Source organism: Brachionichthys hirsutus, unplaced genomic scaffold (genome assembly GCF_040956055.1).
Source record: "Brachionichthys hirsutus isolate HB-005 unplaced genomic scaffold, CSIRO-AGI_Bhir_v1 contig_296, whole genome shotgun sequence".
In the NCBI taxonomy this organism is placed as follows: domain Eukaryota; kingdom Metazoa; phylum Chordata; class Actinopteri; order Lophiiformes; family Brachionichthyidae; genus Brachionichthys; species Brachionichthys hirsutus.
The window spans coordinates 2719-65522 of record NW_027180457.1 but is presented as its reverse complement, the minus strand read 5'-3'; the positions used below and the strand labels follow the sequence as shown (position 1 = coordinate 65522).

At 42.2% G+C, this 62804-nt stretch overlaps 1 protein-coding gene across 1 annotated transcript; it reads right to left on the bottom strand.

The window, feature by feature from the left end:
* Positions 1–11296: 11296 nt before the first annotated feature.
* klhdc8b (kelch domain containing 8B) lies at positions 11297–61355 on the bottom strand. Its single transcript, XM_068758528.1, has 5 exons — positions 60965–61355; positions 36544–36708; positions 33565–33789; positions 18593–18694; positions 11297–11493 (listed from the first exon to the last, which is right to left on the bottom strand). The coding sequence occupies exons 1-5, from the start codon at positions 61353–61355 to the stop codon at positions 11297–11299; spliced, it is 1080 nt and encodes a 359-aa protein (XP_068614629.1).
* Between the last annotated feature and the right edge of the window lie 1449 nt (positions 61356–62804).

Sequence of the window (62804 nt, the reverse complement as noted above, 5' to 3'; positions counted from 1 at the left end):
TTTACTGTATTAAACTGTACTTTGCCCACTAGATGGCAGAAGTAGACAACTATTTGGAGCAATAGGTCATGACTCAGTATATTTTAATTAGAAAGATTTTTAATGAAGATCAGTTTTCTTTGGGTGTGACCTGTTTTCAGATTTATAAGAGAATAAAATATAATAGTGAGAATAATGGGAATGACACAAAGATGAAATTCCCTTTACGATAAAGACACTTCCCATGTGTTTTTGCGGGACTCTTATATTAGTCATAGCTATGTTATGCAGCATTTTAAAACATAATGCTCATATCCACTACCTACAGCATAATGGAAACCTTGTGTTTGTGTGGTTGGTTTCTCAACGCTAATAGGGCTCAATGGAATATTCCAAGTTTAAATATGGGCTGTTTTGAGTTTTGTCTGCAGCATTACTAACACCATTGCACCTCATTTACACTATACAATTTTAGCAACATGAAAGCATTATTATTTTTTTTGATTTTATATTGATGCATTAATGCAATTATTGATGAGTGAAAAAATTCAAAGTGAAAAGGTCCAAATTGGGCCAAAATAGCCATTTTACCTCCCTGGTGTCATGTGACTGACTCCTTAGTGTTACACAGTCTCAGGTGTGAATGGGCAGCAGGTGTGTTCAATTTGATGTTGCCGCCCTCACAAACTCTCATACACGAGTTCAACATGGCACCTCAAGGCAAAGAACTCGCTGAAACTCTGAAAGAAATAATTGTTGCTCTACATAAAGAAGGCCTTGTCCAGGGATCTCAAACTTGCAGCCCGCGGGATAATAATCTGCGGTCCGCCGGATGATATGAAAGATTAATGTTAACATGCGAGTTTTGTATGCATTTTTAGAATTGTTTTATTCAATGAATGTTATCTCAACGATGTCTTTTGAGTTTTCGATTGTTAAAAATGTTGTAAAGAGAGTAAAATGTGTCTAGATGCCACCTCTTAATGAAAGTGCTGCATCAGGGTATCACTGCATCAGCTGATCGGTAATGTTGTGGAAGAGTAGTCCGGCTTGCTCGGGCCCCAAGCCTTGGGGTTCTGTTGGGCTACTATTCCGGACCCCCCGGTGTGTTATGTTCGCCCTCCTTTTACCGGTGAGCTCGTGTCTGTTTGCTGGGAGGTTGCAGACGTGTGTGGCCCATTCACCGGCCTCCCCATCCTCCGTTGCTGCTCTGTGCGTCCTGCGGGTTTCTTAACGGATGTCGCTGCTGTCCGTGGTTCTGCCTGTTGCTTGTGCAACACGGTAAATTGCTGTGGTTGTCTTTCTGTGGCATCACTGTTTCTTTTTCTTTAATTAGAACCTTGTTTGTTCATAACCAATGTGGACTTGTTTTTGTGTGATTATTATACTAAGAAATAAGATAATTGCACTGTTATTTTGAGAAATGAACTGTTTGAGCCTGACAGGCTCTCTGCCCTATGTTTGAAAAAAGAATGTTTTACATTACAGTTGCATGAAATCAATGTTGGGTTCAGCATTGATTTTCTTTATTCTTCATATGGGCTTTTGAACTGCTGTTAGTCTGGCCCGTCACCCAGGACATGTTTGCCATGGGAGACCCTACCAGGAGCATAAAGCCCCTGACAACACATCTCCTGGGATCGTTCCACGAAGGCTCACATTTGAAATCTGCCCTTTAATTTCACACAGTTCACACATGCAGGCTGAAAGTAACAGCAAGCAATGTTCATATTTTTAATTGCTTTGCCCTTAAAGTCGACTTGATCTGACGCTGGTTCTGCCTAGACTGTGGGGGTGTTTTCTTCCTCCCTGTCATCTCATCTGCTTCACAGCTAAGGGTTTCACTCGATTCAGCAGATGTGTTTCAACATTGGTCCTCTCCTGCTTTGTCTTTCTGTAACCCCCATTTCCAACTAAATAGCTTACTACAACTAGCTAAGCACACACAACATAGTATTTTTGCAGTTATTACCATCACATAACTATATAATTAGCCTGCTGGTTTCACTCGATCTGAGAGTTAACTCCGCCCACAGATCTCTGAGTCAGTGGAGGTTGCTGGGTTAGTGTTTGTGGCTCTCACTATGCTCTCCCTTTTCTTCCTCAGATCTCCTGAGACCTTGATGTTCCAGAGTTTCCTCTAGAGACTGATGAGAACCTGGGGTTCTGGGATAATTCTTGGTTCTGGTTGGATGGAAGGGATAGAAACAATGAGCACAAATAAATCCATTGCACTTTCTCCTCAGAACACTGTCTATTTATCACTTTTTGTTTGTCCATGTTGTATGTTCACTGCGGTGTGCACAGCCCTCTACGGTGGAAAGCAGGAAATAAAACTAATAAAATATGAATAGGCTAGTCTGCCAAGAGGGCAGGTGACGGTCACAATCACAATAAAACTAAAATTGCATAGAACTCTAACAGTGACTGATGTTTTGTACGTTGTCACTGTTGAGCTTAAGTTTAAATTAAAACAATTAAAAAATTAATAATCTAAATACATTGTTCATGAGTTCATATTTTTGGAAAGATTTTGTACCTGACATAAACGTATTATCATGAAAGAGATGATGGAATTGAGCGATTCCCTTCTGTTCCCACGTCAGGGTTGTGCCAGATTGGAGAGAACATGCAGGGTTCCAATTGGGAGTTTGTAATCTCGTATTGACTGTCGCTTTCGGGAACGGGAAAAAAGATGGAAAGAGCTGGCCTCCCTGTGAGTTCTCCGTGACACGGCAAACCTCCAGCAGGAAGAGCGCATTTCCAGGGGCCACTGATAAGTAGAACCGTGCCTTATCTCGCCCTACACTCCAGGCACAGCTTCGATGTTCAGGGCTGATATTGTTGGTGGAATGCCGGCCTTTAATGAATCCTGTTTGTTCGCTGTGAATTACTGACAAAATTGTCTCTCGTCTGGATTCGAGCGCCGTAGCTATAATTCTGATGTCTGTGTTGATTAGTGATAGAGGGCGGTAGCTTGAAGGAGGAGAAGGCTCTTTGTCTGGCTTCAGTCAGAGTTTAATTGCTGCTGTATTCATGTGGGGTCGTATATTTGGTTTAAATGTATGTTACTGACCTGAAAAATAAGTATCTTTATATTCAGTAGATAATTGAGGAATATTTAAATTTGTGAGAAATGCCTCAATATCATCTGGGTTGGGTTTGTTAACTGCTGAATACAAGTTGTGGTAGAACATTTAAAAGATATGATTGATTTCTTCTGGAGTTTGTGGGGACACACCAGTTGCCCCCTTTGTGTCTTCCTTTTTAAAATGTTCAACATGGTTTCCCCTAAAAGTCCATATGATGCATCAGATTCGAGGCATAATGATGTCGAATTTCCCACTGGGATCAATAAAGTATTCTAATTCTGATAAGTTCTCATCCTATGTCAAACGTGTTCAGTTCTTGGTGGAGACTGAGAAGAATTTGTTGTTTATTTTTCACCAGTTGTTCTCAACATAACTGCATTTTTGCGACCATCTAGAAAAGCATCGTTCTCGTCACAGTGTTAACAGCTGTTCTCTCTGGGAGCGTTTGAATAAATTCACTTGTAGAAGCAGCTGACTGAGCAGCCGTATATCTATTTTATAAGCACACTCAAGAAATAGATATAATTGATTATTCTCTCCATTCATGCTCAGCGTTTGAAGAGAGGTTTGAAGTCAGCTTCATCCATAATGGATGAGGAGACATTTTTTTGACGACAGTCCCAGATACACCTCATAAGAGAAAGGCCTGGAAACATATGCCGTTATGATTTTTCCTCATCTTGCCTCTGTTGTTTCCCATGAAATAAGAGCTCGAGTGACAGGGGGGGGCAGCACACAGGACATGAGAAAACAGAAGGCAAGTCAAAATAGTTTATTTATAGAACAGGAGTCAGAGTTGAGGCACAACCTCACATATATTATAGGCACTGAATTACTGGACTGGAGTCACAGCCACGACTCGGTGTGAAAACCAAAGCCTGCCAGACACGTGGTTAGAGCTCCATTTATGACTATAGGCAAATCAAGCCATCCAAATATTACACAAATCAATACTGGAAAGGAGCTCTAATTATTCTTTCAAACTAGTAAACAAAATATTTACTGTTCATATTAAAATAATGGAATATTATGAATTTATTCAACCAAAGATATTTATATGTTAATGCGACTTCCTTCTCTCAAAGGAATTTGAACCCTTCTTATACCATTATGAAAAAACCCTGCTGTGTATAATAACAATGTGCCCAGCAGGCTTCGTGAGGGTTCATGCCTAAATTACACCGTCCACCAGTCTTGCCTTATTGGGGACTCTTTAAAATGTCTTCATAACACTTTGTTTTGCTCCCTTTTGAATCAGGCCAGAAAACAGCTTACTAACACACAGCAGTGTCACATGAATCTAGCAATCTAACAATCACAACGGCAACAAAAAAATGGTCTGATTGCTAATATTATTATAATTATAATCATAATAAATGTAGTTCTGGCACTCTCCCTCCTGCTTCCCTCTGTTGTCTGTGAGCCGGAGATGGAAAACCTGCTGCAGAGCTTTAGCGTTTTATTTATTGTTTTATTGTATTTTTCAGTATCAAATGGTTCAGCTGGTCAAAAAAATGTTTGTAGTTTAATTCATAATTTTATTTTAATTTCAGGCAAATTAAAAACAATGTTAATAAAGTTATTCTTTGTTGTAAGTTGATCTATATTTCGAAACTTTGTCTTTGTTTTCTGCAGGGGGCCGGCGTAACAGAAAATAATTGAGAACCACTGGGTTAGCCACATTAGATCCAACACAGTAAATTAGACCCACCACTAAAATTAACGAATGAAACTAGTCACGTCGTCTTCCTCAATGTTTGATCCAATGCAGATATCTCTCATAGCAGCTCTTTGGTTTAGGGAAGGGAATAAATGATACTACCTTACAGTCATTCAGGTCGTCGCTGTTACACCAGCCGTGACTACAACATTTCACCATTTTCGCATTTGTGTGACACGCTAATCAATGCGCCAGCAGGTTTGTACATCTGAGGCAGTGTTTTTCCACAAAAATGTACGGACGCACTTGTCGACCAGACATGATGTTTAGTGTCATGATTGGTCTACTAAGTCGTGTGGGCGTGATTTACGGAAAGGTCAACTGTGTTGTAACGCAACCCAGAATGTGACAAATCTAGAGTTAACTGAGGAGTTTGTCTCTGTGACCATGATTTAATTACAAATAACAAGAGATTATAAAACTGGGGAAAAAAAGGCTTCTTTTATTTATTACCTCATTTAGGGTTAAGCTTAAGATGTGTAGTCCCATGTGTGTGTTCTGAGATAAACGGCTGTGTATGGGCTTGGATTGTGCATAGTCTGTAGTGGCAGAAGGTTCTGTGTGTGGGTGAGTGTATTACACTGAACAGGTTTACGCGTGCGTTTCTACAACGAAATGTTTCCACAGTCGTCATAGGTATAAAATACAAATAGTAAAGCATTAGAACATGAATAAAGCATTTCTCACACACTGACTTACACCATCTGAGTGAGTTGAGTCTAAACTTCCACAATTTTAATTTTCCATTTTCATTACTTTCCATTAAGTTCACTAAACCTCTCAAATAACATTTCCATACAAAGAGCACAAGGTAATACTGATCCACAAAGAGGTTCACTGCAATTCTACAATGTCAATCACTGTAGGGAAGCAGCACGGTACAGCAGGGGTGGGGGGGGCTAAACTAGTACAAACTAGTACCACTTGAACACCTGAAGGTACGGTGCCGCAGGTAAAGAGTTAGACTGAAGTGAAGTTCCCAGTCTGTGTCGGTTCGAGAGAGTTGTTATCTGAAGAATCATCTTTTATCACAGTCAAAAGCAAATAATCTGTTTTGAATTGGATTTCTTTGTTTTGTTGATTCCCACTTTGGCTCTGAGGAGAGAGACACCAGACGGTCATAAAGCACGCAAAAATATGTAGAAGACAAATTATAAAATAAACCAGTTTGTTTGCTTCAACTTTGTTGCTGTTGTTGTTATTAAATATAACCTTTTTTAGCCATTTATATTGTGTAAAATAAATCTTATGCATCCTGTGTGCATCACATCTGACAACCATAGTAAAAAATAATGTGATTTATGAATCTATTTAAAAGATATCTGCTGCAACATTAGCTCTGCACCAAATACCACACCAGTGACAAACCTCAGCGAACAACACAAAAAATAAGAGGGAAACATAACAAAAACCAACCAAACACAATTCATCTGTTCTTTTTCTGAGTACAGGCGGGCGTCACTTAACGACAGACTTGTTTAACGATGATTCGGAGTTACGACGAACTTACAAAAATATAAAAGTATGTTTTTAGCGACAAGGAATCACTGTTATGGCAAGCGATTGTACGACATGCAAAAAAGCACAACAGATTATTATGACACTGGCTGCGGAGTTGTGAGTGAGTACGTACATTTCTGGTCCCTTTCTTGAATGCTATTGGACACGTGAGCTGTCAGTCAAAACCCTCAACCTGATGCATCATTTCCTTCCGTCATGAAGTTTGTGTGAGAGGACAGATGTTTGGTAAGTTAGCAAACAGCGTTAAAACATGAAATGAGCCCCAAATATCTAAAAACACGTAGCTGTTATATTCAGCCTGTTCTGTTTTGTGTGTATCAATAACAAGTTGTGTTAACTGTTAATCGTTACTGTTGAAAGGTCCATTCTCTTCTGATTTGACGTGGCTGTGCTACAGCAGAACACAATGCGCGTTCAAGCGCAGCAAAAAAAACATGCAAAATTGCATTAAAAAGAATCCACGAAACAGCGAAAGATGAAGCGCCTTATTACGAGGGATCACTGTAGTTCTTTTTATTCTTCTCCCATTTTAGAAGAGATTCCTCTCAGAAATATGAGGAAACGACGGTGCCAAAAGTTTGACTGTTCATCATTACGTCCAAACATCCATGCGCCGCTGTGAGACCACTCCTTGTCCAAATTGGCACTCCAAGTAATCAATTGTATTGAATTGTTACATGTCGATGATTTATGTACGAAGGACTTTCAACGGAAACAAGACCGCAAGGGATTTTTTGAAATGCTCCTCTTAGACAGGATGTTTGACTGTACTTGTACTGTAATACATGCTACTGTTTGACTGTACTTGTACTGCTCTAACATTCTATCTAATAAATATATTCGTCATCTTCAATTCACTTAAAATGCATGTTTTGGGAGGCGGGAGGAAACTGGAGCTCCCGGAGAAAATCCACGATGACACGGAGAGAACATAAAAACTCCACACAGATCAATAATAAGAAGTGGGTTGGGGGGTTCCTCCCTGCTGCGAGGCAACTGCGCTAACCACTAGCCACCGTGCCGCCCCAAATCAAGAATCATGGTTAAAAAAATAATAATCACAAAGCAGCTGAATCACGCAGGGATCGAAAGGAAAAGGATCGTTAAAAAAACAGATAAACAGAAATCACCTGGCATACCCAACACAATATGTACAGTCTATAAATAAATAAATAATATATACACACACACACCAGGATCAATATATATCACATCTACAGTACAAATGGCCTACACGTATGCAAATATAATCATTTTCATCAATTAACTGGGATTTGTTTAAGGACAAAAAAAATTCCAGGCGGGGTCTTCGGACTGTAACTCTGTCGTTAAGTGAGGACCACCTGTATCTACTCAATAAAAAAACAATATATATATATATATATAAAATATGTGTATTTCTGTAAGTGTGTTTTTAAATACAGGCTGAAAATCAAACAAACACGTTTGCATGGCAATATTAAGTTAAGGAACACATTTATGCTACCTTTGGTTGCTGACAGAGCTTTTCTTGTTACGCTAGTATCTGTCTCCAAGTTTCCAAGAAACAGTCCAGTAAATTCAATCTCTTCTTTGCAGTGTGTTGAACGAGCACCCACTGTTTTGGGTCTCTGCTCTTTATTTTATAAACCAAAGCCTTGATGCTTCCACTTAAACAGGGGGCTTAAATCTAAGAGGAGAAGAGAACACTCAATATCATGACTTCATTAGCGGTAATGATACATCGGCAACCTTCTGAGGCAATGCAATATCAATGGGCCCAAAACTAAGAGCTGGTCTTGTGTGTGCTGTTGTGCATATGCTGCTCGTTATACATTGTTGGGTATTTAATTGACCTGTGCCATAGTCAATGCAGATTTTGGAGGCTCATTTTGAGAGATCTCAGGGAAAGTAAATATTTTGGTGTGATGTAAGAACAGATTTCCAATCCACCCCAAAAGTTACAATTTGGATAAATGTCCTGATCTGGAGACAGTTACGTGAAAATATCCAGCTGTCATCCTCGCCCTACCTGGTGGTAAGAAGGACAACAGTGACAATATTGTCTTCCAACTGGGTCAGAAAAACTGTGACCTCTTGATGAGTATTTCACAGGTTTTGGAACTTAACCAAAATTGCTGGCCATGTTCCAATTTCACTTTTAGTGGGAGTTGAGATTCATGGAGTGTCTTTACTATTGAATATGAAAGCTAGTTTTATGAAGTGTCCGCCCTAAAACAATGTGACACTAAGTGGAGTCAGAGAGGTGTGTGTGTGAGTTCTTATGAGTTCATGTGTGTAAAGTCAAAGTCATGTCCTTGAGATTGTTATGGGTAGACAGATAGGGGCTGGCGGCGAGGAGAGCTCTCTCAGGGGGTGATGGAGGAGGGGGGAGAAAGACGGGATAATACTAATTCCATTATTCAGCCGAAACAACGAATTTAGATTAGTCCAAATAGGCAACTGATCCTCAGTTGTTCCTTGTTTTGTGTGCCAAGGCGAGACTTAAGTCCAACCAAGCCAACACCAAGTCTGGAGATCTGCGATACAGTTCGACCTGCTAGCGCAAGATGGTATCCAGTTTCTGTCGGCCCTCCCTGGATCGAGAAAACATACGATCCCCAAGACACCAAAGAGCACTTTTAGATCCATGGTCAATTTATCCAGAACATTGAAAGCCGCAGTCTTGGAGATTTTCCGGTAAACCCTCGAAACTCCCGTCCCAATTAGCAGATGCCCCACAGCCAAATATCTTCCACATCCTCTACAGATAGGACCGTGAGACAGACCACTCTCCATTTCTCCCAGGGATCCATGGTGTAGCCTGCTGCGTAGGTCCCGTCTGGACAGGTGGGCTCCCCCCAGAGACCCATGCCTGGGTGAAAAAATGTGATCAATCGCACTAAGAGACCAGTTAATCAATTCCATGATATAGTCAACAAGAGCTCAGCCCGCCGTGGGAAAGAAAGAAAGAAAGAAAAAAAGGCAGACAGACGAGACAAAGAATGCAAGCAGGAACAGAGAGAGAGAGGAAAAAATGTGTGCTCTCGTCAAAGACCGGAACAAGGTAGAATGGATTTTTTTTTTAAATCCCTGCGGCCACTTTAATCCATCCATAAAAGACAAGCAAATTATAACTCTTTGCCGTATAACGTTTGTAGTCGTCAACTTGCAACCTTTGCGACAATTTGACTTCACGACCGTACTTTCTATCACTATCATGGCGCAGCATAATTTACTCACGGTAATGCAACATGGGCCGACTTACAAACAAATCGGCTTGCGACTGATCGCTCTGAACCAATTATGGTCTTAAGTCAACGACTCCCTGTATTCGTACAGGAAGATTAAGTTTATAGATTGGGCATTTATGCAAAACTTTTGCCTAAATACATTTCACTTCTTGAGAGTTTGCATACATCATGAATACATTTCACTTCTTGAAATGTATTCATGATGGATGCAAACTCTCACAAACTGAAGTTGATTGTCGAGGTATTGCAGCATTGGCTGGAGTGAGTCATGATCCCCAATCAGAAGTGATGGAAGCTGATTGTTGCAAAAGAAAACAAGTCGGGGATGGATTCAGTCTTAGAGATGTGTTTGGACCTGTGTGTAGTGTGTGTAGTGTGTGTGTGTGTGTGTGTGTGTGTGTGTGTGTGTGTGTGCACTCTTAACCTCCTTTTAGGTTACATTGACATTGGTCGTCAACACAACACTCATTTTCAGACACTTTTCATTTCTATACAAAAAATATACATTTTGTAAGATTTTCAATAATCATGAAGATAATACTCAAATGTGTACATAATATGATTGTATCCTATTTTAAATCTTGTGCAGCACAGTTTCAAATGTTGCCGAGGTATCATCACCTTAAAAAGGTTCTGCCATTTATCTATCTTATGTTTAACCTCATCTACTTCATGGGCCTTAAGGGGTTGTGGCAACCAATAGCATCAAAGTATTATGTGTATTTGTTTTCGTTATCTTTTATCTTATTTTAACATTTTACTTGTAAAATTTGTGCCGGATGGAAAGCTTGTTGAGAGGAAAATAAAGACCTTTTCTATTCTATCTTGTGGATGGCATCAAGGTGAGACCAAGAATTCAACGCATGGCTGTCAATCAAGAAAAGCAAAGGGAATGTAAAATGTCAGAATCCTAATATTCAGATTACCCTTCGAAGCACCAGGTATGAGCAGCTATGCATGTGCTCCTTTGGGCTCCCCATCCCTGTGCTATACATATTGTAATGTAGTGATTGAATGCTAAGGTGCTCACATTGTAGCTACGACAGCTAGAAAGGTAGTAGCCTACAGCAAGTACTTAACACGTTTAACCACAATCACCTTTTCTGAAATTAGAAATCTAACTAACACAGTGATCAACGCCAGTGCTTCCATGGTTGTTGAAAATGCATGACATTACTCCTGACATTTGCTTAATGCAGTGTGAATGCAAGTTAAGGGCCACCATTGTTGGTGGTGGTAATGTTGCTAGCAGCACTAACCTTCACGCTATATGCACTGTAATAAAAAGAGAACACTCACTTTCCCACAAGTGGAATGCCTTAAACACAATTTATGGTTGTTTCTATGAACATTAAAAATGCTCCGAGCTTGCTGTTCTGGTAGAAGAGCAACGCTGCTGTAAGAGATACAGATATGGCCCTATGTTCCTTAATATCCAGAAAAGTACCCTGTTTTTATTCTGAAAAATGCTTCAAAGGCGTGTTGTTTCTTCAAACACATGTTTGTTTTGGGATTTCTTTTGAGTTGTTGTTTTTTTGCTCTTTTTATTGTCCATTTTTGATTTCTGGTCAAATTGAATGGTTTTAATTTTGTATTAATCCAGATATATTTATGCATTTTAAGAGGAATCCGTCAGATATGCAGGTCAAAAAGTATCCCTGGACTCAATCCATATGTTTTTTTTTGTGCAAACACGTTGATAAAATAATAATGCCAGTTTATGCCTGTGCTTGTCAGTGTGAGAGCATGTGTCACACTGTTTCTGGTAAGCACAGGGCTTCCACAGCATTACTGGGTCCCTGGGAGACGCCGCCAATGACAAAGAGAATGCTGGCTGTTTGCACAAGGGCAGAGGAGCAGCGTGCCGTGGGCATGGGAGCGACAGACTCCCAGCGGCGCTTCACCGGGTTGTAGCTCTCCACTGTGCCCAGTGGCGCTGGTTCATTACCTGGGAAAAAATAATGAAACATGTCAGAATGGCATGCGGGAATTCAAGCCAGTAAATAACCAATATATATTAATTTGTGTTGAAAACAAAGCAAAAACCTAAACTGGAATAATAATTTGAATGAGGTATTTGTTTTATTTCATTTTAGAGATAACTGAGACTGAGATTTAAAAAAAAAATGTTCCCCAAAATCTGCAGGCCTTCAAAATTTTCCAGAGCAGCCTTTAGATATTTCTAGCTATTAGTTGCTTCTACAAATAACTTTACATTTTACACTTCTGGACTGTTTGGACCTGGCACTTCTTATTAGCAACAGGTCTGAAAACATGTTGCCATGAACTGACACATCGCCCACAGTGAAGTGTGTGTGTGTGTCATAAAATGGTTGCTGTTAGAAACTAACATGCAGACCTCCTATCCAACATACTGAAGGATCCCCAAGACTCAGCAAAAAAACATCAAAATCATATCTGAGTATCAAGAAAATAGCCAGCCTTTTGATAAACCAGTTTTGTCAGATGCAGCGAGCTCATAAAAAGCATAGCTTGAGTATGAAGTAGAAAAAGACCTTGTTCGATGGTTGTGTCTCAATACAGAAAATTGAAACACAAAAGAACGGATTCACAAAACAATCAGTGAAGCTATATGAACTGTAAAATGTTAATGCTTTTATGTAAAGACACTTTTAGCAGCATATTTTGAAGTGAGACAACAATTTCGAAAGTATATTTTCTAAAATAATTGCCAAAAATATCACTGGGTATGTGTTTCCATGGCAATGGTTGGCTGGTATCTGGGAGCCCATGATTGTTCACTTTTTATATACCAATACTTATTAAATCTGTCTCTTTAAATGAAAGAAAGAAGGATATCAAAAAATACTGGAAAGGTTCACATTATTGGCAAAGAACAATCTGGCACAGAGTGCATGTTGGGGGATAATATAAATGAGGTCTTTATAGGAAAACTGAGGCAGCTACGGTGAGATATGAAGTTAGCCCTGGTGAATGAGTGGCTGACAGGCAGGTTCAGAATGCAGGCTCTGTCCATTTATTGGTTTACATTTTTATTTTATTCTTTTCATTTTTAAACTGAAGCCCCAAATGGCAGATGACGCAAGCAACATCACCATTTAATCTAACTGGGTTTATTTCCCATGCTCCCTCAAGATGTACAATAAGTGCAGGCAAGGTTTGTATTCTGCTTGAAGAATTTATAAGCCTAGCTAAAACATCAACACACTGACAGAAAACTGATGCCAATTTATATAACAAACAATAAAAAAAAATAAACTGCACTCACGAGAATACTAAAATTAGAGTTTATCCTGCCAGGCTTTTGCAGTACATATATTTCATGATATGTGAGGCTAACGTGAACCCGTGTTCATCTTCAGAGTCTAACTTTCTCTCTTTCATGGATTGAAATGTCTTAAAGGCAGGTGAGCAGATAGAAAGCTCACATGACATGGACAGCACCATGGAAACGACATGTCCCATGTCCCACATCACAGCACATCACAGCAACTCTCCAAGTATTATTGAATAGTGTGTGTGTAAGCAGGACTCTCATCATCACATTGCTGGAAGACATTTCCGAGTCGGCCTTTCAAAGATACTCTGGCCTCAGATCCTTTATCATTTTTAACGAAGGCCCATTTATTAATCCCCAACACACACATACACACATGCAAATGGTGTACAGATAAATACTGCAAACTACACCAGCTGCTTCAACCCTTCATTGCTTCTATTCATGTTTATCAGCCATATTGTTAATTTTACTCCCTCTCTCCTCCTATCCTTCATACTCCCTCCATTCTTTGCCTCTGTCTCCTCTTGCTGTTGTTCATTAGCTTGGTTCTTCATCCTTTCTGTTCTTTTTAAATAAATAAAAAACCAAATCCTAATCTTTCTCTCTCTTGATTCTAATCCTGTCTTCTACTTTGAGGCTCTATTCATCTGTCCTTCTCGTCCTCTATTCACCGTTGTGGTTTCATGTTTTCTTCTTTGATGCATCTTATCTTGAGCTGTCTTCTTGCTCTGTGTCTGTCACCCCTCCAACTCTAAACCTGTCTTGCATTTGTCTTTGCCTCTCCCTCTTCTGGAGAAACACTTTTTTCTTTTTCCTCATCTATCTGTCTTGCTGTTTAGCAATTAGTATATAATCTCGACCTCATAGCATTGTTGAAGTGAAGCATCTGTCATTCATTTTTCGATTACCTCATCCAGGGAGGGTAGAATTTTGATGCCGTTTTTCTGTTTGTTTATCTGTATGTTAGCAGGATTACAGAAAAAACAACACCTGCTGGATGGATCCTGATAGAAAAAAAATTGGAAGATGGTCCTCGGTCTATCTTAGATCAATTTTGAGAGTGATCTGGATACAAAGAAAATCTGGATATTCACATTTACATTCAGGGTGGCAGTGGCTTGGGTTGGGAAGCGGAGAGTCCACCGATGTCCCTTGAACTTCTAAAGACAGGTACAAATACTCCGCATGTCTCCAGGACCCGGAGACATGCAAGTCGGATCTCTTATCACCCTGAAATGTTTGACCCTCTCCCCTCAGGGAGGAGGCTACGGTCCATCCGGACCAGAACCTCCCGCCACAAGAACAGCTTCTATAAGACTCATGAACACTTAATAATTCTGTATCGGACCCTTGAACACTTTACAACTGGTAGCTTGCACTTTTCTTATTTGCACTGCGAGATTGTGTTAGTTTTTACTGCTGTTGATACACATCTGTGGATCCACTCTTGATGCTGCTGTTTTTGTGGTGTGTTCTCTATTCATTGTTATGTTTTTAACAGTGTATTTTACGGCATACCCTACAGCATAGCGCTATAGCTTGCATTTTGTTATTGCCATTACCTTCTGTTACATGTTGCACGATTGCACCTAGAAAAAATCCTAGTCTGTGAACCCTCATTGACAATGGCAATAAACTGATTCTGATTCTGAAACCGTGACTCCACTCAGTCTCTGTATCTCCGCTTGGTGTCTCTCACTGCGCAATGCAGTCTGTATGAAGCCGCTTTATGCTCTTCCATCCTGCCGGGGGGAAATCCCGAGTTGCTTTGTGAATAGGTTTGTCTACACACAGTTTCCGGTGCGGAAACAGCTGAACGGTTGCCATGGGAATGACGTCATCTACCAGTTTAGCAATGAAGGTTTAACAGTAGGTTTCATTGCTTTTGCCAAGCTAACCAAATGTTCCCTTTCTTGTTGCGACATGGTTACTGAAACATCCTGGCTCATCTTGCTACTGTTCCAACAATCACCAACTTAATTCACTTCACAATCACAAGCTGGTTAAAATGAGCCTTTAATTCATATGATCATGTTTTCTGTCAGAAGCAAGACTTTATTTCAAATGCACCATTGGCGATATAATAGAAAGAAGAAGAATAATAGAAAGGTTAGTGAAGACATTTTGGAGGATAAAAATGACATTAAAATTAGTCTTCTGTAAAGGGAGTTTGAAAAAAAAAAAACTATGAAAAGGCTTTTTCCTCAAGAACCAAAATGTCCTTCCTTGTAGAAAATGTTAATATATGAAGGCAGTACAATGTTACCTCAGAGAAGAGCAGTCAGAGAACTCTTAAGTTCTTCAAAATAGGGGTTTCAGCTACCTAACCTGTCCAGCCATCCATAGATCAGTTTGACACTGAAGAAAAGTTGAAAATCTGATGATTATTATAAAACAATGCTGCCTCGAAGGAACTGATTCCATGTATACTGGACGTGTAGAATCTATTAGACTGATACCTCTGTCACTATATCTAGACCCTCCTAACACTAAATTCTAATTGTATTTTTACCCATATGTGAAAACTGTATATCCTTGTACACGCATAACTACATTACAGGTTGTTAGGTATTTATGGATGTATTTTTTATATATATATTTCCTAAGTAAAAAGGCAGGGGATTGAAAAAGTGCCAGAAACCAGCGATGACTCACAAATCCACCATAATCCCAAGGATTAGATGGTGAGCTGGCCAAATAGCTGGCACTAACCGAAAGAAATATGACACATTTTCCCTCATCCTTCCACAGTCTGACATAGTTAACAAACACAAACAGCCATTTCCTTCTCTAGATATATTTCCATTCTGTCCCTGTTCCGCTGCTAAATTATTCCCTAAAGAGTGGTGGGTGGTGGGTGAAAGCGAGAGAACATGCAAACTCCACACAGGAAAATACCAGGTCCTCAAATGGATTTGAATTCAGAGGTGTAGGAAAACAGCACTAATCACTGCACCATCATGCTGCACCAACTTTCAAGCGATTGCTCAACAAGAAAATGCTGCATGAGTTTCACCAATAACTATCACAAGCAAAACAAAACTAAAGAGTGGAGAAGACCCTTCAATGCTGCTAATTGTGTCAACAATTGTGTTCCAGAAAACACTCCTGGTACACAAATGTTTAGATGATCAAAATAATTCTCATTCCTTAAGTTACGAAGAGCAAAAACGAGGAATCAACTGGACTTGCACGTTTGTTTGAAGACGTTTGACCTCTCATCCAAGAGTCTTCTTCAGTTCTAACTGACTGGTAGAGAGTCCAGATACTTAAACATCAACGGTGGATCATATCATCAAGTTCAACCGTGAAGATGTTAACGCAGTCTATACCGAAACGTGTACTTCCAAATAAATCTGTACCTTTGCTATTGTAACATATATATACATCAAGTACATGTTTTGGCAGGGTGTGGCGGGACAACAGGACGGTCTTGCCCAGGTCTTCAGTGAATATCAGACCTCTCCTGTACTGTAATGTTTTCTAGAAGTAAACAACTGTTGCGATTAAAGTCACTGCTCTGCTTGAAATGTGTCTTTGCACAAAAAGCTTGTTTTCTCCATTTTTCGTCGCAAACTGTTGATTTTGGTGAATTCTGCTTCTCTTCAATGGCCAATAACTCCTGATGAAAAGAGATTTTACGCTTTCATTTGATAGGTTCGGTGTTTCCACTAGTTATAGTACACACTATTCCGTGGGTCTTGATAAATAGGTCAAAATGAGCGAAAACGGCTGGCACTGAATGAGTTAAGGACAACGTCCTGCCTTTCTTGGACTTTGCAGTACACTTTGAAATGGATGGGAATCTAAGGCCAAAGAGCAGAAACATCCAGAATGCTCTGAAGACATGTGGCTGTCCGAACTAGGCATTTGTCAAGATCAACAAATATAACAACAAAACGAACCAGGAACAGGCGAAGGAAGACAAAAGGAAACCTGTTGCCCTTCATTGCTGATGTCTGAGAAAATTCAAGAGAATTTTCTGTAAACACAAGATTCCCATACACTTCAAACCTGGCGACACCCTGAGATAGATGCTGGTCCGCCGGAAAGACAAAACACCCAGACACAAACAGAGCGATGTAGTGTCTGCTGTCCAGCTCAGGGAGGAACGCAGCAACAGGTACATTGGAAAGACTAAACAACCGCTCCACAAGCGTATGGCTCAACACAGGAGAGGCAACTTATCAGAACAAGACTCAGCAGTTCACCTGCACCTGAAAGACACCGGACACTCCTTTGAGGACAGTAATGTCCAGGTGTTAGCCAGGAAAGACAGGTAGTTTGAGAAGAAAGAAGCCATTTTTGTCAAACTGGAGAAACCATCCTTAAATAGAGTTGGACGATTGAGGCCTACAATTCAGTGTTGACCGCGACCCCAGAAACCACAAGACTGGGTACCTGCTGAGTACCTGCACAGACCTTGCTTAAGTTGTTTCTCCAGCATGGATGCTGTTGCTTATGTGTGTACGTACAGAATTATGCAGGAATCCACATAATGATTTGCATGCATATCATTATCATACATTTACACATCATGCATGTGCATTCACTGTGTACATGCATGATTATAATTGTAATGATGCGAACAAACACAGACATTAGTCATCGCTGCTCAACAAGCATTCTGCAGAAGAAAACCGCTGACCTTGCATTAACTTTTCTCACTCTCTCTTCACACTATACTATTTATCTTTAAAAATGCTGCTCAGTCAAGGGGAAAATGGAAAGTTAATGAAGCATTAATTTGGCCGAGTGTGTGAGAATGTAGATTGTCTGTGTGTGGCTGACTGGCGAAAGGTAAAGTCAGCAATAACAGTTTCAGTGTACGAGTCAGGAGAGCAAACTATCAAGTTTGGTTGCCATGTCACATTAGGGTTAGTGATGACTGCAGTAATTTTAAGGAAACTAGCCCAGTACCCAGTACAAGGTTACAGAAATGAGTGAATTCAATGTGTGGAACGCAGCCTCAATAAGTAGCATAATGTGCAGGGACTGTCTTGGTTGACAAATCTCTGTAATGTCGCATGGCAGTTGGGGACCGCGCCTCTGGACCGGCAGATCGGGGTGGTGGTTCCCCTGAACAAGAAGGGCGACCAGAGGGTGTGCTCCAACTATAAGGAAACCAATCACGCGTCTCATCCTCCCGGGGAAAGTCTTTTCCAGGGTCCTAGAGAGGATGATCAGACGGATAGTCGAACTTTGGATGCAGGAAGAACAATGTGGTTTTTGTCCCGGTCATGGAACACTGGACAAACACTACACCACCCATCGGACGCTTGAGGGTTTGTGGGAGTTTGTCCAACCAGTCAACATGTGTTTTGTGGATTTGGAGAAGGCGTTTGACCGCGTCCCTCATAGTATCTTGTGAGGGGTGCTTCGGGAATATGGAGTATGATAAAAGGCAGCCCTGCCAGAGTCCAACATGCACCTGGAATAGGTTAGGTTAGGTTCAACATTATTGTATATTACACATGTACAAATACATTGTAACAAAATGCAGTTTAGCATCTAACCAGAAGTGCAATTATTGGACAGAATTATACAGGTTAAAATTATTTAGAGTTGTTATGTACTCAGATTTGGTGCTATTAACATTCTATAAGCTAGACATAATATATGGATTTCTATGCATGGATATTAGGGATGGAACGAGATTAAAATGCCGTAAGATTTCTCATCCTTGCGTTAAACAATATTTTGTTTACTTTTACTATTGAATCCTTGAATCAACACACGGCACTGAAATCAATTCACAAGCGAAAAAGGGAATAAATGAGCTGACCTAGACCGCCAGCTGCGATTACTCTTCCTCCCAGGCAACCTGCCACAAAGTCAGCCCTCTTCTCCCTCATCCTGGATGTTCTGTTGGGTTTGATCCAGATACCTAACAGAGAAGGAGGCAGTCAGCTTGTGACAGTTTATCACAACAGAATACAGGTTCCATGTGGTTTTAAAGAACAAAATAAAGTATCAAATAAGTAAGTTTTAGAAAACTACATGCACATTTAAATGATCAAATATTTAAAATGAAAAGCACTGCTCTGATTCCAGACTTTTCTAAATTTTCTTGGCTGCAGTGGTTCAATGGTCGAAGTCAAACCATGTCTATTAGTGAGGGAAATGCAAATGCATGGTAATTAGGTCTGCTTCACAGCTGGGACCACAATCCATCCAAAATTATCTAGAGTTGGGGGTGAGGGCAGAACTCTGCAGAGTGGTAAGTTCATCCTTTTATGCGTTGGGCTTTATGTACTTGAGTTGTTGGGGATGGAATAGTCAGTGGACCCTGAAGTGGACACTGATTGGCTGTCATTCTTTGTAAGGAGTTTGTTTACCACCGAGGCAGCTCAAATTTAACATCAACGCAAAGAACCCAGTCACGAGTGCAGCTACAGCTAACATTAGCATCGAAGAAGTTAACAACTTGGCGAGCCATAGCAAAGCTCTGCACCAAACTAAACTGGGGGAGACACCCCGCTATGAGCAAGTCTGCGACCGACAAGCTGACAAATGTTTTTTCCAGAGATTTTATAAAATGGATTCAATTAAGTTTGTAATAATTTCCCTTGATGCTGCACGTAATTATAATTGTACTCATTGGAATTTTGTTACGCTATCAACGCTATCATGAAATAAGACCATGAAAGGGGTTAGGGGGATATTTGTGTAGGGTAACTGGTGTAAGAGTTGTTTTCTTTCTTCTTCTTTATAGCTACGACACTGGTTGTTAGGGGGTGATTTTTGGAAACTGGAACTGATGGATGAATGATGAATTTGACGACAGCCCCGCAGAAGAGGAGACGGCGCTTCATCTTCCCCCGGAGTTGGCGTGACACCGAGGGCGTGGCAGTTGGCATGCCAGACACCTACACAGCTTGTTGAGTGTGCTGCGTTTAGCGTGCACAATAGGCTACATGTGTGTGCTGCATGTGGCATGCACAGCAGGCTGACTGGCTGTCCGGTGTGTTTGATGTACTTTGAATCACAGTTGAAAAGTGGCTGAGATTCTTCTGCGCATGCGATGACGACCACATCGGATGCGTAAATTGAGAATATTGTCTTCTACCTGCTAACATTTTCTTTCGCGGCTTTGTTTTTCATTTTCCCGTATTTACAGATTTCCCCGTACTAATTTCCACAGCAAAAATCAAAAATCAGATTTTCCCCAATGAAAATACCTTAAAACGTATTATTTCACGGGTTTGGTTATTGGATTTTCCCTTTGCTGCCATGCATTTGGGTTCTTACTTGCCTTGTTCTGTAACAAATACATGTATACATCACACTGTCTGTGGTTGTGTGTGTGTGTGTGTGTGTGTGTGTGTGGGGAGGGGGGGTTGAGTGACGTGCAGGGCCGGTATGTCTGCTGGACTCAGCTGGAGGAGAGCAGAGTGTGTTATTTAAAGCCCACAATCAATTATCTTTCTTCTCCTCTTTGAACCTCACATTTTGTGCCCATGACAGAACTCAGTATGGCAGACACACATGTTTGGAGAGATATACGAGGCGAGGCAGGACCATACACACACACACACACACACACACAATGCAAGCTTGATACAGTTTCTGATATGTATGTAATTGCAGAAATTTCAAGTGTAACTATGAAGGCTTTCTGTCAGATAGGCACACATGCACCAATACTACATTTGCCATGGAATACTGTCACATCCCGCCACGGCCAAGGTGGAAGTGGGAAGATATAGGCGAGGGATATAATTTGTAATGACAGCAGATGCTCTGGGATCACATTCTGATGGCTCGCTAACAGCATTTTGAATAATGTAGGCAGAGTTTAAATGCTTTAACGGCATGTGCTACCATTTACAACATCAAGCAGCTCAAAACAATGTTTTTTTGCTTTTGCAGCTGCTGGTATTGAATATTTTTTTGAGGTTATTATTGTTTATGTTAAAGTATCTTAATTTCACCCCAAAAAGTCAGCATACAATAATTAACAGCAAAGCAGTAAAGAGCTTAACTTCATAATGTACTCGCAAGAATAAGCAAAGCTGCAAAATCATAAAAAGTAGCCTAAATCAACCCTTTTTAAGGCATATTTTAGCAATACATCTATTATTCTGAAACAAAAGGTGCACTTAATTATATTAAGTGCAGTTTTACTTGATGCCAGTCTTGGCGTGTATGGAACTTTATAATGTTTATAGTGTAGTAATATGCCTAGTAGTTTGAACAAACGTGCATGGCCTGCTCTTGGCAAGCTTTGAAGGATATTAATATTTAAGTTGTGATATTAGCTAACTGATGCTGAGATAGACATGTCTGCATACTGTTTGTAGAAACTGGCAATAAAGGGTTAATTTACCCCATGTGTTTTTCAGGTACCTAAAGTGTGATGTGGTCAGTCCAGCATCCTTGTGCTGAGATTAGGACTCATCTCTCATGAGGTGCAGGTGCACTCAACACGAGGTTGCAGCATCAGGGATGACTGGACACATAATAGATCCATTATTCAGCCGAAATGACAATTTAGATTAATCCAAATATACAACTGGTCCTCAGTTATTCCTCGTTTTGTGTGCCAAGGCGAGACTTTAGTCCATCCAAGCCAGCACTCAGTCCGGAGATCAGTTCTACCGGCTGGCGCAAGATGGGATCCAGTTTCTGCCGGTCCTCCCCGGATCGATCCCTGAGCTCTTTGCTCAGGTCCTTGATTCGAGCCACCACACGGTTCCCCAGAGCACCAAAGAGCACTTTTAGATCCATGGTAAATTTATCCAGAACTTTGAAAGCCGCCGTCTTGGAAACTTTCCGGTACACCAGGGCAACTCCCGTCCCAATTAGCAGATGCCGCCCCCACCAATAAGCGAAACAGCCAAATATCTTCCACATCCTCCACAGATAGGACCGTGAGACAGACCACTCCCCATCCATGGTGTAGCCTGCTGCGTGGGTCCCGTCTGGACTGGTGGGCTCCCCCGGAGACCCATGCTTGGGTGAAAAAATGTGATCAATTGCACTAAGAGACCAGTTAATCAATTCCATGAGAGAGGAAAAACATCTGCTCTCGTCGGAGACCGGAATGGCATGCCATGCCTTCTCTGTTAGGTTTGGTATGGCGATGACGCTATTTGTAATATTTGATCTCTTCTTGAAAAACCAAATAAAATGATTAAACTGTATTTTTTTGATATTTGTGATGAAGGGCTTGCTTTCACTTATCGCTGTTATTGCTTACTGGCATGTCGCCAGGACTCTTTTCCAACATGAAGTCTGGACCATGGGCAACTATTGTCCTTGATGGACAAACAATGCAAAATTTTAATTGACAGCTGATGTGTGCAGGAATCATATATCATTATCAAAAGCAATTTAAGGTTACTGGGAAATTTAATGTAACCTATATGCAACCTATATGCAGGTTACCTATATGCACGAGAAACCTTTGTCCTTTCTATTCTTTCCTCAGTGGGGTTTTCTGCCAGATTTACTGGAGCATGTCTCAATCTTTCTTTCCTCTGCTTTCCATTGCTTGGCTCTCTGACAGGAACTATTTATTCCCTCCTCTCTGGAACTGGATTTGCCTCCCAGACAAGCAAATAACAAGCAATCACTTACACACGCAGGACTTTGCAGTTTGCTTCAGCTGCTGCATTGCTGGATTGATGACTACCACTCTGCTATTGATTTCGTGGATCAATGCAGCAATGTGGATTGAGCAGATATGCAAACCACCTGGGAGAGAGCACCTCCTACAGAATTTTAAAACCTGCCTTCCTCCTCAAACCCACGGGCCACTTCATGCGACCCATGGGATGGTCATTTGCGGCCCGCAGGATGATATGATTTGAGGAGTTTTGTATGATTTTTAAAATTTGTATTCAATAAATGCTATCTCAAGAATGTTTCCGATTGTTAAAAATGCTGACTAGTGGAAAAATAATATCTTTTTTCAGAAAATAACCCCCTTCTAAATGGCATTTTACCACGCTGTGTTGCAGCCATACGTCGTCTCCCTCCGTGCCGCTGTAGGGCACTGCGTTTTATCTCAGCGTTATAGCCAGGCGTGTGTCCACACCTCTTCCTTCACGTCTCTTCCTGTTGTCCTTGTGGTGGCTGCAGACTGACTTTGTTTGGCATGGCTGAAGCGTGAGGCCATACTGCGCCTACTATTTTTGATTTGTGCAGCTGATCGTTAACATTGCGGAGCAGCGGGCCGACCTGTTTGGGGTCTTGTTGGGATGTTATTCCATTCCCCACGTGGAATTAAGCTGCAGGTGCGTTGTCTTCGCCCTCGTGTTGCCAATGAGCTTGTGCTTGTTTGCTGGAAGGGAGCAGACGTGTGTGGCCCGTTCACCGGCCACCGCCCTCCCCTACCTGTGGCTGCTGTTTTCTATGCAGCAAAGTTCTCCGTTGCTGCTCTACGCGTCTTGCGCTTTGCTTAGTGGCGGTTGCTGCTGTCTGTTGCTTGTTTAACAGGGTTAATGAATTGCTGTTTTAGTTTTTCTGTGGCATCACCGTTTGTTTGTTTTTTATAATTTTGTTTGTGTTAATAACCACGGGTTAATGTGGACTTGCTTTTGCCTGATTATTATATTAAGTACAAAGATGATTGCACTGTTTGGTTTTGTTAAATCAGCTGTTTGAACCTGACATGTTCTCTGCCCAAGTGGAATCTATTCACACACACACTCCAAGAGTAAGGGTTCATATATATACTGTATATACTGTACCGTTAAATCCATTATAAGAAGTAAATGCCACTAAATAACATCTTCCTAAGGTGTGTCCCAAGGTTTATGTATATTATCCGTAAAATACATTAGTTTTGAACAACACATCATCAGAGGGTTAAACTAACTAAAGTAACTGTTATTAATCATGTTTGAGAAGATGGGACTTTTTTAACAAAGCTTTTTTTTTTTTTTTCTCCTGGTAATTTGAGTGTGAGACCCCTGGCCTACGTCCTCTCCTGTCCCACCCCCAGTCCATTTTGTGTGTCCTTGCAGCAGGTCCTTGAAGTGCAATACTAAACCAATTACCCCATAATGGAAGTGGGCTATAAAACCCTGACACAGCAAGTCTTAACCTACAAATATAACACAAAATAAATATCAAATATTATTCATTCTTCTTTTTGGGTAACTTCGCTACTGTAGTTCAGTTCCAAGTAGTTTGTTTCAACACAATTACTCATGAGAAATTTGCCTACAAACTGCCATTGATGAGAAGAACGGCTGTGCAATTCTTCACATTCCATTCCACCGTTTTATAATTATTTTCTTTTTACAAAACAGCATATTTTATCCATATGGTGAATATCCAATGCATCCACTTCACCGGCGAGCAGGGGCGGACTGGCCATATCCATTCTGGAAGAGCACAGAATGGCCTCTGGCCCAACGGCCGCCATGCCTGCCTCTTAAATTTCCCCCCTAAACTGGATTATAATACACACATAGCCAACAAGGCCAGGGGGCACTTCTACCCCCAGTTGCACAGCAAAGTAGGAGGAATAAGTAGAAAAACAGAGCGTATACTCTGCAGCGATCCGTTGATCCAATGGGGACATGCAGAGAGTGCGGAGGCGGTCAGAGCGGAGAGACGGAGGCATTGTGAAAGGCAGAGAGGTGGTTGTGTTGGGGCAGGCAGCCCTCGAACAAGCCGCAAAGCAGCCGGTCAGAGCAAGCAACGGAGACAGTTGCGTTGCGTCTGCCAGCAGCAGGCAGGCAGATGCAGAACGGAGCGGCGTGATAGAAGGCACGGCGAGACAAGGCTTATTTACATAACACATTTCAATAATGGTTTGGGGACCTTGATGATGCGTTGACTCCTTTCATTTCAGTCTTTAAATCTGAGTTTGTCCTGATTTTTTCGTTTTGTTTATTTATGTAACCGCTCTGTCGTTGAGTCTTTGTTAATCTTGTATTGGAATTGGATTGGATTGGAATATAAATGATTGTGAACTGATGTAACTGTATGACTTTGAGCAGTGCATGAAGGGGGCCAGGCGGTGCTCACCGGTGCATACTGCCCCGCCCCGAGCCTTGACAGTCACTGACACAGGTCTGCGGATTCATTTGTCCAAAATCGCAACCGAGACGTCATAACTTTAAACTGTTTGACTCTCCTCCTACCTGTCCTTGTCTTTTTCTCTCTGTCATTGGTCTCTCTCTCTTTTTATCAACCCAAGATAGATGGCCGCCCACTATGACCCTTTGGTTCTGTTCAAGGTTTCTGCCTGTTGAAGGGAAGTTTTTCCTTATCTCTGTCGACAAAGTGCTTGGTCTTGTGGACAGGCTGGGTTCTATCGTTCAAAGCAGGTCGTTCACCGCTACACCTGTGAAGTGATAGCTTTCTTGAGATAACTTTCTGTTATGATTTGGCGCTATATAAATAAACATTACTTGAATTGAATTGAAGTATATTTGAGGCCGACATTCAGATTCAGAATACTTTATTAATCTCAAAGGGAAATTAAGGCATATGCACACGGCAAGAACAGACGAGCCAGAAGGGAGTGGGTGTGTGTGCAGTTCTTGTGTGTGGAGTCCGATAAGAGCCACATAACCCTGTGACCTGTGCTTGGGCGATATTATGGTTACCGAAACAGATAGGTCCAGCTGCGAGGTGCACTCTCTCAGAGGGGGAAGGGGGACTGGAGAGCAGAATAATTCTAATATTCAGCCGAAACGAGATAATTTAGCTTGATCCAAATAGGCAGTTGGTCCTTAGTTATTCCTCATTTCGGGAACTAAGGCGAAACGTCCGTCCTTACAAGCCTGTGCCAAGTCCGGAGATCTTCTGATACTGGCGCAAGATGGTATCTAGTTTCTGCCATTCATCCATGGATGGATCCCTGAACTCACAGCTCAGGTCCTTGATTAATTGCACTAAGAGACCAACTAATCAATTCCAGGATTTTAGTTGACATGAGTGCAGCAGGCAAGAAAAAAAGGTCCAAGAAAGAAGTCAGCAGACAGACGAGACCAGACAGAGATTGCAGGAGCAGAGAGAAACACGTCCGTCCTCTACAAAGTCCAGAAGAAGAGTTCCCCTCCAGTCAGATGTCTTTTCTTCCTGTTCCTACATTTGTTTGTTTTTTTCTTTTCTTTTTTTTTCTTTTTCTTTTTTTTTTTGTTGTAGATTTTTTTTGTTTTTTTCATCACCATCCAGACTCATGGATGAACACACTCTGACACCCAAAGATTGTTTTCACATTCCTTAGGGAAATGGATAAGATGTCTTTTTTCATGTGTCTTGTGTGATATTAAGAAAATCCTTGATTTTAGTGAGGGCTGGAATTAAAAAAGGGGAAAGCTGAGTCTTTGTGTAGCTATGTGTACCATATGAGTACCATTCTGATTACATATGCCTTAAAACATGAGTAGATTATATATCACTGAGCAGCAACGCTACAAATTCATATACAAGCTTATTCATTGTGTCCCATAAACCTGATTATGTTCTCGGGGACCTTCATTCACATTCCCTTGTGCTGTTTACAGCTCAGAAACTCAAGTAATTACTTCCAAGTCTTAATTTCAACAAACATCTAAGTAACATCGAGCAATATATACACTTGCGTATATATTAATTTTGTTGTTAGCTTTTCCAATGGACTTATTGTGAACACTGTGAAAAAAGGGAAATTATCATGAACACACAGGCTGATGACTGAAACCAGGATAATCACCTTCCTCACGCCGTTGCTAGGCGCCAGAGGAGAAAGCTGTTCCTTATGAGCGAGCTTTGATGGTTAGGGAGGTGGATAAAGGGCCAGCGCAGAACATGCAGAACTGTCTTTGCTTTCAGGTCACTTGGAATAACATATGGCACTGGATAATGAATAAATTTTTTCTTTCCCACTTTCTCTCTCCCACCAGCGGTACTCATCCCCTCCTGAGATACACACATTCATTTGACCAAAGCTGGAATCATCACCTACAGAAACAAAGTATGAAGCTTTTTGCATCATTTTTGTAAAATGAAATGTTTTACACAATCGTTTCCTCTGAAGACATCATCGCACTCACACTCCTACTATCATCTTGTTGCTGTAAGCAAATACATGCAGACAACCACAAGCACACCGCATCAGTGCGAGGACTCCCAGGAGACTATTTACACGCTCCTTGTGACAGCATGCACTAACCTAATAATAGCCGAAACAGTCAGCAGGGCTTCGAATTACATTCGTAATAGAGATATGCAAAATTATCATTTGCATCATTCTTCAGTTTAAAGATGTGCAAAATCTAATCTAACCTCAAACTGTAGAAATTCTGTCGGTAAAAGTTACGAACAGAATCGGTGACAAAGGGCAGACCTGGCGGAGTCCAACCCTCACTGGAAACGAGTCCGACTTATTGCCGGCAATGTGGACCAAGCTCTGACACCGGTCATAAAGGGAAGGGATAAATAGAACTATTTAATTTATCTTTCCATTTTCCTTCGTGATAGCAGGTGAGGGATGGCCTCACCCGCCTCCCCTGACTGCATGTCACTGACGTCGAGGTAAAGGTGAAGATCGAAGTTGAGGAAACTAGAAATAATGAAGGAGACGACCAATCAAATACTCAATCCCTAAATATCCTGAATGACCTGTCGTCCACAGCCAAGCTTCTCAACTAAAGCGTAACGCCAGACATGTCAGCCTCTTCCTTGATGATTTTTAAGGTGTCATGAAACGATGGCATTTTGGAGAGATCACAGGACGCGACACCGGTTAATGTTTCAGCTTCCGGTTTTCTGTTATGGAAGAAAGAAAAAACCTCAACACCATGCAAACTCTGCACAGCAGCATGAACGCAGCAAACCAAAATCGTTTCGCTTTGAAAATTAAATATGAACTTTTTTCGAAATCACAAACGATATATCACTCCTTTTTGAGCAGCAATGTCATCATCACTAGCATCGTCACCAGCAACACTGCAAATAAATTCAATTAATAGTTATCAATACACAATAAACATTGGATTATACCCACTGTCATGCTAACAGTCATGTTGCTGACAGAAGGGTCCTTTACCATCAGAGAAGGTTATGGTTAAGGTTATCAGAGCATGTACAGTGTGTGTGTGTGTGTGTGTGTGGACAGATGCCACAGGGTTTTGCTTCAAGCCCTTTTGCCATGTCTCATTGTCAACCACAGTGTTAAAGAACACTTGTTTACTATGTTTTGTTAGTGTGTTCCTCCACAAAATAAGATTGTAAAAACTGATCATTTGCTTTGCTATGTTAAAAGAGTAACTACAGCTATATAATAATCAATATGCAAGTTCGGCCTTATTATTACTCAGGAGATGTGTAATTTCTGTCCGCATCATAGCCACTACGAATTTGAGTTTTCTAACAGGGTTAATTCTAAAGGGGAAGAAGATGCCAGAGGAAGGGAGGAGTGTGCGGCGCCCATTTTCAAGAAGGGGGACATACAGAGTTGTGGAAATTATAGGGGTATAAAGCTGATGAGTCATACGATGCAGTTGCAGGTATGTGCTTTTTAAGGGCCAGAATGTTTTAGAAATACTTAACTGTTTCTGATTAAAGGCAAATTCAATAATATTACATTAAAATCCAGGTGTCAGTTTGCAGTCTCCTTAGAGCACATGTGTCAAACTCAAGGCCCGGGGGCCAAATTTGGCCCTCCAAGTCATTTTTTGTGGCCCCCGAGAGCATTTGTTTTTGTAAAATGCTGCATCTGTCACACATGTTCTTAACAGCCCACATTTGTTGGTTGTTCTGCAGTTCTGCCCCTCTCAACTGTGACAAAAGAGTTTTGAACAAAGTTAATGCCATAACTTGTGTTGGATATTTTTCATTCTTTATTATTTTATATTATTTACTTGAATAAGTTTGATTATTGATCGATGGAGTAGTTTCCTTAACCTGATCAATTGAAATGATTTATGTTATAATAACAGCAATAATCTATCCATATATTTTTACAACTATACAATTGAATATGCAATGTTTGTAACTTAAGTAGTGAACTGATCAAATGGAAAAATTCAGCAACATGTCAATAACAACAGCAACACACTGCAGTCAGGAAATCAATAATCTGCTGGTGGTGACTATTGAAAGTTATTTGAACTTTTTTGTTTTTCCCAGCATGTGCTGAAATGTTGATCCCAACGACATATGGAGCTCAGGATCAGCCCTGGACAGCTCAATGGGTAGTCACCCACATATGGAGCTGTCCAGTGCTGATCCTGAAGGTGAACTTCAGCACTGGACAGCTCCATATGTAGCCGGCTACCTATGGCGCTTAGGATCAGAACTGGACAGCTCCAGTGCTGAACCGGAAGTAGAACTTCAGCACAAAAAAGGTGATATTGTCATTACTGTGGTGGCTAAAGAGTTAAATAAAAAAATAAATAGCTATTTAACAGCAAGGAGTAGTTACATTTATTTTACATTAAATGACATTACATTTAGTTACATTTTTACTGTGTTACAGTTTACATTTGGCCCTTGGAGTGCAAACATAATGCTAATGTGGCCCTTGGAGAAAATGAGTTTGACACTGCTGCCTTAGAGCACCAGATTGTTTTATTTTTTACTGGTATTCATTTTCTTTTGATTTCTATAAGCATGGATGTAGGGTCATTAAACAAAATAAAACTGAACCAAACTCTTCCTTCCCAGAGTCTTTATTCGCTGCATTTTACACAATATCAATATCAATATCAAAAAGTGAAAGTGTAAAGTTAGATATTAATAAACTAGAATACTTTGATTCTGGCTCTGGACAATGAGTATCCCGCTGTATCCTGCATAATAGATATAAAACAAATTATCACTAGTATTTATTCCAATACCAGAATTTATTGCAAATACTATTTGAATGTGGGATACACTGTCTACACAATAGCAGTCCACCAGATGTACACATACAACATATACATGATTGTATACATTTTAATGTATTATCTCTTACTGTTTATTATGCTGTACTCTCTCTGTAAAACTGGATTACATTTGTACTTCAAAATAATATTTTCCACATATCATTTTTAATTTTCCAATTTGGTCTAGAAATAAGTGTTTGATGGACACTTTTGTGTGTCCTGCTGTTTACCTTCATCACTCCAACACTTAGCAATGGCGCCACGGTGATGTTTTAGCAGAGAACAATACAAATCCCCTTTCATTACTGCACAACAATGCTGCATCTAAACCACACACAGGATGCTGCTTTCACATCTGGGCCGACTCTCAAAGGTGAGGTGAAAATGAGGCCTGATAGTCGAGGGAAAAAGCTATTATCCATCAAAGCCAAACACATTAAACCTGAGCGAGAGGATGACAGTCACGGGGATAAATCCGATGTTATATCACAAGTAGACAGGCGCAGGGAAGTGTGAAAGGAGGCATTGTTAAAATGGATGGGTGGAGGTAAGACTCGCTTGACTTTACAAACAAATTCTATTTAAGATTATGCACTCAAACACAATGCTTTCACAATTGGGCAGCAACATAATCCACACATCTGTACACACTGAAACTTCTGTTGTATTGCCACATACACACAAGCAAACATATATACACGGTATATATATAAAGGAAGAGACAGAGAACAAAAAAGCCTCAAGGGTGGTGGTGTTAGCAGCCAACATCTTTCCAAATATGAAATCTTGATCGATATTCAAATGTGTTTTTTCATGGTTTGCTCGCTTGATTCTTTGTCTCGGTCACGTTATTTGACTAATTTCACCTACACAAATGTAAAAAAAAAAAACAAAAAAAAAAACTGACTAACAAAACACACAATGTTGACATTGGTCGAAAAAGGTCAAACCAACTTTTTCTGGAATGCAGACATTGATGGTCACTGATCAGGAAGCTGTACTCAAAACGTGACTTGCTTGTGCCACAACAGGAAATTCATCAAGTGATCAGAATGAGTCGTAATAATAATTATTATCTCTTAGCCCAGCCAGCAGTGTCCAGGATGCACCGATGAATGCACCGATGGATGCAAGTGCGTTGCTTAAATATCACAGGCCGTGACGACTGGATCGGCTTTTCACTCCCACTCACTCTGTGCTGTGTGTGTCGAAGGCAGAGCCTTACATTTTGATGTGGAAAGAATGTCATTTTCCAGATGCCTTGCATCGGCAGCAATTCACTCTGCTGATGTTTGAGAATTCAGTCATTCAGCCTCGGTATTGATTCACGCTTTAGCGACCAGCCTACTGAATCATCACCAGGGGCGTCACTAGGTTTTAAGGACAGGGGGGGCTTAGCCCCCAGGAGATGCACAGGATGTGAGCAAATGTAGCGTACGAGCACAAAACCTCAAACGGCTAACAAGGACTGATAAATTATACATTATTATTATTTCAGTCTGTTTTTCAATACAGTACAACAACAAACAGTTTTAGACAGTAACAGGATGTTTACAGCATTAACAAGAAACAAAATGGCTAAAATTACAAGCTACTTGGTGGATGGAAGCATCAAAGAACGCGTCTGTTTCTAAGAGTCGATCTCCCTGTTGTGATTCTGAAGCTCGTCTTTTTCAATGACTGCAAGACTGTGAAGTCTTTTCTGGCTCGTTTGATGCAGCCAGGAATGCAACCGACGCAGTGAAACCGACGCAGTACTCTAAAGGACCTTTCACATGAGCAGCTGCTTACGGGCACCGTTAGGGCAACTTGGGTAGAACCTTCAGAGAGGGAAACATGTCTGAATCAAGGAGGTTGTGCACAGACAATATATCTTTGGGAGAACATCCAGCCTCTGTTTTCTGGCCACCAGAACCTCCTCTGTTTTCAGGTCACCAGAACCTCCTCTGTTTTCAGGCTGGAGTGTTTTTAGAGTTCATTCAATAGTGATCCACTCAAGAAGTTCTCACATTTAGGACACATTTAAATCTTAACTCAAGCTCGCCAGCCCTCCTACCCGCACAAGGGAAAAGTAACTCTTTTTTCACTGTGTCTGAGTTCTATTCAGTGCGTGAACCTGCAGGTTCCTCCAGGTTCTGCAGGTGCCTCCATGTTCTGCAGGTTCCTCCAGGTTCTGCAGGTTCCTCCATGTTCTGCAGGTCTCTGCACCTGATTTAGGGAGGCTGTGGGTGTGGCTCAGGGCTGTGGTTCTCCCATACAGCTCCATATGCATCTGTGCGTTTGCCCTTAAGTGTGTCACACACTAACTAAATGTTACTACCAGCAGTGATAAACTTACTTTCTTTAAAAACTTTCTTATATCCATTCTTCATCCATCCGTTCACGTTCTTCTCGTAAAGCTTCAAACACGCTGCAGGGACCGACGTCCTACAATTAGCGCGGTCACGTGGAAAACGTGGACTGGAGTTTCAGTGATGTGGGCATTCTCTATAAGAACAGGTGGAACGGGTTCTCTACCTTACGCCATGAAGTGAGGGGAAACTGATTCATGATCAGATTTAAGTAAATAATGACAGGTTACATGTTTTTAAACATATATTCTGGTGGCTTTAATAGAATATGTCCGCATTTTTTGGTCACTGAACAAAACAAAACAAAACAAAAAACAATTTTTTTATAAAACAACCCAAAATTATTTAGGGGGGCTTAAGAATATTTTAGGGGGGCTGAAGCCCCCCTAAAATAGGCCTAACGACGCCACTGATCATCACATCAAGATAATCCCAAATACTTACCTGGATATCATCAAGAGGGACACAATTCTTTGCAATCGTCTGCCAGGATTCATTGAGAATGCCAGATTGTGTCATCAGAGATGACTTTATTGAAATATGATGGAAGTACTGTCTGCTCCACTTCCATGGTGCTTAAAAAAGGATTTGGAGACTATTTGTGATGCTACCACAAAAGTGCAAAATAGTCATGAAGATTAACTAAAGCAAATGTAGTGCGTGTGTGTGTGTGTGTGTGTGTGTGTGTGTGCGCGCGCGCTGTGGATCATGCATGCTCAATGAGAATAACAAAAGATTTCATTTTGCTCCATTTTCACTTCATTTCAAGTAGAATTACTGAAGGTTGAGAGAAACTGAGGGCATCTTTACACGACCAAAGTCTGTGTTTCCTTGACTCCGCCTCCGTAACAGCATTTTGCTCGGTTGTATTTAATACAGCGACAATTAAAGTAGCACATCAGTAAAAAAAAATAGGGAAAAAAAGAAAAAAGAAAAAGCCCTGGAAGGCCTTTTGCTTGTTTCTTTGGCATGACAAAAAATTCAAGCGCAGAAAAAAAAAAAGCTTCTTTATCTGCCCCCCCATCATCTGTTTTGGCACAATCTGACTCAAATGGTTTATAATCCTCACATATTTGGGTGGGATTATGAGCCCGAAACAGATTATAGTTGAAGTGTAAGCAATAATTCTCATAGGCTGCATCCAGATTCGCTAATCTCTCCACAAGTATTCAAGAAAATCCACTTGATAGGAAAAAAGAAAACCTTCACCATGATATTTTTAATTCTCTAAAAATGAACAATGGATTACATACATTCACACGTGATGCTCCAATATTTGGACCCCATTGTCGTGATCCTAAAGAAATGATTTACAACCGTAAATGATTGTTGCACTAACATTCTACATTCCCTGTGTTATTGGCACCTTGTGGCTCTTTCTAGTGTGTCAGGGCTATGCTTGATTTTGTAACAGGTTTGATTGATTGATTGTTTCCTTTTTTCTGTTTCAACATAGACAATGCGAGTAAAGATAGCGCCACAGGAATCAGCCAGTGTAACTAATAATCTGTCAGGTGAATGTCTTTCCTGCTTCAGGAAGCTTGGGGTGCCCGTTTAATCTGACCACACGCTGCCACGCCACCACTTACCTTGATCAAGATCATACTCCTCCATGGTGCTGACAAAGTGAGGTCTGGAGTAGAAATTATGTGGCCCCGGTTGCTGGAGGCCCCCCAGGCTGAAGAGACTTCGCTCATTTGTAGCACAGCAGGAGAAGGCCCTCCGACTTGGGATGCAGGGATAACGTGTCCAGCTTTTCATCTCCAGGTCAAACGCTTCCAGGGCTGTCACCGGCATCTTTCCCTGCCGACCGCCTGGAGGAAGCAAGTACACTTTCAAACTTAGGGTCGTACTGTTCTTTTTTCTTTACGTCCACCGTGTTGATTATTAAAATGAACTGCAATATTGTAATAACCTAATTTGATTTAGTTATTACAGTGACGCCCATCTGGGAGTACCTCAGAGTATAGACAAAGGGGGAGAGAAAGTGACACAAGACTGCTGCACATGTGGCTATATTTTAGTGGCTTTGAAGAAAAGACAGGAGGCGGAGCTAGAAGTGGAGGAGATGAAGATGCTGAGGTTCTCCTTGGGAGTGACCAGGATGGATAGGATAAGAAATGAGACAATAAGAGGGACAGTGAAGGTTAGATGTTTTGTAGATAAGGTCAGAGGGGACTTCAATGGTTTGGACATGTCCAGAGGAGAAACGGGGACTATATCGGTAGAAGGATGCTGAGGATGGAACTGCCAGGGAACAGGGCTAGAGGACGACCCAGGAGAAGATACATGGACGTAGTGAGGGAGGACATGAGAGTGGATGGTGTTGGGGAGGACGATGCAAAGGACAGGGTGAAGTGGAGAAGATTGATTTGCTGCGGCGTCCCCTGACGGGACAAGCTGAAAGTACAGTAGTAGTAAGGAGATGGAGAAATAACAAGAGAAGAACATGAATCAGATAATAAGATCAAGGCAAATGGAGGTAAATAAAGAGCAATTGTGCAAAAACAACAAAGAGAAGGGAGGAGATTGTGTAGGTGGGAGAGAAGAAAGTGGAGGGGGTTATCTGTCCAGTGCTGATCCTGAAGGCGAACTTCAGCACTGGACAGCTCCATAGGAAGCAGCTACATATGGAGCTGTCCAGTGCTGATCCTGAAAGTGAAGTCTTTTCCGCAGCATTCACTCGGGGAATGTTCTTTATCTTTCCCACTTCGGTTGTTTTTTTTGGTTTGCTCGCGTCCATGACAAGACAAGGTGGTGGTTTTTTGGTTTTGCTTTGATTTTGTATCGATTATCTTTATTCCTGCGTGATGATTGCATTTGAGTGGAACTTTTCCACATTATTCGATCTGTTAATTTATTCCCATCACAAACTTTGGTTCATACTTGTGATTTTTCTCATTTACAGTATGGCTTTATCTTTTTAAAAAAAGTGATATTGTCATTACTGTGGTGGCTAAAGAGTTAAATAAAAAAATTAATAGGTATTTAACCCCAAGGAGTAGTTACATTTATTTTACATTAAATTACATTACATTTAGTTACATTTTTACTGTGTTGTTGTTTACATTTGGCCTTTGGAGGGCAAACATAATGCTAATGTGGCCCTTGGAGAAAATGAGTTTGATTATAGCGCATAGATGTGTAGATTATAGTGTACATGATACTCTATTATATTATCCTTTTTTATCAGTGTTCAAACTTGAGTGTCTCAATCATCTCTGTGTTGGTTCTCAGTAAAAAAAAAAACAGTCAACTGGACTTGATCAAGTTTGATTGAAGACGTTTCACCTCTCATCCAAGAGGCTTCTTCAGTTCTGAATGAGGAGTCCAGAGATACAGAAACATAGGACACCCCCCATCCTCAGGTGAGCTATTGTGTTGGGCTCAGTCTGTCTGGGCTCAGGCTCTGAGCTGAGGAATTCCTCAGGATCGAGGAATGGTGTTCATCAGTCAGACATCTCCTGTGAGATTTGTGGTCATCTTCATCATGGAGAATAGTTGCTCACATGGACAAGTGATGCAGAACATGGAGAGCATCTGAGTTTCTTGGGTTCAGAGCTGCGGAAATTCTGCATACTTTGACTTCAATGTGTCACTACATTGGAGTTCTATCAGCTCCGTCTGGAGGTAGATTGGTGCATTTTCAACGTGAAATGCAAACGGATTACTGAGCAGTTTAAACCCACATTTCTCGACATCAAAGTCAGCAAATTGGCGGGTAAACTCGGTGGCGAGTACGCTGAGTTTTTAACCAAACTGTGCACTTGGGAATATGGTGGTAGAGATGTGCACTTTCATGGTTTGGCAGCAGGGAAAATGACCCAGGTTTCCTGGCAGCATCTGATTCTCCCTCAGGCACATTTTAGTTTTAAAAGCCCTCACTGCAGCGTGCATGTTTGTGATGATACGCCCCTGAAGTTGCAGGATCAGCGAATCCAGATGACTCATGATGTCACACCGAAACCTTTGCTCCCAGAGCTCTGCTGTGTCTTCCCCGCTGTTTTCCAGAAACGGACATATTTCCTCAGGCAGCTGGAAACATCAATTCAATGCTTTTCCTTGGCTTAGCCTTACACCTCTTTGTGAAATGGCATATGAATCCTGCTCCTAAGCTTCTAGCCTTGCACATCACAAAACACATCAACCTTTCTCCTCATCAAGTCCACCAGCTCTCGAGCCTTTCCCGTCATTGTCCCAACATTCAAGTAGGGTCTACTCTTAATCCTAAACTCTTTCCTTCCCTCCTCTCTCGCCGTTGATGCACACTTCTTCCTCATCTTCTTCATCTCTGTCTTCGACCCACAGTAATCCAATTTACTGGGGGTCGTTATTAGCCCGGCCCTTGACCGATCCGGTATGGTTTTCTTATTTATGGTGATTTGCATTTTGTATTTTGGCAAAGTTTTTGCGCCGGATGCCATTCCTGACGCAAGCCTCTGCATTTATCCAGGCTTGGGACCAGCACAAGGGAGACATTGGCTGTGTTATGTGATAGTTTTGCTGAATTTCTACTGAGCAAAAAAAACATATACATAGAAATCATATGATGAGATCTAGTCTCCTACCCATCAAGTAGATTTTGTTTCCTCTTGTGAAAGGTATGGCTCCATACCGCGGCGTTGGCATGGAGGTCAGCAGCTGCCACTGGTCCTTCTCTGCCTCATAGAGCCTCACCAGGGCCTGCGGTATGGTGTCGACTCCCATTCCACCCATGGCATATACCTTTCCTTCTGCAAAGACACACAAGAAACACAATCAATATAAAAGTACGGATATAAATGTCCTTACATGGTGGAACAATGTCAACACAGTAAAGTGAAATCTCAAGCTTGATGTCAGTTCAATAGGTAGAGGAAGGAAAACTATTGATAATGTCTCTACAAAGGCACAGTGATGCAGCCCAGTGTCCTTTTGTCCAACCAATTGTGCTCCAGATGTCATGTCCCTGTCTGCCTCCCCCATCTATACAATATGCAATATTAATGCCCCGCTCTGAAAAAACTTTAGATGACCTCAAATTACTTATTCATGAGGACACATACAAACATCCCGAAATGCTGCAGTGGCATTAAAATGCAGAGAGAAGTGACACGAAGGGACAGGAAAAATGCTGCTGCTGCAGAAACACTCGAGGAAGATGGAGGAGGCAAAATAGTGTTATCGATGAACAGTCATTCAGCACAAATCTGTGTCAGGAAGAGTGACAGAGCAAGAGGGAGAGGAAGTGAGAGGGAAGGAGGGAGGGGTTCTTAGTCACAGACAGATGACAGGTCCATAGAGCTGTGATTTAGACTGGGACAAATAAAGCAGCAATAATGTGTCAGTCTCGATGCAGCTCAACACGGGCGTGACTACCACACAGGCGAGCTGTTAAGACTGAAATAATCCAATTCTATCAATTCTACGTGCACAAAATAAATGATGCGTCAAGGACACTCTCAGATGGGCCACAATGCACAAGGAGTGGCAGGGGAAGGCAGCGACAGAGAGGAAACACACAAATAGATCTCAGTATGATCCCAAAAAAAATAAAGACCGCACACAAAAACCAAAATGCTCACTATTTTCACCAAGGCTTGAGAAATCCTACTTATGTCTGCTTAGCTTGAGCCCCCTTGGAAATCTGTAACTTTTTGTAAAAATCAGCACAAATTACAATATTATACAAATTATATATTATATATGCTGCATCGCTATCAGTTCAGTTCAGTTCAGTTCAGAGCTTTATGGTCCCTCAGGGGGAAATTTGGTTTGCAGCAGAGGTCAACAACAAAAGTAACACAATCACAACATACAGGACGACATGGAACATTAATCACAACAGTAAAAACAACCTTAAAAAAAAGATATATCTGTCCCATCTCTCGGATGGTGGCCCCAATAAATAAAGTGCTGCTTAGCAGTGCAGACAAGTGAGCATTAGTGCAGATTAAGAACATTTATTGCACTTGGGACAAATTAAAATTTAAACCTTTAGTGACAGCCTTTAGTGCGTGTGTGTGTGTGTGTGTGTGTGTGTGTGGGCGGGTTGGTGGCCGTATCTGTTAGTTTCCTTAATAAAACAGTAGATTTCACGGTAACAGCTGTTTTCTGAGTGACTCTCTCTCCAACGAGTGCCGTATTCCATCCGTACAGACGATGAGAGCTGCTGGAAATGTTTCCCAGTTAAGCATCCTAGCATGTGTTCATGGCAAAAGGTTTAAGGGAATGAATACATATTGCTACTTTGCAGTTTAATCATTTAGCATTTAGCATATTGAATCAGCCATTGGCTAAACAGCTACATCATCCCATTGAGCTGAGCTCCAAACAGGCAGACAGGGGACTGACAGAAAAGCATCAACTCTGCACAGATGATTTTATATCATATTTTACACACATTTTACTGGTGCATTCCTTATTTACAAGTTGCGTGTTGTGGAGCCCTGACAGTCCTCTGTTGGCCAGACACCACTGTGTGCAGGGATTCTGACAGTCACGGGATCCCTGAACCGCCACCTGTATAAAAGACGTACACCAGATTCAGAGTCCTGGGTGGGGGGTGGGGGGGCATGACACAGCCGGGGCAGTGGCAAACAGCAGATGCGCTCTCTGTCCCCAGTGGCTGCAAGCAGCCTGCCCTCTCTGGCTGCAGGTCTCTGGCTGAGAGCGATGGAAGTTCCGAGGCTGCCCGCCTTCTTTATTTACCTGTATAGCTGTTCTCTCTGTGTGTGTGTGTGTGTGTGTGTGTGTTTGTGTGAGTGAATTCATGTGTCAGTGTGTGCTGCTGTGTTTTTCATTTCCACCCATCAATGGTACAACCTGTTGGTTTTACGTGACTTAACTGTGTATTTGTGTACTTCCTGCTGTTGCCTGTTTTGTTTTACACACTGAACCTGAACGAGACCTCCAGCCAAACACCACAGCGACGTGTTACAGTGAGAAGCACACTTCCCTCTTGCTGTTAGTCAACCCCATTTCACACAAAAAATAAGAATACAGCACAACGTCTGTGCTGGTTGCTTTGCCTTGAGCAGAATATCATCTCCAGCAGACCTTCAAACTGCTGCAAGCCCTACTTCAGCTCATCACCAAGGCTCGCTGCATTCCATGAACCCTGGTTCCCACAGTTACAAAGGTGCAACAAATATATTTAAAGCATTAAGGCCCTTCTTTTTTACTTTTGAACATGTTTACCAGCTCCTTAACAATACCTGATTTTTGTTGGATCAGGAGTGTATTTTCCATATCTGCAGCGAACGGTCGACTATTCTGGTCTGGCCCAAGACTTGTGAGCCCCATTTCCCCCGCGTACTACTGGCTTGACTCAACTTGTTTCCATTAGATTAAAGAACCCAATAAATACTACTTTTTTTAGTATCTGATCATTTATGGTTCAATTTAAGATGAGCAGATACCAAAATGTATCTTGTCGATTGGTCAATGACAGTGTGTCCCACACGGCTCAATCTATGGTTCTCACACCAAACAGCAAAGCTACTGTAGCAACAGTAACTATTTATTTCTGTTATTTTTGCATTCGGGTGAATGCATTTTGCAAAAATGTTTTCAAATTTCAGAATTCCTTTGCATCATTTGAGTTATTGAATATTGGTTTTATTTTTATTTGTATTGTTAAATTTGTATTGTTAATTGTGGATGATTTATGTACGAAGGACTTTCAACGGAAACAAGACCGCAAGGGCTTTTTTGAAATGCTCCTCTTAAACAGGATGTTTGACTTTATTTGTACCGTAATACATGCTACTGTGTGACTGTACTTGTACTCTAACATTCTATCTAATAAATATATTCATTCATAAATATATTCATTCATTCAATTATATTTCAAGGAACTGCAACTCAAAAAAAGACAAATCACATTAATACATCAGAACACGCACATGCCTGACTCTCCTGATCTTTATGACGGCGATCTCGGGCTGTCCTCAGCATCTCTTCCCGATAATTAGATTCAGTTCTTCTGCCCTTAACTCTGATCTCATTGGTTTTCTCAATACTCAGCCTACCTGTGAGTCATAAGATGAAGAGCTTTGCAAAACCGATTCCTCATATTCTGGCAAACACATCTGCTTGAAGGAGGCATCCGTGGGTGTGAACATAGTTTCACCGGTAGAGTAGTTCTCAGACAGGAGACGATGGAGGAGCGTGGAATGTTAGCTGTATTAGTTCTGCCGTTTAGCGAACACTGATTGCTTTACTCAGAAAACACATTTCAGATCAAGCTACCTTTCCTCAGGCTGATTGTGTAGAATTCAGATTTCAATCCTCCTGCTCTCACATAGAAAACTATTGCTGAACTTTGCAACAGGTCAAATTCAAGCTTTAAATGGGCTTTTATATCTGTGTTATGTTGATGGATGACATCCAACATAAAAAAAATGCAATTAACAACCTTGACCCCCCCCCACAAAACAAAGTGGTGATTCTCACTAAAAGGAAAATGCAAAAGAATGTGATCATGTCATTTATTATGAACGGGCATCAACTACAGGGTGCAGGCATGCCCCGACAAAACAGGAGAGAGGTGCACAACTTGGTGAAAATCTGTGTGGGCAAATACTCTGACAGTTTATGACCCATCTCTCTCTCTCTCTCTCTCACACACACACACACAGTACCATGTACAATACAGTACAGGATGAAAACCATCACTGGATGTCCACGACCTTTGACCCCTCAGATGGCACCCGATTCTATGAAGCATTTTACCCAATGGGCTTCGGAGCACCTTATTAAACTGTCCAGTGAGCCCAGTTCATCTCAGTCCTGCAACAGACGAGCGATTAACGCCGATTCTGGCTCCTTGTAAAAGCTGCATGCTGGAGCTGCGTTTGTCAGAGCGTCTTCTGATTGAACCGTCCCGAGCATCCCCAAGTCATCACCTGTTACGCTGGTAACAGGTTTAACCTGCACCTGTGTGAAGGCTCCATCGATTTAGGAAGAGCGTGCGCTGCCATCCAGGAAACCAAATGAGATTCAATATTAAATGCTTTCTGCTTAATTGAAGTGCCTTCAGGTAAAAAAAAACATTTCCATCCTCTTTTTATATTCACTTTGCATAATGTGTGTGTGCGTGTGTGTGCGCCCCGCTCTTTGCCTATAGCCGGCTGGGGTCGCCTCCAGCAATACCCGCGATGCGCATGGAGGACGAGCGGCTGTAGACAAGATGGTTTTGGTAGTTTGTGTGTGTGTGTGTGTGTGTGTGTGTGTGTGTGTGTGCTATTCTCTGACTGTCACCCCTGGAGACTCCATGGCAACTACGGCGTGAACCACAGAGTGTTGACCCGACTCCTTGGCACAATCTGAAGCCTCGTAATTTAGAAAAACAATTTGTAATTTAGGATAATATGTGCACAGTACTTCTTTTGCTGACCATCGGAAGGTGGTGGAATTATTTGATCATTCTGATTCTGTTATAACACAATATGTTTCATCCCTCTGACTGCCTGTAACTATTTTTCCACCCTGTATTCCCCATGACTGTTTTATCTGCAGCTTCTCACCCCCTCTCTTCTTGTGCCTATCACTTTTTTATTTGACTCCATGTGCAACCCCCTCCCTCAGTGCAGGGTTCAGATCAGGTATGTGAGGCTCTGTTATCTACAAAATTGACAAAAATGTGCAATTATTGATTGTTACCAAATGTAGATTGAATTAAAGAGAGAGAGAGAGAGAGAGAGAAAACATAAAGGAAAATAAGCAGGAAAAACCAAACTGAAGGCTTGTCAGACTGCAACGTGCAGGTCATTGTATAAAGAAGGGTTCAAACAAGAATTGCATTCGACTTCAACAACTTCAGAGAAATCGTTGATGTGGAAACGTAAAAAAAGAAATTGAGGTGTGTGAAAGATGTGATGTGTTCTGTGATCAGTCAGAAGCTTGTGTTTGGTCATTTCTTAGTTTACATCCTTCCATTTTCTTGTCGACAAGACAACCTCAATCGTCTAGTCCAAGCATGGGCAAACTACGGCCCAGGGGCCATATGCGGCCCTTTGGGTTTTTTAATCCGGGCCGCCAAAATTATCCAAATTATATCATGAATGAAATTACATTTTATTAGAATTAATCCTCATTCATTTTTCTCTGTAATTCTTCCTGTAAAAGGCCAAATCCTTTCATATCGTGGCTTTTACATGTATTAGTTCGTATCATATTAGTTCACACACATTCCAACCATCTGTTCCTGGGTTGCTTTTATTTTATTTATACTGCATGCTGCATGAAGGCACCACCTCAGCAATGCCACTGAGCTTTAGGGGCCTTTCTACTTTTTTTTTTACAAGCTGATCTGACAAATACTGTGGCTGGCTGTGTGGTTAATTAAACTAACAGGCTGCCGCAAAAGGACAGAAGCCAGCAGACGGCACTGGAGGAGAGAACAGGCAGAGAAAATAGGTTGGGAAGCACAAAGATTTAGCTCGGGTGGAAAACTGCTCCAGGGCTTTATCTGAAGATGTTTGGGTTCATTGCAGAGAAAGCATTTCTCATTAGTCCCTGTCTATTAAAATCCTCTCTCTCTCTCACACACACACACACAGAAGGTTCTTGGTACTTAAAAAGTGTCTTCCTTCATTGTTACATGTATTAGAGATGTCCTGTCAAACTTAATGTGTCATGTTTTACACATTTCTAACAAACACAGTGGGTCTGATAAAGATTAACCACGAACAAACATATTAGTAACATAATACTGCAGTATTTACGACTGTATTTTCGGCTTGCCCCGTGAGCCCGTGAGGGGTCGCCACAGCGAATCAACTTTCTCCACTTCACCCTGTCCTTTGCATCGTCCTCCCTCACTACGTCCATGTATCTTCTCCTGGGTCGACCTCTAGTCCTGTTCCCTGGCAGTTCCATCCTCAGCATCCTTCTACTGATATAGTCCCTGTCTCTCCTCTGGACATGTCCAAGCCAAAGTCTGGTCTCTCTGACCTTGTCTCCAAAACGTGTAACCTTCACTGTCCCTCTTATTGTCTCATATATAATCCTGTCCAACCTGGTCACTCCCAAGGAGAACCTCAGCATCTTCATCTCCTCCACTTCTAGCTCCGCCTCCTGTCTTTTCCTCAGCGCCGTCCATCATGGCTGTCCTCACCACTATCTTTTAGACCTTTCCATTCATCCTCGCTGACACTATCACAGAGCACACCTGATACTTTCCCCCACCCGTTCCAGCCTGCCTGCACACGATTCTGCACTTCCTCTCCACATTCTCTCCATCACTCTGCACTGTTGACCCGAGGTACCTGAAATCCTCTACCTTCATTCATTCATTCACTCATTTTCCAACCGCTTATTCCGTCATTGGATCGCGGGCCAAGCTGGAGCCAATCCCAGCAGTCAATGGGCGAGAGGCGGGGTACACCCTGGACAAGCCACCAGTTCGTCGCAGGGCAACATTACATCTATTCCTCGTAACCTCACTGTCTAATACTACTATCTAAACTTTCATACAGGTCATCATATGCCCACTGTTTGGCCTTTGCCACCTCGACCTTTGATTGATTTGTTTCTATTCTGGAAATGTGTTGGTTCAATTGTACTGATTTAAATGCATCAAACAACCAAATAAACCATCCATCTGTCCGTCTGTTCATCCATCCATTCACATTAAGTGTTTTTCATCAAGTCCAAAGTGAATTGTAATTTAATACATATCTGTGCCATTTCTTCCAGTCTCAAAACTGTCCAAAAACATGTATTCTTGTCATATAGTTTGTATAATAGCATAATGGTGCATCACAGCTTTAAGGTAAAATGTAATCCTACTACGGAGAGACATTTCCATCGTCACAAGCCTAAATTAAGAGTACAATATTGAACCAGAAAGCTGTAGGGCCATTTAAACAAAACTCAAACTGCTGTAGGCCATGAAGATCCATGTCGACACATTTTGTCTCTATTACAATAATATGCACGAACTGAGACCACGTCCACGCGTAACCGGGTAGCTCCAAAAACGACGATATTTGTCTACGGTTTGGCGGATCATCCACACAAAAGCACATATTTTGTCTACTAAAAATTATGATTTTTTAAAACTCTGGGCAAAGTGAGGATTTTTGAAAACTCCGGTTAGACGTCTACCTGTGGACGTCTGTAAACAGAGTTTTTGTTGCGTCCCGTAGGGCTAACGAGCAGAGAGGACCCAAAACCGCGGAGACAGTTTTGGGTCCTCTCTGCACTCAAACAAAAAACAATCAGTCTAAAACAATACTGAGGGGCGGACGGGCCGGAGCGTCCAGTAAGAAAACAACGCAAAATCGCAGCCAAACAAAAGTGCAGAAACAACAGCTGGGCTGGTGATTGACTCAAACAAACAAACTTCAAAACATCCAGCTGAGTTCAGAAATGGCAGCGAACGGAACGGCTTCACCAAAAGAGCAGGGACTGGAACTGGAACGGGAACCAGGAACGGGAGACATTTGGGCGATCTGGTGATCGGAAGGCTGGTGACTGAGGGACTATAAGCAGTTGGGTAATTGGGATGATGGGTTACAGGTGCGTCTGCTCCGCCGATCCGTTCTCTGCCACGCCCACTGCCAAGGGAGAGGGACAGAGGAGAATGGAATGAAACCAAACAATTCAGAACCCCAACAGTTTTAGGTCTCGCGACATCACTGCTGCGACGTGATGTGTGCGACCTGCGTTTACGTTCAGAAACTGCATGGCTGCCTTCAAAGCGTATTGCTTATTGCTTACGTGTTGACTTCATATTCCAAAACCACATTTAAGAGCAATTCTGCCTCCTTGTCGGTCCACACGAACGAGCCTGGTGCCATGTTTCAGGTTTTGTGATTGGATCGGATTTGGGGAAGTACGCCGCCGATTGGTTTGGAATGCTTATGAATGTGTTTAACAATGCGCTTATGCGGTAGATGGAGATTTATTTTTAAAACGAGGTCGTGTGAATGCAATTTTTTTTCTAAGCGAAGGGGGGGAAGGATATTTGGCCCAAATATAGCAAACCTATTGACCAGCACCACATTAGTAAATACACTTTGACTGTCCAAATGCTGAAGACGTACTTGAAGAGAAAACAAAAATTGGACAATGTTTGCATGTCACGCAGAGAGAAAGGTGGGGGAGCGAGTGTGTCTCAGGTGTGTGTGTCATCGTGATCCAGACAGAGCAAACAGGAAGATGAATGCAGCCATAGATGGGTGCAGCAATTTGAGGGGAAGTGTGTGTGATGTGTGTCGCTGCCACAGCCTCTGCCGTCACTTCAGGTTAGTGTACACAAGCTTTTGTTTGACAAACGAGTACAAACCCATGAACATCACAGCTGCCTCGTCTCTGCATTTCATCATCATCAGCTCAAACACACACACACACACACACACAGGCATCCGCACAGACTCTCACTCCTTTACTTACATATTCTCCAATTCATTCAGGCTACATTCACATCACGAGCCTCATTGTTCAGTTCAGATCCAAGCAGTCTACGGGCAAGACGCAGGGTACACCCCGGACAAGCCGCCAGTACGTCGCAGGGCCCATTTGTGTCACATTAAGTCAAAAAAACTGGATCAGAGTCACGAATGAGCAGCAACCACATAAGTAAGAGTCACACCAGTCTGAACATGTGAACGCAGACTCACGGTTGGCTGAACATCACTGCTTTGATTTGATAGTGTGTTAAATCAGCGACTATAAAAGGAAGAGAAAACGTGGGCGGCCATCTGTCTTGACCGGTTGGGTCGAGGAACAGACAGACAGAGGTAGAAAGACATGAAATTAAATGAATAAATTCATTGAATAGATTGTGAAGCAGATCTGGATTTGACTGCAGTTCTTTTTTTTGTGTTCACAATGTGAAATAGGACATATTTTGATGAAACTGAGTTTGAAATGAATGCTATTAAATCTGGATTTAATTTCTCCAAAACATAACATACATAATTTTAAAAACAACTAATATTTAGTTGATCAATTCTTGTTTGTGCATGCAATTGGTATTTTTTTTAAGTAAAATGCTAATAAATGTACTCTTTCTCGCCAAACTCAAATCCAACAACCGCACGTTTTAGTCAAATATTGACCGAAAAGGACCAAAATAATCTTACAATGCTAAACAAAGAGAAAAAAGATCCAGCATCTTCTAGTATTCAAACCAATCAACAAACATTTTGTCTTATGGGATGTTTTTTAATCTTCTATAATGATGCAGCAAATGCAAACATAAGGGAATTAATCTAAATGTTTTCTAGGCATCATTAGTTGCTGAAAGTACAGCTTGTGTTTGTTATAATTTAATGTGCAACAGTGGCTACGAGAGACACGCCTAGAAGTTAATCCACAGTACATTGCAGAGCCATTAATATGTGTGCTGGTAGGATTAGAAGACAAGAGTTGCTTTCATATTCCCACATGTCTCAGGTTCTCTCCAGTTCTATTCCTGCAAGCAAGGTGGCTCATTAATGCACATAACACAAGCACCATGAGGAATGATGCTCCATTAGGTAACCCAGATCTTTCTGCGCCGTGTGTGTGAGGGAAGAAAACAGGGAATGATTCAAGCAGATTTCTGTTGAAATGGGACACAGCTAAATAAGATAATCACTGAGGAGATCACATTCAGAGTCAAAGCCCTCTTGCTGCAGGCTCACACTGACATCAGCACCACTAATAACACAATAACTGGAAAAGTGCAAACCTCCGCTGATCAGATCATTCCCCGCCTAAATGAATTTTACACCGTCCACATGGTGATCTGGATCATCACCTAAAGGTTCGATATTGTTCTTGGCATCAGCCAGTCAGTCAAAGTCAATCAGAGTTGGTGTGTATTTGTAACAGATTTTTGAATCCGTAAATGCAGTCTTCATTGGTAAAATGAAAAAATATTTACTGAATCAATTCTGAATCCGATCTGGATAAAATTTGGTGGTGAGATAGAGACCCCCACCCGACATGACTGTATCTAATTCCATAAACACCGGTCAATAATCAACAGAGATACTGAGGAACAAATTTTGAAGCTCCATTTACTGCAGTGTTAATTAAAATTTAAAATTTCATGGCGCGTGTCACTTTACAATTTAAACAAGCACAGCATGCCAACACAAACGGTAAAAATGATCTGTTTTTACCGCTTGCAGTATTTAAACATGTTCACTTCACTACCAAGTGCTTAGTTGACCGTTATACGTAATAGTGCACATCTATCGCAGTCGACAGGAAAGCCTCCTTCATGCACTCTCCATCAGTGAATGCTTTTCCTTGTTTCACGATGAGAAAACTGAGCTAGTGAAAATGGCACCCTCCGGAGAGCAGCAGTAACCTACGGTGTCCTACGAAGGACAAACAACTCAAATAGCTTAGCTCAGCAGAACTATATGCAGTGCTACAGCACCACCTACCGGTGCAATAAAATACAATATTCTTTAACTCTCAGCATGTCATGCATGACACGCGTGTCTTAGGTTGCTAACCCCTGCCTCAAAATGAGGAATCATTTAATCTGTCTGGCTTTCATGCTCAATAATAAACCATGAAGCCTATGGCGCCAATGCTTCCCGTGAGGACCGGATGCAGTAAGTCTCGCTGAGCACGAAGCTTCTCCGTTTAATTGTGTTGTAAAATCAGCATGGGCCCAGCTCATCTGATAGGGCTGCAGCAGCAGGACGATCATGTTGTTGTTGCTGTAATCTATTCTTGTGTCTCCATCGCTTTTTCATGAGATCCACCGGTGTTCTATGACCTGTTCTATGACCTGTAGGAAGCGATGGTGTGCTCTTCCCATGCTGTATTTAGATTCCAGCTGCTCAACACACTAGACTGATGTCTGAAGACACACTCCACTACGCTCCTCATCCATGGTGGTTTAATCATTGATGGATTTGACTTCCTATTAAACACTTGGGAGCATGTTAAGGGTTTATTGACGTCATGGTAGATTTTACTCCTTCCATTATGCTGCACCTGCAACATGCCATGAACGTCACTTCTTTCAAATTATATCGGTAAATGTGGCATCTAACAAATACACGTAGCAATCTAAGCCCCAGTTAAAAAAAAACAACGAAACTCTGTAGTGCCACAGAGGTATAACGAGATTTCTTTTAGCAGCTCTACGTTCCAGCTTTGACATGCAGAAATCAACCTAATGATCTGGTGTAACCAGGCCTTCTCTGAAAGGAGGCTGACACGTATATCGCTATTTCTGTGTCACGCTGGATGATAGATAAGTCTTTCTTTATTTACAGTCGTGTAAAATAAAGAAAGACTTATCCATCATCCAGCATAAGACAGATTTACCACATTTACCGATATCATTTCAAAGAAGTGACCTTTATGGCATGTGCAGGTGCAGCATAATGACTGACGCCGCCCTGCACGGCCAGTCAAAAAGTCAAGTCAGAGAAATCATTAAGGACCTTCAGTTTTTGCCTTTTTCAACCCACGAGGTAAACATTTTCCTTTCTACCGTATGATCAAACAGTGCTGCTGATGCTTTCTCCGGTTCTATGACTTATTTACCTCGACAACGTCACCTCCACCCCCCTCGTCATCAGATTCAACGGTTCTCTAACGCGAGCATCACAGTCCCCCTGGGGGGGCTCGCAGACAGCCGGCGGAGCTGCAAGATTTACTTCCAGTTTTGCCGTGCTACATTTTTAAAAAGCAATTGAAGTCAGCATGTTGGAAACTTTTTCCACAATTATCAAAAAGCAATCAGCAGCGCATAACGACCAATCCAGCTGCTTCATTACTGGATTTACTTTTATGTGAGGATTCTCCGGATACTTTTATTTCAGCAACATTTCAAATATCACAGCAAGACATAAAACTTTGCTTGTTACAGTAAATGCTGATACATTTCAGTCCTTAACGCAAGACAACAGAACCTGACAAAGAGCCACAACGAAGAATCGGCTGGACTTGCTTAAGTTTGGCTGATGACGTTTCACCTCTCATCCAAGATGCTTCAGTTAATGAAGTACAGTCGGGATGTTGTGCAGGGATTACCCACAGCCTCATTTCAGGGGAGCAGCTCCTGGGCAAAGTCTGTGAGAAAGCAGGACAACGGGAAAACAAAGTGACGTTCCCACGGAGAGGAACTGCATGTGCAACTAGACAACAAGAGGGTTTCCGACTCCCACAGCTTTCACTGAGCAGTCAAAAATATGTTCCATTTAAAAACCATTGGAAAAGCCGGGACACGCTATATTATTAGGGGTGTATCGGTACACTAAAATGTAATTTCGATTCAGTTTCTTGAGGGTAATGTTCGGTACAAAAAAGCAGAAAATAATTACATGAAATGCTTTTATTTTTAATAAATGCAAACAATGGAATTTGAATAAATAAATACAAAGCAACCGATTTGGGTGATATTTAAAATAAATGTGACTGAGCTTTTAAAAACAATTGTATTGTAACAATTTTAAAAATCTTAATAACCCGACATGTTTCGTCTTGCAGGTGAGATGGAAATGTTTCTTGAAATAATTAATGAATTAAGTTCATTTCACTTTTAAAAAAGAAGAAAGACTGTTAAGCTTCTTCCAACATCACGTATGACGCTACTGAGTATTGCAAAGTGGACTTTCTGGCGTTGATGACCTCAATCTGCACATCTGGTCATCGGCTTGTAAGGAAACAATGCCTAGTAGTGGATGTCGTGGGGACGGCCAGAAGGTCCTGGATTCTTTGCATGTTCTCCGCTTGTCTGTGTGGGTTCCGCCCAGATTCTCCAGCTGCATCCCACATCCAATAATGTACACAATGTCGAGTCCAAAATCAACAACCCAACATCTTTCTGGATTGTGCAGACACATCTGTCTGCCCCAGTTCTGTTTACAGCCACATGCCTCTCCCTAATTCAGAGCCGTCTGGAATTGGGCAGGTATTTGGGCTGCAGGCGCCCCCATATTGGGCGACAGCACTTGCATTGCACACTAAGCTGCCCACGCTAACCTGGGTGGGGAGATGACCTGACCCCAGTCATCAGGTCCTCTGTGCGTTAGCCGTTCAGCATCTCTGTATGCCTTAACTGTCTGCGTTATTTTTCATGGCCTTATGATCTGAAACAACTGATTTGATTTGACCGCTCGCTGAGCCCCAGTGCACCACATCTGCATTTGACATACCGGTAATTCGTACTTAACAAGACTACTGCCAAGCAAAATACTCCAGAGTTGCATTGCCTTCATTTATTTGCAACAGCCCGACACATCATTAGTGATGATAACAGAATGATTTTCTATTGGTTGTTATGAGACTCTCAGAATCAGAATCGATGTCGTCGCCGTTGTCGGTCAAAGGATTCACAAGCTAGGAATGTTCCTCGGTGCAATCGTGCAACATGAAACAGAAAATAATAACAGATAATAAAATGCAAAACTACAGCGCTATGCTACATGGTTATGCAGTAAAAAAAATACTTTTGTTGTTCCCACACAGGGACACGGGCCAGGACTTGCTTTGAAAGTATTTGTTTATCCATCCAAGGAAACCGCACCATCCACCAATTATGTAGTGGACAGTCTTCAGCCTATATCACAAATGTTCTGCAGAGAAAAAAGAGACAGATACTATTATACAAAGTTCTCAAACTGTTCCACGAAGGGCCAAGACGCTGGAGGTTTTCCTTCTATCCCATTACTAAAGCAGGTGATTTTAATTATTAGAACATCCTTCAATTTGAGAGAAGGAGCTCATTAGTGGGATCAGCTGCTGGAGGAAACCTAAACAGGAGGACAGGTAGATGAGATGCAAGGCAAAAGTAGAGGTGGCAAAGGTCAAACAGATGACCTGTATGCCAGGGAGAGAAGGATCTGTACAGGCTGGCAGGACAGACAGAGAGGGGAAGGATGTTCAGCATGTTAGAGCGATGAAGGGTAGAGACGGGAAGGTGTTGACAGAGGCCAGTAGTGTGTAGGAAGATGGAATTATTATTTTGAGGAATTAATGAAGGACCCTGCTACCCATGAGCCTGCATTACATCACAGTGAGGCAGAAAGCATGCTCCACCTATCTGAATTACTTTGACATGACAGAACTGTTTATATGAGATGCACTGCCTCTGTAATAAAGTGTGAAGCTACCTGAGGAGCCTGTCCAACTGAAATGACAGCTGATGGCTTGCTGTGTTCTCAAATCTTGACATTCAAGGGAATAACAAGGCATCACGGTCCTGCGAGCTTCCCACTGGGCTGCTATAAATAGTGTGTTTTCATGAGTCACTTATTTGTGGAGGTTGGGATGAGCGTTGCTCAGCTAAATCCCTCAAGGGCTTCATGGATTGCGAAACATTACGTAAGACAGAGTAATTCTCTGGAACGTCTGATGCATGATTGTTATGCACATGTATCGTCAAGTACGTACATCAACCACACTGCAGCTGGAACAGCTGGAGGAGCCTCTAGTCTCAGCACCAGAGCTACGGTATCGATCTGATCCTCTGTTCAGAGTGTAGAAACAAAACAGCATGAGAAAGGACCGGACTCATGCACACATTAGAATGTAAATGTTCTGATGTGGAAGTTATTACTGTCCTGCTTTTGTTTTACGTACAGCATTCCCAACCACCCCTTCATCCATTTCTACTGTATGACTGCCCAATGAAGTCCAGGTTGACTATAAATAATGAATGCATCTGTCTTTCTATGATAACCTGTCCTGTAAGATTAATTTAAATTTACACCTGCATAAACTATACAACAAACTGGTCATTTCCTCCCCTTAGGAGGAGAAGGAAAAAAAAAATCCTGAGAAACTTACTCAGAATCCTGACCTAGTTTGTCGGGATCCCGAGTTAGTTAAACTCGGGATCTGATATCCCCTAAGGGGATCCGTAATATCCAGAATCATTGAGCACAGTAATAAACAAAAAAATAGCTGTTGGTAGAGTTGTTAACGCTGGGAGGATGCTTAATAATAAATTCCATATTCCTATTTAGCCAGCAGTTTATCCTGAGCTTTTCCCTCTCCTAATAAATTGAGCGGCAGCAAGAAGGTTCTGGGTTCGATTCCTATCTGTACAGAATGTGTCTGTTCTCCCCGTGTCTGCGTGGGTTTTCTCTGGATTATCCAGCATCTTCCCGCCTCCCAGAACATGCAATTTGGGTGAATGGATCACTCTGAATTGTCTGCAGGTGTGAGTGTGTGCCTAAGAAGCTGCCTGTCTACGTGTGGCCCCGCGATGCACCGGCGACACGTATGGGCGGCACCCATACTGACCCGTGGTCAACTGAGATAGGCCTGTGACCCGCAAGGCGGATAAAGCAGCTGTAGATGAAAAGATTGAGGTAATCTCATCAACAAGAAGATGGATGGATGAATAAATTGACTAAGCAATGAAAGTATTGGTTTTGTCTGCGGTGCCGGCACCGTTGTGCTGAATAAAGCAATGCACTTTTCTTTCTTTAACATTTATGCATGTACATTTGGAATGATTTAAAGTATGTCTTTTTTAGCTTTAATTTGCACAATTGATCAGGACTTAAATCTAAACACAGTGCATGTGTTTTGTTCGAGGTCATCCATTACAAAGAGTGAAACATTCAACTTTTATTCTGACCACGTCTAATTTCTCTCTTCCGTTCCCAGAACTTTAACTTTTACGCAGAGGTCAAAGAAAAGGTCAGCCTGCTGTTGTCATTGCTCTTGTCCTACCCTGTTGATGTGGACACCTCGAATAGGGGGATATGAAATTAGGGTTCATTCTGGGACCAGAGCTCATCCTTCCTAATACAAGCAGTTTTATTTATCCTCTGTCCTGCTGCGAGCAATAATGAGACTCCTCAGACAGGTTCAAGACATTAATTTTCTATTATCTCCCCCACTATTATTAACCATTAGGTGCAAGTGCCAGAGGCAGCAGGGTCTGAACAATAATAAAAGTTTGAATGTTTAACGACTGGAGATAATTAGAAAGAAAACAAGGAATAGAAGAAGAAGAAGAAGAAGAAGAAGAAGTGATGTGACCTGAATTCAGATGTGTAACAGAGAGGAACTCCTTCAGATAATTAAACTGGAAAGAAGAGACTTTGGCTTTACAAGCATTAATTAAAGTGGGCAAATCATTGCTTTTCATTGTGTCGAGACTCATTGGTTTAATCCAATTACCAAAAGAAAAACCAAAAAACCCACAACGAAACAGCAACATTCCGGAAGCTAGCAGTGAGGAAGGGAACAGAAGTGAAAGCCAGTATTTAACAGTAATTAAAGTTTTTATAAGATAGTGTCAAAAAAGAGCCCAGCAATAAATACAAAGGGCTGCACATTAAGTCTTCCTGTAAAAGAGGAAAAAGGTGAAATAAAACATGAAATAAATGACTGTGACGGCGGAAGCCAAGCGACCGATGTAGAGGTGTGTGCATCTGCATGTGTCCAACCCACAGCCTGGCTGCCCTCCCTCATAGTATCTATTGGTGCATCAACAACGGAGCACATTAATCTAACTTTACATGCAAGCAACTATTGGGTCAAGGATTGCTTGAGGGTCAGTGACTAACTGGACATTAATGCCGACTTCCCTCCACGTCTGACCTCAGTGTTAGACTTCATTCTCCAGCTCCTCCATCAATCTGTCCACCTCCCTCGATGTGGGGTGTCGTGACGCTACTATGGCCTGCAGACACCGCTCACTCTTAGTGGAACCTTTGGTCATTAAGTGTCAACCATTCTGTCTCTCAATGGAGTTTACAGCCGTCCTTCCTGTTGCTGTTTACATCCCTCCGACTTCCAATAGCAACAACAGTAGTGAGGAAGTGAATGAACTGAATCGCCACATCAATGAGCGGCAGACAGCCCACCCGGATGCTTTTCTTATCCTGGCTGGGGATTTCAACCATGCAGGCCAATGCAGACCCGAGATGTGATGAAGGTAGAGGACTTCAAGTACCTCGGGTCAACAGTGCAGAGTGGTGGAGAATGTGGAAAGGAGGTGAAGAATTGTGTGCAGGCAGGCTGGAACGGGTGGAGGAAAGTATCAGGTGTGCTCTGTGATAGGAGAGTGTCAACGAGGATGAAAGGAAAGGTCTGCAAGACAGTGGTGAGGACAGCCATGATGGACGGCTTAGAGACAGTGGTGAGGACAGCCATGATGGATGGCTTAGAGACAGTGGTGAGGACAGCCATGATGGATGGCTTAGAGACAGTGGTGAGGACAGCCATGATGGACGGCTTAGAGACGGTGGCTCTGAGAAAAAGACAGGAGGCGGAGCTAGAAGTGGAGGCAATGAAGATGCTGAGGTTCTCCTTGGGAGTGACCAGGTTGGATAGGATTATATATGAGACAATAAGAGGGACAGTGAAGGTTAGACGTTTTGGAGACAAGGTCAGATAGACCAGACTCCGATGGTTTGGACATGTCCAGAGGAGAGACGGGGACTAGATCGGTAGAAGGATGCTGATGATGGAGCTGCCAGGGAACAGGGCTAGAGGACGACCCAGGAGAAGATACATGGACGTAGTGAGGGAGGACATGAGAGTGGCTGGTGTTGGGGAGGACGATGCAAAGGACAGGGTGAAGTGGAGGACGTTGATTTGCCCCCTGATGGGACAAGCCAAAAGTACAGTAGTAGTAGACCCAAAAACTGTGTTTCCCAAACTTCACCAACACATAGACTTCCCAACGCATGGAAACTGGACCAGTCTGCACCACCCAGAGAGGAGCTTACAAAGGCTCTTCCACTCCCTCACCTTGGTGCCTCTGACCAATCACTGTCATGCTAATGCGAGCAAACAGACCACTGGCTAAAATCACCAAACCAGTCCGAAAGCAGGTACGAGTCTGGCTGGAAGGGTCTGTGGAGGTACTTCAGCCACAGACTGGAATGTGTTTAAGGAGACTGCCACCTACAGTAACACCACAGACCTCCAAGAGCACTCAGATGCTGTCACTGCCTACATCACCAAATGCGTTGATGACGTAACAGTCCACAAGACCATCACTGTTTGGACCAATCAGAAGCCTTGGCTCACGAGGGAGGTATCTAGAAGGCTAAGAATGCCGCCTTCACAGCAGGCGACATGGTGCGCCTGGGAACAGCAAGGGCCAACTTGCCCCACGGCATCAGAGAGGATAAGAGGCAGTTCCTCCAGGAGGATAGCTCATCGCTTCAGTGACAGCAGGAGCAACATGGAGCCTGTGGCGGGGGGATTCAGACCATCACAGACTACAACCCCCCACCACAGACCTGTGAGAGCCCCACATTTCTGCTGAATGAGCTGAATGCCTTCTTCGCTCGCTTTGAGGCACACCTGCACTGCACCACACAACTGTGGTGGGTCTCATCAGTAACGGTGATGAGACAAACTACAGGAGTGAGATGAGCCGTCTGGCAATATGGTGCACGCATGACAACAATCTCTCTCTGAACGTTGAGAAGAGAAGAAGAAGATTGTTGTGGGCTTCAGGAGAGCACACACTCGGCATGATCCTCTCACCATCAACGGTGCTGCTGTCGGGAGAGTGAGAGTGAGATCACTGAGGACCTCTCCTGGACCACCAACACCACAGCAATGGTCAAGAAAGCTCATCAGCGCCTCTACTTAGAGCCTGAGCTGCAGCCCCCATAATGCACAGCTTCGACAGAGGCACCATCGAGTGCACTCTAACCAGCTGTCGTCTGCACTGCTTCATGTCGCAATGAAGCAGTTCAGCCGCTTCTCTGAATCCGGTTTCGCAGAAGCCTATCCCAGTTGACTACGGGCGAGATGCGGGGTACACCCTGGTCGCCAATTCATTGCAGAAAGACAGACACCCATTCACACTCACAATCCTACCTACAGAACATTAGGTAGTTCTGAGTGACCAATATATCTACGTTGCATATTTCTGGTGGTGGGAGGAAGCTGGAGAACCTAGGGAGAACCCACGCAGACACGAGGAGAACATGTGAACTCCTCACAGAAAGGCTCCAGGTGGAATCGACCCAAGGCCAAACCAACCTTTCAGTGTGCTGTTTCTGACAACTCTATGCAATTAATTAATTGATTAAAGTATCACCGTATTCATTCAGTGACCTTTTTTTGGAACAAATAAATCACCTTAGAAATCAAGCACGATGCAAACGGACCTTTAGTCTGGAAAATAAGAATGGCAACTGTAAAGCTCCGTTCATAATGAGGTCATTTTAAACATGTCAACCATAAAATGAATCCGACAGACAGCAAGACAGATTCTGAAATGTGAAAGTAGAAGCCAACACTGGCTGCACTATTACACAGCATGAAGAACAGCAGCTACTCCAACTGATGTATTCCTACAGTCAGCTGATGTCTGGGCTTCTTATGTCGGCCATTATTCAGATTCTGCAAGTCGCGTCCTGCCTGGACATAAATGCTTTATTACAATTCAGTACATCATTATGAATTTCATGCATGTATCAAACTAGCATCAAAGCAAACTGTCAAAATGTATCTGATGTCTGTGGCTCTTTTTAGCTTCTTATTTCTCTCATTCAAGTTTGAACACATGCAGTTCCTGATTTCTTCCGTTCCTTGTGAACGCAGAAGGTTTCTCATCCAGAACAAGAAACAATTGTCTTGTTTCTTATTTTATTTTTATCTATTGTCAGCTTTTCTACATTTAATAAGCTGGTTCCTCTTTTGTAAAAGTTCTCTCCAGTATTCACCTTTAAAAAAAATAAAAAAATAAAAGCCACATTGGGTGTCCTTCTCCTGGTAAAGAGCTTTCACTAAGAGGATGAGGCACCGCCACCGGCGTTCATGGTAAGTGGAGAGCATCATCCTTCATGCGCACCACACTCTTTGGGCCAATATGCTGAACGTCCAGATTTAAAGAGCTGTTGGGTCAGAGTGACGCAGAGAAGGTGATCCAGGTTTAATCATGATGACACTCGTTTCCTCTCATCAGGTCATCACAATACTTTCAAGTGCATCAGTCAGAGGAGCGGTTTTCCCTCAACAAGGTGTTTTTGCAGTTTTATCTCCCTCCACTGTGAGTTTACTCCCGTTGAATGAATGTGTAGACGGGCAGAATAATAGTTACACTTCCATTGATCAAACGCAGCATGCTCTACATCACATGTGTCAAACTCAACGCCCGGGGCCCAAATGTGGCCCTCCAAGTCATTTTTTGTGGCCCCCGAGAGCTGTATGCAGACATGTGTTTTTGTAAAATGCTGCATCTGTCACACATGTTCTTAACAGCCCACATGTGTTGGTTGTTCTGCAGTTCTGCCCCTCTCAACTGTGACAAAAGAGTTTTGAACAAAGTTAATGCCATAACTTGTGTTGGATGATATTTTTCTTTATTTATTATTTAATATTATTTACTTGAATAAGTTTGATTATTGATCGATGGAGTAGTGTGGTTTTCTTAAACTGATCAATTGAAATGATTTATGTTACAATAACAGCAATAATCTATCCATATATTTTTACAACTATACAATTGAATATGCAGTGTTTGTAACTTAAGTAGTGAACCGATCAAACGGAAAAATTCAGTAATGGCGCTCAGGATCAGCACTGGACAGCTCCATAGGTAGTCGGCTACAGATGGACATATGGGCTACATACATTGGTTTTGCTTTGATTTTGTATCGATTATCTTTGTTCCTGCGTGATGATTGCATTTGAATGGAACTTTTCCACATTATTAGATGTGTTCATTTATTCCCATCACAAACTTTGGTTCATACTTGTGATTTTTCTCATTTACAGTATGTCTTTATCTCTAACAATTTTTAAGTTACAACCTTTTAAAAAAGTGGTATCAAAACTGAATATTTTATTGTAATTACTGTGGCAGCTAAAGAGTTAAATAAAAAATTAATAATTATTTAACAGCATGTTAAGGAGTAGTTACATTTATTTTAAATTAAATGACATTTTTACTGCGTTACGGCTTTGGAGGGCAAACATAATGCTAATGTGGCCCTCTGATAAAATGAGTTTGACAACCTTGCTCTACATGCATCTGCCTGAGCTTCAGTGAAAAATGACCAGCGTAAGAAAAAGGATTTGGGCAACCTCTCTTGACTGTTAATGTTTGTATTAAATAAACACTCCCCATTATCTACCATGAAGGTGACTAAATTTACAAAGGTTAAATTCCAGTGCTAGATTAAGACCAATATATACCAATATATACCAATGTATGAGTGTGTGTGTGTGTGTGTGTGTGTGTGTGTGTGTGTGTGTGTGAATGTGCATTGAGCGGCTTCTTTGAATTTAGGGCTGTCGCAGTGAAATTTCATTGTACATTGTGCAATGATAATAAAGTCCATTCTATTCTATTAAAACAAAAAATAAAGACTAGCAGTTAGCAGCTAATTGAAAGGAGGAGATCACTAAAAATGTCTAGAAATTGTGGAGATAAAGCTCAAGGAAGACGATGAGCTCAACTGATGGGACGGAGATCATTGTCGCCGTCACGTTATTTCATTACAAACCGCATATAAGCCTGTCACGCTTTTCTTTTTCATTGTGGAATGACCACCTGCTGTTGTCATCACACACTGAAGCAGCATCATACCACCTATTCAATGTTCACGTTAAACAAAGGTGGCAGGAGGGTCTTGAATTCATCACGAATGCCTGATCTCTGTGTGGAAAATAGCTTAATAAATATATTAAAACCAAAATATCCAGAAAAGCAAAATATTAATGTGCAACCATAAATCAGGCAAGACAAGGCGAATTGCAATCCTCAAACATACAAACACAATTGCAGTCTCCAAAGCCTCTCAACTGCTCCATTGATTATGTTCTAACAGGAGAACCTTGATGATAAAGAAAATGCATCTATTTAAAAAAAGGATTCAAATAAAGTGTGACTCACAAAATACGCCATGAGGCAGCTGAAGAACCCTACATGTAAAAAATGTCATTTCTGTGGGGCCACTCATGACTCATGCTCATTAGATGAAAATAGAGCCACTCGACCTGCTGCTTGAACACCCTGCTGACGACCAGGCTCCTCCTCTCTCCCTCCCACCATGTCTTCGTCGTCCCTGTAGTCACAGTCCGTAGGTGATGGTTTAATTCATTCTAATGACAGAGTAGTGATAAAATAAAGGACGGTGACCAGAGTGGCCTTTTTTTCACCTCAGAAATATGATATCCACTCATTTTAGGATGCTGAGATCGTTATTCATGCTTTCATTAAACTGAGAATAGATTACTGCAACGTTCTGTCAGGTTTGCCAAAGAGTCTTTGAGGTCTTCCAACGGTGCAGGATGCAGCAGCTCATAATAGGTGACTCATTGTGTCACCTCTCTGCATGGACAGAGCAAGGCCAGATGAAAAACAATGAGGTATGAACAGATGAATGAGAGAAGGAAAAGAAGTGAGCGGCAAAAGATGATGTGAAAGAAAACGATAAATGAAACTGCAGTCGGTAATTATGAACAAGGATCTCTGCAAAAATGAGACAAAGAAGAGAAAAACCGACACACACACACACAAATACTCGACACACTGACTCAGTTCTCCATCTGTTGCTCACAAGAGATGTGACACACCTGTAGCTCGCAAAGCGTTACCACTGATCCCTCTGACGAGTCTAAAAACAAACACTGCAGTCACACACTTGTTGCCAGGTAACACCAATGCTGGCACAATCCTCCGACTCTGAGAGAGACAGAGAGAGAGAGAGAGAGGGAGCGAGCGAGCGGCGGGGGTAGTCTAGAGTAGCAGTCTTCAGACCAATGGGCACACGGTCAACCTCTGGCATCAGAGGGCATCAGTGTGACGCATCCAAACATTTCTTGGCTCAGTGAACACACTGTCTTTTCTGGTCAAGCAAACAAGAGCTAATGCTATTTTTATGCCATATTTTTGTGCCTTTTTTCTTGAGCGCTGCCAGTTTTCAGAGATACTCTTATTGTCACTTTTGTTTTCAGGACCATGATGGGCAGTTTTGTGAAGGCTGAGTGCCATATTATGTAGCCGGCTACATATGGAGCTGTCCAGTGCTGAAGTTCACATTCAGTGTAAAACACTTTTTTCAAAATAAATGGTGCAAATAAGAAATATTCCACAGGCACTTAGAGCTGGAAGCAGCGGCACTGCCCAACGGGACTATCTCCCGCTGCATCACAGACATCGCTCAGGACATCCCGTGTCAGCTGATTGGCAGAGTGAGAAAGGGGAGATATTCTTTATGATCAGACGTGTCAAATTCTGCTCAGCTCCTTGTGTCCGTCAGACACGCTTTTGAAAGGAAACAAAGAGATGCTGCTTTGCACCCCGGTGAAGGGAGCGTGCACAGCTGAGGACATTTTCACTAAACTGGAGACCAAACTGAAAGAGGAGGATCTGTGGTGAAACGTGTGCGTCGCTGTGTGTACAGACGGTGCGCAGGAGCAACGCTGGGGAAAGAGAGAGGACCAAAAGCAAGAGTCATGCTAGTTGCACCTCCACTGCATCTACGCAGAGCAGCTCCGGCAAGCAAAACACTGGACCCCGAGCACAAACGCGATTAAATGAGTCAACGTAGAAAAATACAGGAGTTGAAAAATATGAAAGAAAAAGTCGCATTAGTCAATTAATGCCTCATAAAAAACAAAAAAATATATATAAATAAGTGGGGACTCCTGAATTGATGAAGTAGAAATGCTCAACAATCACAATTATCAGACTACTACTGTACTTTCGGCTTGTCCTGTGAGGGATCAACACAGCAAATCAACGTTCTCCACTTCACCCCGTCCTTTGCATCGTCCTCCCCAACACCAGCCACTCCCATGTCCTCCCTCACTACGTCCATCTATCTTTTACAAATATTAGACATGTTTTAGAAAATAATGACAGAAAGTGATTTGATCTCGAGACCAGAGATTAGTGCCTGTTCACATCATACTTGTATCTATTGTGTTGATGTTGTGTTGAACACCAGCTAAGCCAGACTGGAACAGCCCTGCCTACCTTGGTCTCATCAGTCATCACAACCAATCATCCATATCTTCATAGGAGAGCACGGTTCTACTTTATGAACAGTGACGCCACACACTCGGTCTGAACAGCAAAGATAAACACGTGTCTGACTTTCTTACCTTTTTCCACAGCGGTGACCCCCATAGACGGCTGACCGAGGCTGGCCCTCGTCTCCCATTTGCCCTCATCCGGATGGTAGATCTCCACAGAGGCCAGCGGGGTCTGTTGCTGATTCATGCCACCAAGCACCATCAACTTGCTCCCAAACACCACCGCTGAAGCCCCCGCCCGTGCTATGTGCAGAGGTGGCAGCTGGCTCCACGTCTGGTTTTCTACGTCCAGGACCTCAGCACTGTCCATGGGCATGCCAGTATCGCTGCAGCCCCCCAGCACATAGAGCAGGCCTTCATGGTAGACGGGAGTACAATAAACACGGCGCTGCGACATGGGGGGGAACTTCTCCCAGTGCAGGGATTTAACAGGACTCACCGCCATCTCCTGCACAGGCATGTCTCCAGGATAGATAGGAGGGGACGCACCATTACACACAGCACCAGGGAAGAGAAAGGGAAGGGGGGCAGGACCAGGGGGAGAAGTGAGGGGCCATGCAAAAGTTTAACAAGCCGAGGCACAAGCTCGTTTCTGAATCACCGTATCCAGAGAGGAAAATACTGAAATTGAAAGAGGGACAGGCAACGAGAAGAGGAGAGGGATGCCAGTGAGCGAAGAGAAAGGAAAGAGAGCAGAGACTCTTCAGCCAGACGTCACGATTCTTTCTCTCTTAAATGTTTTATTCATCTGGCTGTTGGTGTTTCCGAGCAACGAAAGCCATCTGCCCTTCGATTCCTTTCTCTCTCGCCCTCTTCTCTCCTTCACTACATCTTGCCAGGAGGTTATTTTGGCTTAAGTATCTTATTGGGAGGGGGGGGAAAGAAAAAGAACTTTCCCAGGGATCAATACTTAATACTGCAAACCCCTCAAAAGTCAAGCGTGGAGGGATTGAAGAAAGAGAAAAAGTAGGGAGGCAGCAAAAACCTGGAAATGGAGAGTAAAGGACCAGCAACGTTCCGTCGTGCCCTGATAATCCCAAAGAAAGCTTTTCAGGGAAGAGGATTTCATATCATCAGCCAGAAGGCATTTAGTCAAAGCTGCCAATCCGCCTCAGCTCGAGCATTGCAGGTCTTATTGCTCCCTGGTGATGGTGAAAACAATCGTCTTTAAGTCTTTAAAGGAGAAAGTTAAAGGAGCGCATCGACTCGGAGACGTCCTCGAACAAGTACTCCATATCCTGGGGCCTTCTTAGACGTGGGCTTTGCAGCTTCCTGGTTGCCTTGCAGAGCACAAGGGTCCCGGGGTGGGGCATTCCCTGGAAGCAGGAAAAACAAAGGATTAAATCAGGAAGTGGTGGATAAATCAAAAGCTAGGATGAGGAAGGAAAATCCACATGATGCAATATATGTCTGCCGTTTCCTTTTGTTTGTACGGACTAATCAGTGAGCAGATGGAGTGAAATTGGTGGCGGTCCATGAATGTTAAGGTGTATCCACAGACAAATAGTGCACAATGGAGACAGGCTTGTAAAAGAGTCGCAACGTAGCTGCAATTATTTTCTTTCATCGCAACAATCCGAAGGTTTTTTTCTTCGCTTTCTGCCTTGGCATATTCATTCTGCCAAAGGACTCCCTCATTCTAACCAATGACAGGGCGGGGATTTTCAGACCAAGCACCCGACACATTCCGTATTTTCCGGACTATTAGCCGCTACTTTTTTCCCATGCTTTGATCCCTGCGGCTTTTACAACGATGCGGCTAATTTATGTTTTTTTACGGGCTAAAAATGCAGCCAATATATTTTAGCCTCTTCACATCGGACCAATGAAGCTGCTTCAAACATGCGAAAAAAAGGATGAAAAGGTGTTCAAGTTGACATATTTAGTGGGTGTGGCTTATATTGAGGTG

Excerpts from the sequence above, each read along its gene's own strand:
- klhdc8b (XM_068758528.1), bottom strand. The coding sequence starts at position 61,355 with ATGCCTGTGCAGGAGATGGCGGTGAGTCCTGTTAAATCCCTGCACTGG. Across the intron at positions 18,695-33,564 it reads GGAGTATGATCTTGATCAAG|GTATCTGGATCAAACCCAAC; the intron begins GTAAGTGGTGGC and ends CTTCTCTGTTAG. Across the intron at positions 11,494-18,592 it reads AATCGCAGCTGGCGGTCTAG|GTAATGAACCAGCGCCACTG; the intron begins GTCAGCTCATTT and ends ATTTTTTCCCAG.